The following is a 72,089-nucleotide window of genomic DNA, read 5'->3' on the forward strand; positions in this document are numbered from 1 at the left end:
CATTATTAATTTTCAAGGAAAGTGAGTCGAGCTCTTCTTGCTATATTAAACAAAGGGTAATGGGAGTCAGAATACAAGCTAAGGAAAATAAAACAGAACTCTAAAATAGGGAACATGGAAGAAATGGAGTCAAGTGTTTGGAGTGGGAGCAGAGTCAAAAATTGGGGAAGAAAGTGACGACCATAGGAGATCAGAAATACCTTCCTCATCAGTGTCTGGAAAAAAAACCCAACAGGCTCCAACAGGGAGCAGCTGGAGAACTTTAAAGACTGAAAACCTTTTCATGTCTCCTACCTCACTACACACTCACTCACAGGCCTACACCCCACCTGTGGCTTCCAAGCTTTTGCTGTTTTCCAACAGGTCCATACCATTCAAGAGTAACTCTTCAATTTAGTTCAGGACCTAACCTCACGATTAATCTCTACATATAAGTAGACTCATTCTAGAAGATAACATTATTTATTTTTGTACTTTCTATCTTTCTTCTTTTATCACTGCATAGCAAAAGTAAATCTAAACATTTTCAGGCCAACTTTGGCTAAAAATATTATTGTATTATCATTAAATAGAAAAGAAACAAGTTTGTTTTCAAAGCTTGTAGAGGGATACCAAAAGCTGATTGGAGGCTGTAATTAAGATTCCAGGGACGGTGAAATAGGGTTTGATTTGGATTTGGAGAAAAGAGAATGCACAAACATTAAAGAAATTAATAAGGTAGTTTAGACTATTTTGAATTCTTTTCCTGAGGTTTCTATTTCATAAAAAGATTTATTTCTAAGAGCCTTTTAAAATTTTTTTTGGTAGAACAATTAATCTTGTTTTTCTCAATATTCAATGGTGCGTATCTAAGTAACAGAAACTGAGGACTCAATTGTTCCCTGGCCAGAAGCTAGTCTGACTAATGTCAAGTCTCTGAAATCTGTTGAGTACAGCTTTAAGTTCTAACATATGGTCAACTTCCACAAATAACCGATATGTACTTATTCTCCTATTGATAGGTTCTGTGCTTATTATCTGTATATCACACCAGCCTTTAAATTTTGTGCTCCAGGTCATGCCTTTATGGATTTTAGGGTTACTCACTTGATCTGTGTTTACTTAGAGAAACATGTTAAAAATTTTTATAGGAACTATGGCTTCTTTCATTTATCTTTGTAATTAAAATTTTCATTATATATTTTGAATCTGATGTTATTAAATAATTACAAGCTCATAATTGCCACATTACTCTAGTGAATTCCAACCTTTATCTTCATTGATTGCCTTTTAGTCCTTAATATAGGGTTTTATTTTCTTAATTTTTTTTCTTAATATTGGTTTTTACTTTAAGTTGTATTTTTTTTTCCTGGCAATATTAATAGAGGTCTACTTGCTTTCTTTTGGGTACATAATATTCCCTGTATCTTTTTCAGTTCTTTGAATTTTAGCATTCATAGCAAATGGTAAGAATTAAAAAACAACAACAAAAAAACCCCTCCAGTCTGAAAAAAGTTTTTAACTTAAAAATTTAGGCCACTTATATTTATTGTGATTGATATTTGGATTGACTGCTCCTTGTATTACATGATTTTAACTAATCAATTTTTAAAATTTTTTTTTCTAGTTCTTCTTTCTCTGTGTTGCCCTCTCTCGCTTTCTTTTCATCCCGTCCTTTCCTTCTCTCCCACTTTTTTTTTTTCATTCTACTTTACCCCTTACATGTTTGGAAGTTAAATGCTGTATGTCATTAATTTAAAATGTGATTTAACATTTTTTTGCTTTTACATTTATACTCAAAATATAAAATTAAATAATATCTTTATCCTATTCTTGAAAACTGATAATCTTAGAATTCCTCAATACCCATTAGTGCCTCTCATGTTAAATACTCTTATTGATTATTTCAAGTAAATTTAACGTAAAACTTTGTTCTGATTTTTAGCCCCCAATATATATTAAATGTGATTCTTTTTTTTTTTTTTTTAATATTTTTATTTATTTCTAGAAGAGAGANTGATTCTTCTTATATTTTTTTAATCACAGTGTTCATTTAGATTTATCTCATATTAAGCAAAGTCTTTGATAATATTCTTTTCTGTCGGGCATCATCTTTATGGTCTACCGTATATATAGTTTTTAGTCTTTATTTTGTCCTTACTGAGCAAATATTTGTCTGTGTATAGAATTTTGTATTTACAAATATATTTTCTCATCACATGGAAGCTATTATTCAGTTGTCATCTGTTAAATTGCCATTCCATTGTAGTTGAGCTCTCATTTCTCTTTGGCTGGTTTGAAGGAATTTTGTTCTTTGGTAATATGTAATTGCATTTTCTTGTGAAGTTTTGGACAGCTTAGATCTAAGAATTGTTTTAACAATTCTTTAAAAAAACATAAAACACTCTTTCTCTTTGAATAGAGCCTGTTCCCTATTCTTTCTCCCCCACTCTGTGACCACCATTCTACTCTGCATTGTAGCATGAAAACAACCAAAGGTGATACATGAACAAATTGGCCTGACTGCATTCTAGTAAAATTTATTTACAAAACCAGAAAGCTGGCCCATAGGCTATCATTTTCTGATCCCCACTAAAATCTATCAAGTTTTTAAAATCATTTTCCAGCTTTAGCAGTACCATTTGCTTCTTTTTCAAATCTATTTTTATATGTTTAATAGTCTCCTATGCCTTGTACATATTTTTAATCATCATTTTTTAAACACATTTTTAAACATGTTAAATGTATTTCATATTCTATCATTTGATAATTCTAATATCTGAATTTTCTTTCAGTATTTTTTTTATATGCTTGTTGTTTCTACTGACTTACACTCATGGTTCCTTGCTCACTTGTGTGCTTTGTGATTTGTGTGCCACTCACTTTTTCCCCTTAAAATTTAATGAGGACTGGGATAAAGTTGTATCATTTCAGAGAAGATTTTGATTTTTTTCTAGGTTCTTAAGAGACTATCAATCAGGAAACATTTAAAAATTCTCCTTATAAGTTGATTTTACCACACACAGGTAATGTTAATTCAGAGTGAATACATATATTATTTGTGGTCACCAAATCACAAGAAATATTTTCTTTTACATATATGACAAACCCCCTCTGGTGGCCATGAAAATGTCCCACTCATACATTCTAATGCAGGGACCATAATTGTCTGAAGGACCCTCTTGCTAACTTTTGGAATCCATGACTGTGTTTGAACTGAGGACACACTTTCCACAAACTGCTCCCAGCTAGTGTCTGAGCACAGTGAGAATACTAATGCAGCCCTTCTTCTGCCAGATATGGGAACCATTTAACTGGGGATTTTACCTCTACGATTCTCCAGTGGCTCAGCCAAAACGGTCTTGGATGGCTCTATCATCTAAAACTCTTCCTAATCGTCATGCCTGTTCTCTCTTATAGTCATGTTAGATCTGCATCATTCTGAAGGTCCCCTTTACCTTCCCAGGCTTCACCACTGTATCCCTAAGAGGCACTTCTTTCCCTCATTCGCATCTGATCCTGCCTTGGAATCTACTTGTCAGTGGCCTCAAACTAACACACTCCCATATTTTTGTCTTGAAAATATAAGACCCCAGATTATTTTATGAATATATATTTGTTATATATACATATGCATATGTGTGTACATATTACTAGTTACAGTTACTTGCCTAGGGATAAGATATTGCTATATCATGCTATTTTCTAAAAAGGATGTTAATCTAACTTAACTCAATATAGGAAATACAGAATAACATAGACTATAGAATAATTGTATCTCAGATGCTTGTCAGGAAATTGAACTAATTGATCTTAATACCCATCGAATCTGGTGGATTGCCCAATGGATATAAAATCTAATTGTTCCTCTAGAAGCATTAAAATGTGGCTTGTATTAAACTACAACATTAGCCATCTGCTGCATATGTGGACCTCATTGTTTATTTCTCTCCATTCCTAAATACCGTCATATCCCATTCTGCTACTTTTAATTACTCTTTGTCTGAGTTGTACTTTGGCATATATTGAGGGATCTTCCAAAAGGCTTTCATTACATGAAATGTCCAAAGCAGTGAATGCTGTTGAACATGTTCTTAGAATGATAATGGAGTATGAAAGGTGACCCAAAGGAAACTTTTTCTCTTGCCCCAATTTTAGAACTAGTGTTTCCCTTAAGCTAATTTGTTATAGCTGATGCATACATTGAGAATGGAAGTGACCATATTTTTAGTTTTATACTGACTCCTTCATTTTATTTGTCATTTTAGTTTGCTTTTCCCATATATTTCATATGTATGTATATATTTATATAGTTGTATTTTATGTATTCCTGTGTAATATTATACTATACAGTATAGCATAATTTGTTATCCATTCACCAGCTAATGGACATTTTTTTTTTACCCTAACACTGTATGTATTTATTTATCTTACTGTCTTTCTTGGTACATTTTCCACTCTGAAATCTGTTATTTTTTTTTAATTTTTTTCTTTTATTCTGCCATAAATATTTATCTGTATGGTTCTGTAGTCTTCAGTTGTTACCTTATGGTTGGATTATATTCTTTCAAACGGGTACACTGTAATTTACTTTCACTGTTTACATTAATGTGGCAGAGTCAAAAGTATTAAACATAAATATCGAGAAACTTTCTCCCTTTCTACTTTCGTCAGATCGTTTTGATTGGTGACTTCTGGACCTTTCTATGGTGATCTCAGAATATGGTGGAGAGGTAACTGGGAGGGTAAAAAGAAGTCAAGTTAGAAAGGGAAGGAAAAAGAAAGTGAATCAGGAGAATCATTGAAGAGAAGAAATAGCTTTATCAAGGGAGAGAAACAGCTTAGGGTAGCTGCCTGTGATATGGGATTTGGAGAGGAAGAAAAGATAAAATATTTAGGATGTTGTTTGTTGTACAGGATAATCCCTTCGTCACCCCTTAGGAATGTATTCTGAAGAATTCTTGTGATTCAGCAAAGCCTTTGCTATTCAAGTTGAGTTTCTTTAGGAAATAATAAGAATTCTCATGGAAACAGGACTATATGTGGTTTACAGTTATTTTGTTGTTGTTATTTTACAGTTTTAAGTAACGCTTTAACAAAAGTAATTGATAGGTTTGTAATACTCCGTGCCTGTGCCTTAGGTGATAAAGTTGAGAAACTATCTTTAACTTGAATGTTGAAGAAGTTTGGCAGAGTTGTTTTATTACCTGAAACAGAGAAATTAAAAATGGCCTTGTCAACAGGATAGGGATGGATCCAATAGGGGTTATTCAGTATATTTGGAAGCAGTAACAACCTAAACAGTCATTGAACAAAGTGGAGAGATAGTATTTAGACAAATATACCGTGCAAAGTATCTGATAGGAAACTAAAAGACAAATAATAGTCTAAAAAATATAGTTTAAAAAATAAGTCACTATCAGAGAATGCTTTATTTATATGTAACATTTTTACATTGTGTGTGTTTGAAATTTGCAGCTTTTAAGAAATAATGAAGGAAAAATCAAGAAATAATGATCATTTGAAATATAACTTCCAGGGGCACCTGGGTAGCTCAGTCAGTTAAGCGTCTGATTTCGGTTCAGGTCATGATCTCACGGTTCATGAGTTCAAGCCCTTGTTGGGCTCTGTGCTGACAGCTCAGAGGCTGGAGCCTGCTTCAGATTCTGTGACTCCCCCTCTCTCTGCCCCTTCCCCACTCACACACTCTCTCTCTTAAAAATAAAACAAAAAAAAACACATATTAAAAAAATTAAGAAATATACCTTCCAGAGAGTCATCAAAGTTTAAAGAATTTTCTGTAAGTGTTTAACTTCTTTGAACAGATGAGGAACGTTTTCAGAGCTCTCTAATCAATACAAGGGCAGATGTAGACAAACATGCTTAAATATTAGCAAGAGAAATTGTGGTTAAGAAGCAGAATCTAGTTTTGGCCATAGGTGTGATCTGGATGGAAACCAGCCTGACCGAAAGATCATGGACTCTTAGACATGCCTGTGAATGTCTTAAATGTAAGGAGCCGTAGGTTCTTTGGATGGATGAAGACTAGCCTGCTTGCATACATAGGTCCATCTCAAATGATCTACTCTGGAGGTCCCTGCTAGCTTTAGAACCCTCCAACTCATTTCAGTGATGAAGTTAGAAATTAAATAATATTGATAGGGATTCTGATAAAGCCATCAGCCCACAGGTTCAGGAGAAACATTTTTTGATCTGTGGATATGGAACAAATCACTGTTTTTAACATCTCTACTTTCCTTGCGTTCTAAGAAACAGAATTAGTACAAATGTATCTTGACTCTCCCTTTACTATTGAATAAAATAATCTAGGAATTGAGATTTCATAACATCCTTATTTAAAATCCTAGACAGATTGATCAAGAGTTCATCTATCACCAGCTTCTTTTCAAGCCTTGATTATCCATAAGGGGGTTACTAAACTCTTAACAATGTCATAGTGTCTAACACACTGTGGATGGAGGAGATTGGGTTGATAACATTTTCCTTTGTTCTGCATATATTGCAGCGGTTGATGAAGCTTTTAAGAAGACTAATCATTTTTTAATAAAAATGAAATTAAACTGTAAAATGAAATAAAAACAAAGATAGACATTTAATATTAAGCATCGGCCAGTGTTTTCTATACTTACCTGACTAAAACATTATAATTCTTTGCTGGTTTCCTTATCTCTTACTATGTAAATAAAAACCATGTTTCTGGACATCTTTAGTATTCTTATTTACAGCAGAGAGGTGTTTATTAAATGTTTGATAAATGAAAAAAAAATTAGACAGGGACTTACCAAATTAGCATAAAACCAACAAACACCTCCAAAACTGATGCTTGCTTCAAGAGCTGACAGCTAGAAATCAGTCATATTCATTTCTCTTTTCATGGTTCCCGATCAATTTCCGATATTCTTCATCTCCTTTGTGTTCTTTTTTCCTGTGAACTTTGACACAAGTTAGACACAGTCTTTAATTGTTACTCTTCAATCTACAGGCCCCCTATGGATTTAGCAACTGAAATGGTTGGATTACTCAAGTCTGACAGCAGATTTCAGATGAATCCCAGAGTTTAAAAGCTAAACTAAGCATGGATCAGTGTTCCCCACAAAAAAAAGTGACACCCTTTTCCAATTCAGTTTTCCAACTGATAGGGAGTGACTATTGGAGATAATGTTTCTGCACTTAAACCCATAAGAATTATTGTGAAAGCAAGCGGAACTCATGAGAGACCAGGGGGTTAAAGTGAAGGAACCCTTGCAGTGAAAGGAATCAAGGATTGTCTTTAGAACCCATGCTACCTGAGCAACCAGGTCAAAAAAGCTTCCTCTAATGAAGATCCATCCATTACCATGACGTGCAAGCTCTAGCTGTAGATCACTTTCATGGCCTCCAAAGAAGCTGAGCAGTTATCAGTAACATTCAAAAATCCACTGGAAAGTCATTCATTTCACTTTATGGTCCTAATTAGCCATTTGTATAGTTCTATAATTAAATATGTTCCTTTCTCATCAAGTTTTTCACTTTAGTAATGATACCACTGTGTCACAAACAGGCCCCATGCTGCTGGGTTTGGGACTTATTCATAGCATTTAATTGGTCACCCAGTGGTTAGCCAATAACCCCTTCTATGGGAAGCAACACTCTGAGTGCTGTTAATGGGCTGGAGGCATAGTGATTGCCTCCTGGTACCCAGCAGTACTGGGAATAAAGCAATTTCCTCCACTGTGTTGTGTGCCCAATAGCTAATCCTCTCAACTCCTGAAATGCACACTATTTGGTTATAAGTATTTGTGCTGGCTTACTTACCGCTGGGTTGTTAATAGGCAGTGATTCTTCAATGCTCCTTCAGTGAAGTTACAGTCTGCTTGCTGACTGCTAATTAAAACAAGTTTGCTCTCTAAGACTGCAACTAAAAGGTAGCAAGGTCATCTTATTTAATGCGGTAACCTTTTATTTAACAATGTTGATACACTACTCATATGTGCACATTTTGTAAACTGGCAAGTCTATTATTGATTGCTTCAAAAGAACAAAAATCGAGCCACTGACTAGTCTCCTTTCCTTTGAAGTGAAATTGTTAAAACTCCCGAGTCCGGGCCTCTGTTATATAGTTGAAACACAAGGCTGGCTGCAGGATTCTATTTATGATATTTGGGCTTCTGAAAACAAGAAAAACACTGACTGTACTAACCATGAATGTTCAAGCCATTAAAGTAATACTTGGCTTCAGTTCCCTTGTGTTTTGTTTTAATTATAGTTTGATGTATGAAAAGACATTATAGGGACTCCAACTTAGAAAGAAAAACAATCGGTAGATGGCACTTCCCAACCACTTGCTTGGTGTAAATACACATAATGAAGTCTTAGAAACGGGGTTCTGGACAATAAAATAAAACAAAAATCAAGGTGACTTGTAACAAGACAGAGACAATCATATATATACATATATATGCGTATATATATGATAATGTATATATGATAATACATATATACGTATATATGTATATACGTATATATGATAATGTATATATGATGATACATATATACGTATATATGAAAATACATATATATGATAATNGAGAAAATTCTAATTTGCAAAATTTTTGATGTAGGCTTCTTCCTTAAGATTTCTGGGATTCATCTCTGATGATGACAAAGGAAACAATGCAAAATACTCTATAAGACAATATGGTACCCCTTCCTGCCTTGGGCACTCTTTAGAGAGCCAAGAGTGTCAAAGTGAATTATTCGGGGCTCTCAAAGTTATTCTGCCTCAAAGTTGAACATTATTGCTTTAGAAAACATAGTTCTAACTCTCAACCATAAAAAATTAGAAACAATTTTAAAATTCTCTGCTCAGAACCAGAAAGAGAAGAGGCATTTTAAAGACAAAATGTTGGAACTGTGGAAAAGGCAGTGTTGTCTCCGGGGGCAAGGTGACATCACAAGCAATTTGTGTCTAGTGTGTAAAGCAAAATATATTTTAGAAGGGTTTGTGCCATGAATTCAAATACCATTTGGGAATTAGAATGCCCTGTATTCTATACATTGGGAAATGTGTTCATATGTAGCTGCAATTATGCAGATGCAAGTACATATAGTCAACAAAGAAAAAAAGCACTTTAAAATTCTTTTAATGTATACAGTGTTAAGTCAATACTATCTTCTTATTGCTTCTGTAATAATAAGCAAACCACTTGGATATATATTTAAATCGTATCATAAATCATTAATCTGAGGCGCAAAAAATATATTGTAAGGCAACAGCCAGTAAATTATCTTTAAAAATCCTGTCTGATGATACTTGCTCAGACCATTCATCGAATTACAGTAGAAACAACCTATAATTAGTTCAACTTCAGTGAATGTAGTATGTATGCACACAGATAGTCATAAGTGTACATGCATACGTCTCTTCATTAGTAATGATGACGTATTGATAGTGAAAAGAACAACAGAATATTTCTAAGTTGGAAGTCTGTTTCTGCCATTAACAAGTCACCTGACCTTAGGCATATTACTTTCTCTCTTTGCTCTTTGTCTGCTCATAGGGAAAATAATAATAGATCTATCCTATAAATAGATAATTTTATTCGTTATATCCTAAAATGATTTTGGAAATATTATGCATCTATGTCCATATCTATATCTTTATGTTACATATAGCATGTATGATACATATACATACATATATACAAATTCTAATTTATATGTGATAAGGATAATTCTAAAGTACTTCTTATCTAGTATTTTGTGCATTAGAGTACTAAATGCAAAGGTTGGGAAACAGTCTAATGTAGAAAGTAAGAGCCAAAGATCCACCATCAGGCTTTTTGATTCTGTCACCCGCTATCTGTGTGACATTGGACAGTTGATTTAAGATGTCAGTGCCATGGTTTCCTTATCTTTTCAATAGAGTAAATCATAATACCTACCTCATGGAGTTACTGGGAGGACTCAATGAGATAATGTACAAATTGCTTATAATAGTGTCTGGAACATTACAAAGACTCGATAGACATCAGCTACCATCATCATTATAGGCAAAATCCCATTTCATTCCTGCCAAAACCCCTAATGTATTCATTCATTTATTCAATATATATATGCTGTATGTAAACGTTTATAATACTTATATACATTTTTAGTATCATGTATATATGATACTGTAAGATGTATATAATGTAATAAATGTTATTTGTGACCTCATGTGCTTTACGTTCCTTTGAGGCCATTAAATTTGAGTTTTAAGTGAGCAAGCAAACAAATTCTTACTACAGATGTGATCAGTGCTCTAAGAGAAAGGAAGCTCAGACTCCCAATAATAGCAGAGCTTGGAGTTGAACCCAGGCTTGGTGACAAAGGGTTTCCTGTGCTTACCTGCTCTGTGGTGCGCACCAGCAGTGATGGGCACTGGGCCGGAGCAGCATGGAACCTGGGTGTGGAGAGCGAGGGGAAGACGCCAGCTTCAGCAGGGTCCGAGCTGTTCTTGTTGGCACACAGGTAAAGAACTTACCAGGAGAGGGAGAGAAGTGTCATTCCGAACATGTAAGGGAAAGAGCGCTAGTAAGAACATTTCAGATGCACTGAGCCTGGAGTCAGTGAGAGGAGCCATTTGAAAGTCCAGGCATCTGTAGCAAATGGAAGCTAGAATAAGGAAGAGAAGAAGGAGAAAGATGAGGAGGGAAAGGAGGGAATGGAAGAACATGAGGAAGAGGAAAAGACAAGGAAAAGGAAAGGCTTTTCAGTGGCGTTGGTAAAAGAAGGGAATAAGAAAAGAAGTAGGGGAATAATTAAGAAAAATGTGTCTTTTCTTGAGGCGCCTGGGAGTGGCTCAGTCAGTTAAGCATCGGACTCTTGGTTTGTGCTCAGGTCATGATCTTATGGTTTGTGGGTTTAGGCCCGTGTCGGGCTCTGCGCTGACAGCATGTAACCTGCTTGGGATTTTCTCTCTTTCTCTTTCTCTCTGTACTTCCCCCTCTAGTGTGCATGCTCTCTTTCAAAATAAATAAACAAAAAAATAAAAAATATATTTATTCTTTTTAATACCTAGATATCTGATAAATACAAAAGAAGGGCAAAAATATATATAAGAACAGTAGAATTTGTAAGGAGAAGATTTGATGTTGTTCATAGGAATAAGCAGTTCAACAAGATATTATGCTGTAGGATTCCTGATTCAGGTAGGAAGATAGGTCAAAGGAATACACAGTATTTGAGCTTATTCAATAACAAGATACTAAGCTGAACTTCAGGGCAGCAGACAGACTGGCTTTGTTCGGTTATTGGATAAAGACAAAAATACTCCTACAAAACTACTTGAAGAACTTGTAGAGATAATTCAGGCTACATGACCTGTGAATTTTATCCTGATATGATTAGTTCCTAAAGATGTGAGGTTACAGTACTAGGAACAGACATACCAGGTTTTAAATGATATGAATTAGCATGAGATGTACCTGAGGCAACAGGGAATAAACTTGCTTTACTCCTACAATTTTCACGTTTATGGTCAGAAAAGATTATGATTGGGATCTGGGACAAAGACATTTCATTACAAGATTTAATAAATGCTGTGTGCATAATGCGTCACCAGGAACAGTGTTCTCTATGTGAAAAAATAAGATTAATAAATTTTATTACAGTACTTAGTGTCTGGTGATAGATGTTAACTAGACTTATTGTAGGGATCATTTAACAATAAATAAAAAAATATAAATCATTGTAGATGTAAAACTAAGATATTATGTGTCAATTACATTTAAGTTAAAAAAAGATCTCACTTTTTTTTAGGAATCTATTCCACAAAAAGAAAGAAACACTCATTGACGTATTGAGCCGTTTACAAATGTACAGGGATTCACTAAATATTTGTTTATTTTGTGTTTATTCATTTATTCACAATATGGAATTTATTGTTTTTAATGCTTCCTGGTGGGTTTAGTTGCCCAAGGCATGAATCCAGTTGAGTTTTTGCTGAGACACACAGTTTAACCATAGGCACAGCCAGGCTGTTGTGCAGAGGGCCACCAGGCTAGGAGTGAATATTTCTCTCTGCCTGCCTTAAATGCATGCTTCACAATGACTTAGCCATTGGTTATTATGCTTGTCGGTACAACAGTGCAATTTTTGAGATAAAATCCCGATTTTTGTATAAATTGGCTTCAAAAAAGAAAGTCAGTGGCTGGCGTGCTAAGATTATTCATAGACTTGTCTAGGAGGTCTTCTGACACAGACCACGGCAAAACTGAATTTATTTAAAAAATGCGGTGCAGTGTTTATGAGAAAAGCAATGGCTACTCTGAACGGTTCCAGTGTGGAGAAATGTTTCGTTAAACGTTTCCAGAGGAGTCAGAGAAAGCTCCATTAGACACATAACTCTGGCACGCTGAGTAGTTAAGAGAGCTGGACCTCCTCGTCAGAATGTGCAGACTGTTCTGGAGTGTCTGGTGGCCCTACACTAGCTTAGTGGCAGTGGCGACTGAAATGTATGGGCAAGCATGAGCTGTTTCAGAGATGGGAATGACAGTGTTTGAATATTGCATATGGGGCCACTGGAAATGAAAGAGTCTGAGAGAACACCCCCCTTTTTAAATGTGGAGCAATTGGTTCCCTTAGGGGTATAGGAAATAAAGGCAAGGGGAACAAAAGAAGAAAGGCAATCGGATGAAAATCTGTTCTTTTAAAATGGAGGTAATGAAGGGTGCCTGGGTGGCTCAGTTGTTTAAGCGCTGACTTCAGCTCAAATCGTGGTCTCACGGTTCCTGAGTTTGAGCCGCGCGTCAGGCTCTTTGCTGACAGCTCAGAGTCTGGAGCCTGCTTCAGATTCTGTGTCTACCTCTCTCTCTGCCCCTCCCCCACTCATGCTCTGTTTCCCTTTCTCTAAAATAAAATATTTAAAAAAATTAAAAAATAATAAAGTGGAGATAATGATAATACTTTTCTCATAAGTTTGTGATGAACATTAAATGAGTTAATAAATGCAATAAATAAATGAATTAATAAATGCAAAATGTCTATAATTGCGATCCCTTAATAAATGTTAGCAGTTATTAAGAAATATATTAAATAAATTAACATATAATAAGCAGACAATCATGGCAAATAAAATACTGCACACTGGAAAAAAATTCCAAAATAGCATAAATAAATAAAAGCGTACTAGTTAATTAAATGATCACTATGAATCATGTTATATGAAATATTGAATCAAAGTTGGTAAAGTGATGTGCAGAAGTGAAATCTGGGGGCGCCTGGGTGGCTCAGTCGGTTAAGCATACAACTTCGGCTTAGGTCATGATCTCACAGTTCATGGGTTCGAGCCCTGCATCGGGCTCTGTGCTGACAGCTAGCTCAGAACCTGGAGCCTCCTTCAGATTCTGTGTCTCCCTCTCTCTCTGACCTTCCCCTGCTCACACTCTCTCTCCCTCTCTGTCTGTCTTTATCTCTCTGAAATAAATAAAAAACATTTAAAAAAGAAGTGAAATCTGATGAATTAGCCTAATGGGAGTAAGACACACTTGTTTTCATATTAAAATGGTTCTCTGGAAGCATCGGAAATTGAATTTTTTTATAACGTTTGTGTTGAAAGTGGGCACTATATGCACATTCTTCATGGGTATGTTGTGTCAAAAAGGATGCTCACTTAAAGAAACAAAAAGGGGAACAACTGGGTTTACAATCTCAGTTCAAAGACATTCTATGAAATTCCCTGTGGCCATAAGCAGAATACATCAAGAAGAGTGTTTTTTAAAGATGATGATGATGACGATGATTTTAAATGTTTATCTATTTTGGGGAGAGAGAGAGAGAAAGAGGGAGCCTGCGAGCGGAGGAGGGGCATACAGAGAGGAGGACAGAGGATCCAAAGCAGGCTGCAGGCTCTGAGCTGTCAGTACAGAGCCAGACACAGGGCTCGAACTCACTGAGATCATGACCTGAGTCAAAGTTGGATGCTTAACCGACTGAGCCACCCAGGTGTCCAAGAAATGTTTTTATTTTTTGTTTTGTTTTTTTGTTTCTGTTTTTGTTTTTACAAAGAGACAGTGCTAGAGTTTGGGAGAAGAAATGAGAGGAAAACTTGGGAGAGAATGAGGACCCAACCAAGAAGCTGCATGGAAAAGGCACTGTTACAGGGAAGGAGACGAGACACACTTAAAGAAAACAAGAATTTGCCTAAGAAGGTAAAGGAGAAAGGGAACTTCCAACCTGGAGAAAATGGGACTGAAGTTTCTAAGCAGATAGGAAAAGGAGGGGAAAAGGTGGAAAATGAAATCAATGTCATACCTCACAGGAGAAGAAAAGGGAAAGTAATTTGTGAAAGCATTGATGAAGTAATTGAGATCACACAAGTTAAAATGAAAAGTTTTCAAGACTATAATAGGAAAAGAGGTTTTACTTTTGGTACATTCTGAAACATGAAGTGAGATATATTTTAGCATTAAAAAATCGATTGGTTCTAGATATTGTAGAAACATTTACTGCAAGTTTTAGAGCTGAAATTAGGGAGTTTTGCATCAGTTAACAGTGAGCAAGAACCATGCAAGGATGATATTTATATTAATGTACATAAGATTAATTTACGAAACATTCAGAGTATGTTGGAATGTATGAGATCATACATAAGGCTTTGGAAAGGTTTAAAAATGAAATGTGTAACAATCTCAAAAAATCTTAAAGAGGAATGTAAAAAATAAAACTATTTTAATTTATGGTGATACTTAACACGTAACATGAAAGATAATATTGGAAAGGGATTTCAGCATTCACAGAAACATGCAAGTAGATGAAAATTATAACTAAAAGTTATCTCTGAAACCAAATATTTAATTGGGGTATAGAAATGGAGGTGCAGAATCGCTCATTTAAATGCATATGCTAACAGTTTCGAGTATTTAACATAAAGGATAGAAATACCATAGCAAAACTGAAAAAAAGATGTAAGTAAAGATCGCTTTTAAGTTTTCTTCTGATGATTCTATGATGTTGAATGTAAAGGATTACCCCTGTAGTGGGCAATTTGGCAGCTGTGTATGGAGTGTGAGTGAATTCTTGTTAGAATAGAAATAAACGGAGTCTATACTAGAGATGAGCTTGCACCTTTCCAAGATGATGGAGAAGACTGAGGAGTCATTAATAATGATGTAAAGAAAACTCTTGAGAGGAGAAGTGAATTTGTAGGATTTAAAGACCAAATTAAACATTCCCAGGGGCAAAAGTGTTAACCAAGTGCTTAGGTAAAATAAAAGTAAATTATGTAAACAGGAAGAATAGATAGACAATTTAATCATTTTATTTAGAAAGTATAGGATGGTAATAGAGGGATAATGTCAGGAACGAGTCCAAACATTGCTAACCAAATTCAATTTTTCAGTTGAATAATCAGCAATAGATACAGACTTAGAAGCAAGGGATTTAAGAAGGTTCTGATAAAAAATAAGTTGTTTGCAGAGCTATCTTGAAAGAAAAAAAGAAAAAAAATATACATGTGTTTTCAAGAAATTTAAAAAAATGAGTGATTTAAGAGCAGACATCGAAGTTCAAAAAATGACCTATGATCTCCTTGGTCTGGTCGCTGCAGAAGGACAGTGCTTTGGGGCTAATAACTTTACTCCCGGATTTTTCAAGACTTCTAGGTCTGACCTGGCATTCATTCTCTGACTATTGTTTTCCAAAGCATGAGAGAGAAAGGTGAAGTGATCACCACCGTGAAACAGAGGCTAACAATGATGTGTTTTAAAAATGAAAAGAGAGGATATTAGAAACTAGAGGCCACTGATTTCACAAGAATGATTGCAAGATTTTTAAGGAGTTGTTTTGCCGGGGATGGTGAAAAATAGCACAGGGCATTGTATTTAAGATACAGCATAGGGCAACGAAAGGCTAGACAATACCTGGCATAGTTTTAGTAAACATATACTCACACACCATGCTGAAAGAAGAATGGAGACATTGTACATGGGAATAAAGGGGAAAATAAACTTTTATTCAGGCAAATCATGGTTTTATTTTTTAAAGATATTGCTTTCCAGAACAGGTCTAGAAACAAGTTAGAATGAAGTAAATGTGTTCTTATTTTGATCCAAAGGGCAGCAAGCAAAATAAACTTCACAGGGTCTAAACAGGCTCCCCAAATAGTCTGTTACCGGATGAATGGACTTCAGACCCTTTAAAAAGAAAACAGTTACCAAATTTGGTCGAAGTAAGATGAAAAAAAAACTGGGAATCCGTAATTTGAACCTAATCAAATTTTCTATCTGCAAATGATAGTTTACATAAAGAATTTGACAGATAAATGAACAATATCTACCAAGATGAAATAGAAAGCAGTTGTTAACAAAGGCTGTTGCAGGTAGAGATAATATAGCAGAGGAACTACTGCAATGTCTATAAGTTTTTGTGGGAAAGAATCTTGAAAATAAAATGAAAACAAATGAGAGTGAACATGTCTGGAGCTTTGGGATTTTAGAAACACATTATAAATCTTGTGAGGCAGTTTTTGGTAATAAATGTTCTACCTCTAAGTTATTTCAGATATACATCACCAAGGTGCACTGTTCTGAGGGTGGTACGCTCTCTGGCCTTAATGGATTTTATATTATTTTTTTATGTTTTTATTCTTCAACATAGAAAGCAGTTTATAGGTNTCAGTAAGGCAACATGTCAGGGTGAAGAGATCAAACTTAAAAGTACATATGCTGACAGAACACTTAGATAGGAGTTACTTATTCAAGCAGATGTTCATTGAATTCCTTATGCATTCTGGTTAACATACTAGAAAATGGAGATTTACACTGGTAAACAAAGTATGTGGGACACTTATTCTCACAGTAGGAATTCATGTTTGATTTGTTCAGCACTGCCCCCCACCAAAAGAAAGCCTGGTATATAGTATGTGCTTAATAAACATTCATTAAATAAGTGAATGTAGTTAAGGGATTCACGTGGGAAATAGGTAATTTAATTAGTCTGGCAATATGCAGTATGATATACAGTGTTGTGAAACACCTTGTAGGGGTACCTAATCTGTTAGGAAACTATTATAGATTTTCAAGATGAGACAGTATGAATTGAAGATAAATGTATATGTTATATGTGTATGTGGGGATTGTGGGGTCAAGCAGAGGAGTGGGGAGGAGGGTCTAAGCAGGAAGAAGCACACCCCAAGACCCTGAGCAGAACTTAAAACAACCTAAGAAGCTCCAGGGATATGAAAATTGAATATGAAGGGTACCTTAGCAAAAGGTTAGGCTAGGAAGTCAAAGTTCTTCATACATCGTACTAAGGAGGTTGAATTGTGTGGTAATAGCAATGTAAAGTCATTGAATTGTGTTGTAGAAAACAGCTTCTTGACATCTTTTGTCAAGGTGGTGGAATAAATTAACTAAAACTGATCTCTTCACAAATAACTAAACATTCTGAGTGAAAACGAACAAAAATTCTTTTTGAAGTGTGACAGCATTCTTTTTTGCAAGATAGGAAGAGAAAACTCAGTTGAAGGACGTAGGGACTAAGCACTAGAGGCATAAGTATGGGAATGGATACTACAGATAGGCTAAGAAGAACAGGGAACTATTTTATTTCTCCTGATTCCATATTTGAGCAGGGAAGGAGGCTGTGGTTCTGTGAGAGAGACAGAGACTTAGAAGTGGACATCAGCAAAAATCCAGGGCTTTTAAAAGGTCATGCTGTCACCTACAGGGTACCTAAGAACAATTCCACTTTCCTGGTATAGGGAGAAGATGGTGACACTTGACTGTCCTTGACTTGAAGTGAACAGATATGAAAGTGTTTCCTAAAAACTTTAAGCCCCAATTCTATTTCTGTGTAAGATCCAAATTCTATGCTACTTCTTTGTTCAGACAGTATCAGACTGAAAACAACAACAACACTTAGTATCAGGGTTGTGATTCATTTAGTTTCTGTCAAACAGAGGAAACACAAAACTAATTGAATTCCAGAAAAAAAAAAAAAAAAAGACACAATGGAGGGGGGAAGTATTGTCATTTTGAGATATTTTTGATATCACTTTAGAATTGAAAAATGCAATAATTGAAATGAACAGAACAGTAAAAGTGTCACCGTGGAAGTTTAGATGCAGATAAAGAGAAAATGGATAAATGAAAATACTGATGTGGAGAAACTACCCAAAACCCATCATCGAGATAAAGACATGAAAATTATGAAATAGAGGTTACAAGAAAATATTTTATTAAAGAAGTCCAATATACATCTAATAGAAGTGATGATAGGAAGTCTAGAGGAAATATGGTTGGAGATAATGACTGAAATTTTATCAAAACTTACGAGAGTTTCCAAACCTCAGGAAGTGAATTAGTTCAGAGAAGGAAAATCAGAGTGATTCCATACCCAGACACATGGCAGTGAAATTATATAACCTTTCGAAGACAAATTCTTAATAACTACTAGGAAGCAAATACAAATTTTAGCTGGAATGAAGGACTAATTAGTCTGATGTGTATTTCTCAAAGGCAAAAATAGGGATCATATGACCATAGTTTGTTTAGTGTCATAGTGTTGAGGAAAATATTAAACTAAAACTGTACACTTACGTAAAAATAAACCACCTGAAGAGAAGACAAATTAAATGATCTTCATACAAGTCAGAGATATCTTATGGAAAGATCTCGAGGGGAAAACCAAAAATTTGTATATTAGGAGAAGTGAATTAAATTCAGAAAGAAAGATTAGAATGCAAGATGAAATAGCAAATTTTTGGACAAATTAAAGTACTTATGATATAAAATTATGACAAAGTATTAGTAATAGGAGCAACTTTTTTGATGTAGAAATAAAAATAGCCCTAATGTTGTAAACAAGAGTAATGCATTCATTGAGAATGATCAGGCTTTGCTTGGGAGGAAGATGGAGAAATTGAGTATATAGATTTAACTGTGTATCATATTTTGTTAAGATTTTAAGGGCAGTAACTAAAAGTGCAGATATATTATGTACAACCTTCAAAATTATAAATAAGGAAAAGAGAAAAAGAGGCATAAATTGATGGAAGAGGGAAGACCCAAAAAACATGCATCACGAGGAGCAAGCCCAAAATATAAGGATACAAATAAAATCAAATGTATTTGAAATCACAAAATTTTACAGGATTAAGTTCACTAGTTACAGGAGAGACTATTTTAATGGTCAGAAAAATAACAGCAACCACACCTGGCTGCATGCTCTTACTAAAGATACATACAAAAGACAAGAAGAAAGGTTGCAAAATGGTAGAAAGAAGATAGAAGTTGAGATTTTAGAGGTTCACCCTCTTTGTGATTCCTTCACTTGTAGTCCCTGAATTTCCATACATTTCTAATATCCCTGAGAGTTGGTCTCTGACACCTCAAGCTGCAGGGCTTCTATTCTTCCTGCACCAAGCTGTGGGCAACTTGGAGAAGGCACTAAATCAAAAGCATAGCAAGCTTGCACATCCTACCAGGAGCAGTTCTGTCTTTTGAGGGCACTCTCCCAACTCCAGACCCCCTCCTCTCTGACCGGTCTCTCCGGGGCTCCCTGTAGGCTCTTTGTAGCTGCTCTGTTGTAAATTCTGACATCTGCTACTGAAATCCAGTAAGATTGCAGAACTAGGGAGAATGGAATGTTCCCTCAAGCAGGAAAACCAAAATCGTTTAGCTTTTAATCCAATAAGTAAGAATTTTTAAAGAGTGAGTCTCTTGTAGTTTTTGCCCGCTTTTACTGTTTTCCATTACCTCCAAATAGTTTTTTTTCGTATTTTTATTCAATTTAATAATTATTTTCTGCAGGAGGAATCACTTAAAATCTATATACCATCATTTCTAGACCTTCCACCCTACTTTGCTTATTTTTAGATTTTTTTTAAATGTGAAAATGGGGGCTCCTGGGTGACTTGGTCGGTTAAGCATCTGACTCTTGGTTTCAGCTCAAGTCATGACCTCGCAGTTTGTGAGATAGAACCCTATGTTGGGCTCTGCACAGACATTGTGGAGCCCGCTTGGGATTTTCTGTCTCTCTTATTTCCCCTACCCTGCTCGTGCACAAGCTCTTTCTCAAATTATGTAAATAAATTTTCATTTAAAAAATGTCAAAATGAGGGGTGCCTGGGTTGGCTCAGTCAGTTAAGCGTCTGACTTCAGCTCAGGTCATGATCTCAGTTTGTGAGTTCAAGCCCTGCATTGGGCTCCGTGCTGACAGCTCAGAGCCTGGAGCCTGCTTCAGACTCTGTGACTCATTCTTTCTTTGCCCCTCCCACTTGTGCTCTGTCTCTCTCTCAAAAATAAATGTAAAAAAAATTAATGTGAAAATGAATACTTATAAACTTTGTGTTAAGATGACGGTCATTCTTCAAGGCTTCAGATTGAGGCATTGGTTTTTGGTGTGAGGTGTTTTCACAGATTCATTCCAGAATATTCTCAAAGTCCAAGAGTCCTATCTAAGTGAATGGTGGCAGATGAATAAGGTAGATGGAAGAATTGTTTACAAATCTTTTTTTCTGGAGCTTTAGCTTAACTGCTTTCATGATGGTCTCATGATGTACTGAGAATTAGATACTGATAGATAAACCAGTAAATGATTGCAGTCTGTTTTTTCAGATTTTCAATAAATTTCCCCCAAACCTACTAATAGTATTGGAACCAACCCTTTTGAGTTTTTATCAAAACATACTTTCATCTAAAACCTTTTTAACTAAACATAGAATGAGTATATTGTCGTAGAGTCACATTTTTTTTTTCTAGGATTCAGATTACTAATAGTAGAAACTGAAGAAAAATAGTATAAAATTGATGCAAAAATTGTATGGTTAATGTTGTTACTTGTTTTTTTTTTTAAAATATGGGACCTAAAAATGTACATTAATTATAAGGATTTATTGAAGAAAACAGCTCTGTGCTTCACTAAATGACAAACCACATATCTACATTTATGAATTGCCTTGATCATTATGTTACAAAATGTGTGTTCATGAGTAAAGGTTGAGATGCCCATTGAACTCATGGATGGCACTAATTTCTATTATTATGTATGCTGACAATATTTAGTATCTCAAAAGAGCACAGTGTATTTAATACTATAGAGTAAAACATACAGAACTACAAAATGGGTGCAGTAAGTTTTGGCTACGAATTTTGACCTTTATATTTTATATGATTTCTCAATTTTAATAAAAGCATATTTATATAGAGAAGATTTTATATGTAAATTTCTAACCAGACACTTTCTGTTCAAATAATGTAGATACAGGCATAAAAATGTTTATGGGTGGGTAATAAAGATGCTACTATACTGTGTGGATGCACCTATTCTATTATTTTATATCTGCCTTATTCTTTAAGTTGAATTTTAACAGATAAAAATTTAAGTGTTCATTTTGCTTACCTTTCTGTTTCTATTGAAAGGAATCTGTATGTTATCTGTCTTTACTCAAAGTATATTTAAATGCTTGACACTTTCATCTTGCAGTATTTTACCTTTCAATACATATCAAAATAAATGTTTTTAAAGTTTTTGAAACCAGAATGTAGACATGATAGGTTTTACTCTGTCTGATGTTATTTGAATTGGGCCTTCCAAATTATAGAATATTTATAAATTGTACTGTGTTTAGTGAGGTAAAGGGCATCAGAAACCCATTTTTCCCTTAAAATTCATCTTGGATTCTTACCATAACCTATAAAATTTTTAAAATGATCTGATCAAATTTTAATGCAGAATTATTGCTCAGTAATGAATGATTAACTATATGGTACTGAAGCATACTGAAAGCTAGTGAGGAGGGGCAGAAACACCAAACTGGCAAGAGATGTTCTAGAAAGTTGGTGAAATTAGTAAGATAGTTCTTTTCTTCTTCACTTGTGGCTTCGCTCAATATTTCAGCATAAATAAATAAAATAAAATAAAATAAAATAAAATAACATCTCTGTAGAAAATATTTAAATGTGGAGTTCAAAATAACTTGAGTGTTGGACTCAGAGAATTCTGGTTTAGGCAGCTGACTTGTTTCCTCCCTAATTACAGGTTTTCTCAACTTTGCATTCATTTCCAAGTTCATAATCAAAATGCAAAAATTGTTGAAGCAAGACGGGTCACAGAATGCATATATCCTGCACTGCCATAAATTTCAGGACTACTTACTGATCTTAAAATTTCTTTCTTATCCCTCATCATTTTCACTTGGCTCCTTTACAAAAAGGGAAAGTTGAGGAATGCTCTAACAAAAGATACAGATTAGGGTAAAAGAGATCTATAGGAAAAATAACGGAAGAATATGGCTTTAGGAAACAGAAAAATCTAAAATAGATGGATGCCAACATTAAGAGAGAGCAGAGAGATGGCAATAACAATGGAGACATAAAGAAAAAGACAATGAAAAGTTAAAAAATAAAAGAAATAGGGAGTAGCAAAGGAAAGCAATAATATTGTAATTAAAGAAGATTTAGGAAAAAGGAACTATAAAGATGTGTTCATGTGTTTGACAGATATAAATATCTTATTGAAAGTTCTTGTCTTTTTAAACTATGAAATGAAACGTATTGTCTAGCATTTAAAAAAAGTTTTCCTGACCTTTTGTTAATAGAAATGTAATCATACACCACTAAGAAACAGTAAGTATCTTCTATTGATTTTATAGATTTCTGGTGTCTGGAAGTTTTATTTTTCTGGAACTGTATGTAAAAGACTATCTGTATTATTCTTGAGAAAATAAGTAGTACTACCTTGGACTTTAATGGTAAGTAATATATAAAAAGCCTTCTACAATTTTTAGAGTTACAATATAGGATAAGAGTGAAGTCTTGTATTATCAATGTATTATTCCAGAAAACTTTAACTTTCTGCAAAATTATATCTACATAACCCAAAAAAAACAAATGTATACTTTAATTCAGCACTTCTTTGTATTATGAGCAATTAGCATTTATTCTCCAAGGGATACTTTAAAAAGAGCTGCTTTTTTTTTTTTATTTGTATTCCTTTTTCAATGAGTACTGGTATTGTTAAGAACTATATATTTATTTTCAGTTTTATAGAGGAAGATATTTAAAGAATATAACATGATGATTTTATAAATATACACATAAATGAATGGATGCCCCTCAGTGAGATAATTAACATATTTGTCACCTCACATGCTTACCTTTTTTAAATTTATTTTGTTGAGAACATTGAAATTCTAATCTTTTAGTAAATTTCAATTCTACAATACACTGTTATCAACTGTAGTTACTATGTTAGACATTAGATCCTAAGACTGTATTCATCTTACAACTAAAAATGTAGACCTTTTTGCTAACCTCTTCTGTTTTTTTTGTTTTGTTTTGTTTTGTTTTGTTTTTTCAACCCCTAGTCCCTGGCAATCACTTTCCTACTCTTTCTCTATTTTTTTAATGCCACACGTGAGTGATACCATGCAGTATTTGCCTTTCTGTATGGTTTATTTCACTCAACATAAATAATTCATCCACGTTGTCATAAATGACAAGATGTCCTTTTCTCCTAAGGCTGAATAATATTTCATTTTTATATATTATATGTGCTCTATATACATATATTTATATAATTTTTTATCCGTTCATTAATCTACTGACATTTAAGTTGCTTCCATGCCTGAGCTATTATGAATAATGGTACAATGAACATGGGAATGCAGGTATCTCTTCGATATCCTGTTTTCATACCCAGAAGTGGGATTGCTGGGTTACATAACAGTTCTATTTTCAATATTTTGAGGAATTCCATACTTCTCTGCATAGTGCTTGTATCCATTTACGTTTTCCCCACCGGTGTCCAAGGGCTCCCTTACTCCATGTCTTTGCCAGCATTGTCTCTTAATATTTGGTAACAGACATCCTAACGGTGTGAGGTGATATTGTGATTTTGATTTGCATTTTCCTGATGATTTCTGATGTTGAGCATCTTTAGATGTATTTTTTGGCCATTTAGATGTCATCTTTGGAAAAATATTTATTCAAGTGCTTTTCCCATTTGTTAGTTGCCATATATTTGCCATATATATGTGTGTGTATATATATATATACATATATATGTGTATATATATATGTGTGTGTGTGTATACATATATATATATGCTGTTGTGTTATTTGTGCGTACTTTTGCATTTTGTATGCTGTGTTATTTGTGTGTACTTTTGCATTTTGCATATATGTATATATGTGTGTGTATATATATGTGTATATATATATGCTGTTGGGTTATTTGTGCGTACTTTTGCATTTTGGATATTAACCCCTTATCGATTTGGAAATATTTGTTCCTATTTCATAGGTTGCCTTTTCATTTTGTTGATGGTTTCTTTTGCTGTGTAGAAGCTTTTTATTTATTTATTTTTAACATTTATTCATTTTTGAGAGGCAGAGAGAGACGGAGTGCACATGAGGGAGGGGCAGAGAGAGAGAGAGGGAGACACAGCATCCAAAGCAGGCTACAGGCTATGAGCTCTCAGCACAGGGCCTGATGCTGGGCTTGAGCTCGGGAACCACCAGATCATGACCTGCGCTGAAGTCAGATGCTTAACCCACTGAGCCACCGAGGTACCCCACTGTGTATGTAGGAGCTTTTTAGTTTGATGTATCCCTCTTGTTTGTTTTTGGTTTTGTTTCCTTTGTTTTTGGGGTCAAATCTAAAAAAATTACTGTTAAGACTTGTGTCAAGAAACTGACTCCCTATGTTTTCTCCCAAGTTTTATGGTTTCAGGTCTTACATTCGAATCTTCCATCCATTGAGTTAGTTCTGCGTGTAGCATTAGAGGTCCAGTTTCATTCTTTTGTATGTAGCCATCCAGTCTTTCCAACACCATTTTTTGAAGAGACTGTCCTTTCCCTATTGTATATTCTTATCTTCTTTGTTGTAAATTAACTGTTTGTATATGCATAGGTTTATTTCTGGGCTCTCTGTTCTGTTTCATTGATCTGTGTGTTCAGACAAAGTTTAAGAGACAATTTTAAAAGTTACCAAGTTTTTTTTTTTTTTATTGTTTTATTTATTTCTGGCAGAGAGAGAGGCAGCGTGAGTAGAGGAGGGTCAGAGAGAGAGTGAGACAAAGAATCTGAAGCAGCCTCCAGGCTCTGAGCTAGCTGTCAACACAGAGCCCAACACGGGGCTCAAACCCACGAACTGTGAGATCATGACCTGAGCTGAAGTCGTATGCTTAACCGACTGAGCCACCCAGGCGCCCCAAAAAGTTACCAAGTTTAAATAAGTTAAGAAAAATAAAATACAATTTTATTAAGCTGGATAAGGTTTTTACACTACAAAGTTTTACCCAGGAAGATAGAGACCCAATTTGATAAGTAGTGAGGACATAGAATGGAGAAAGATGTGGTGTTTATAATATATGAATACTACTCAGCCATCAAAAAGAATGACATCTTGCTATTTGCTACAACATGGATATAGCTCGAGAGTATTATGCTAAGCAAAGTAAGTCAGTCAGAGAAAGACACATACCATATTCTTTCACTCATATGTGGAATTTAAGAAATAAAACAAATGATCATTGGGAAAAAAAAAAGAAAGAGGGAAACCAAAAAACAGACTCTTACCTATGGAGAATAAACTGATGGTTACTAGTGGGAAGTGGGTGGGAAATCGGTTAAGTAGGTGATGGGGATTAAGGAGTACACTTATAATGATGAGTGCTGAATGTTGTATGCAAATGTTGAATCACTAAATTGCATACCTGAAATTAATATTAAACTGTATGTTAACTAACTGGAATTTAAACAAAAAAAAAAAAAAGTAGTGGGGACATAGTAGATACTAATAAATTTGATGTAATTGAAATCAACCAGGAAATGTGATTTTACTTCTGTTACCCATTATATCAGCAATTGCATAAAGGAAACCAATGTTCCCAATTACAAAGTAATTTTAATGTCACATATGATAGTAATAAGTTCTTGAGTGAAGAGAATAATGGCCCCAGGATACTATAAGTTAAGCCTACCCGAACCTCTGCTTTGCACCTGGCATGACCATTGACTGGAATTAATCCACATCACTGTAAATCTCCAGCTAGTCATAGAGTTTCACTTGAACCCACTCAACTTACTACCTTTTCCTGAATGAAAGCACTTCTCTTAAAGTTCCATCAGGCACAGATGCTCATCCTCTCAGTTTCCCCCACCATCCTAGTCAGAGCATATTCATGGGACACTTCTAGCTTCTCTCTGCAATTGCAGACTTTGACTTCTGTCTTTTCCTGAATGACACAAGCTCGTGGAGCTGGAAAAGCCCAGTGGGAACAGAGCCACTGAGGTTGGTGGGAGGGCATTAAATATTTCATTATTGAGACCACATGTCTTTTTAAAAAGTTTTTTAAATGTTTTATATATTTTTGAGATAGAGGGAGAGAGAGAGACAGCGTGAGCAGGGGAGGGGCAGAGAGAGAGGGAGACACAGAAACTGAAGCAGGCTCCAGGCTCTGACCTGTCAGCACAGAGCCCGACTCGGGGCTCGAACCCACAAACCATGAGACTGAGCCAAAGTCTGGCTCTCAACCACCTGAGCCACCCAGTCACCCCGAGACCATATGTCTTTAAGACATTTTCATCAGACTCATGGCTTTCTATAATATAAACACATACCTTTAATTTTGTTTTTCATAGACTATTCTTTTTAGAAATAAAATAGTACTGATTCTGTTTAGAAAAAAGAAATCAGGAGAAGAAAATAAATATGGCTCAGAACTATTTTTGTTATTTTTCCTTCTTAGAGACCCCTCACTCATCTCTCTCAGTATGGCAGCTTAAATATTACATAATGCCAAGAAATTAGTTAATATAATACCCCTTGAAAAAATAAGAGCAATCAATACTCTTAGAAGAAACAGAGTTTCGTAAATCAGGCATGGGAAACCACAGACACAATTGAGTATCAGTGAATGAAGATACTGTAAGAAAATGAGTGCAGCTAGTACTCGTCACTCACTGTGTTGAACATGTCCCCTAGAGCATGGGGACCTTGGGATCTTAGCTACCTCAAAGCAGGATGGCAAGGTAGAAACTCTGTTTCCTGAGTTGCCAACTCATTATCCATGAATTTATTTTGGGTTCAAATGTTTAAGGCCTAGATTTGACTTCCTCAGACATGAGATATTAATTCTTCATAAAAGCAGATAAATTACTTAGTTCACATTTATTTGTAAGCAGCTTGGAAGAACATAACAGGAAAACACTCCCCTCCCACCTCATCCACGTAAGCAGCTGCAGCAAAAGTCTTACTTGCTCACTTGGGCTAATGTCCATTTACACAAAGCTTGTCATTGCCTACAGTAGGAGTGAGTGGTTAGCTTCTGAAAGCTTTATCTAAACCGTTTCAGAGTGAATTTTTACTGTGATCAACACACTGTTCTACAGGGAACATTTGTGAATCAGTCATGTTGGCACAGCGAAAGACAGAGACTAGACTGTGCTTTACACAGAAAACTGGAAGGGATTCTTGATGTAACTATTTCTCTGTGACTATATTCCTTATAAAACTATATCATCGGCTATCTCCCTGACTTGGAAGCTATTTCTTAAATAAAGGACAGTGATGATGGTGGTGAAACCAGTGTTTGATAATGAAAAAAATTATAAGCATGAATGAAATCTTCACCTTCAAAATACTGTGAATTTGGCTTTGGTCTCTGCTTCAGCCAAGTGCTTATTTTACCACTTGACTAATCAGCATTGGCAAAAATATATGTAATGTATTTTCCTTGGTCTAACCAAGATCTGGGAAGTCCATAATAGTATCTATGTGTTTATCTGTCTGTCTCTCATTCTTTCTATCTATCTATCTATCTATCTATCTATCTATCTATCTATCTATCTTTATTTATTTTACCTCCCGTGATGAATTCTAGAGGTTGCTAATCATGGGGTACAAAATTTATACCCTAAATCCTAAGCTCATTGCAATAATCCTTTGAGAAGTACCAATGCTGAAATATCCTAAGAGTCAGAATGCATGTGAGTATTAGCATTCACAAGGTTGAAGCTGCAAGAATAGATGAAATTTTATTTGCCTGTCAGTTCACAATGAACAATCAAACAAATAAAACAAAATACCAAACTGAGAGAAACTGAGTCATATATTTCCGGATACTTGAAGTATTGAGGACATTGTGCAGTTTTGAAGGTATAGTCTGATAGCTTCAGTGTAGACTGCCGCCATAAGTGGAAAATATTTGTTCATGGATCATGAAATGGTGGGAGCTTTACATATACTAGAAGTATGACCTTAGTGTTATTCTTCATGGGCCAAACACATGTGTCTTTTAGATTCTAGTGAATTCTGCTTTTGAAAGGAAATAAGAAAGAAAATATTATTGTCATATCAAAATATTGATGCCAGTGAGTACTGTTCAGACCCGTGCTTTTGGATTCTAACACCCTCTCATCACGGTGGCCCTGACACCACTGGTTAGAGTTGGGCACCCCAGTAGCCTACTAGTGTTATCACACTCTTCTTCATGTCCATGAAAAAAATGCCAGGTAGGAAAAAAGAACAGATGCCTGGCATACTCTCATTTAAGAAGCAGAGCTATAAGGAGAAGGAGGTCAAATGTTTGGTGGAAAGGAGTTTCTCTCTTGGTCCCTTATTTCGGAGAAAACCAGTGCTGGCATCTCCTGCTCCTGAATGCAGTGCATTTGAACACAAATGGGAAATCAAATGACATTATAAAGCACCTTAAAAGGAAATTGTTTTGCCTAAAGAAGTTTACAAATAGGGGAAGCATTCATTAGTAAGAAGGCAGGGCAATGCAGCAGAGGGCCTCAAGAGAGACCTTCTCACCCCATGAGCCACAGAATGCCTCACCTCGCTGCATTTATTCCAGGAAAAGATGGCTCAGTTTTCATTGCTGAAGGGTAGTCATGCTACCGGGTCTATGGTTGAGCTGCTATGCATGAAATACCTTTGAACTGAATTCTTAAAATATAGAAAATTAGGTTGCAGAATACATACACAAGCACACATGCACACACATGCACATTGACGCTGTATGTGTATGGATGCACAAAGTCAGTCTTGTAGAGAACTAGCATATTTGGGGTTAACATTTTTTAACAACATATTTTATTTTATTCTTGCTCATAAGGTCATTGAAATTTGCCTCCTTTGTTTTGATCTATATTTTATACTGCAGCCATGTAGGCAGGCCCATATTACCTGCAGAGTAAAACACAGTTTCTTAATGTGACAATACTCATGGCAGTTCCACGCCTACCTTTTCTTGCAAACTTCATCTAGACATACCTTAAGGCCTTTATTCTTATCTCTCACTTAGACTTAACTATCCACTTCATCTTTCCCACTGGTAGACTGTGATTTTTTTTAATTTCACGATGAAAGTTTCTCCCTTCAAGAAACATTCTTCTAAATAACTTCAGTCATAAATTAGTAGTCTTTCTTTCCCTGGGTCAATAATATGTTTTTTGTTTTTTGTTTTTTGTCCTGCCCTGTGGCAAGACAGGGCAAGATTTTGTGTTGAGACAAAAATCTGTGTTTCAAGGCCCAAAGGACACTGTCACAATAATCCCAGGTGTTTAAAAAAAATTTTTTACGCTTATTTATTTTTGAGAGACAGAGACAGAGTGTGAAGGGGGAGGGGCAGAGAGAGAGGGAAACACTGAATCTGAAGCAGGCTCCAGGCTCTGAGCTGTCAGCACAGAGCTTGATGTGGGGCTCGAACCCACAGACCACGAGATCATGACCTGAGCTAAAGTCAGAAGCTTAACCGACTGAATCACCCACGCGCCCCCACAATGATCCCAGTTAGGGCTACCATCATCTATTTCTGAGATTAACATGATGATTATTACTAACTAGCTCTCTTGGCTGAAATCTTGCTCCTTCTGACAATCCATTTTCTACCCCAGTGGTTCTCAACTGTTACACTGCAGAGTGTAATTCAAACTGTCCAGAGGCTATGTCACCAGATTCTAATGATACATTTTAACTGGATCATTATCAATAAAGTTTGAGAGAATGCTGAGCAGTGTGGATCACGTTGAAACTGTGGGGTTCAGTTTGCTCCAAGTCCTAACATAATGTAGACTTAATACGAGAGAAAAAATCCAGTGTGTACTAAAACATGTAAACACTTTGCCCTCGGTGAAGTGGGAGAACAGTTTTATTCAGCAGTGACACAGAAATGAAAGGCAGTAATGAGTCCAATTCAACCTGTGGATATTCTTCTAGATACTGAAGCACCACGGTTATAATACTCTAGTATCTGCATCATAACTGTTATTCAGTTCCTTAGTTTGGCTTTCAAACTTAAACTGCCTTCATGTCTGTCTCTGACATTTTTGATATATGCCCACCATCCCTCACCCTCAGTTCTGAAGTTGAAATGTACTCACAACCAAACCTTTCATTTTTATTCATTTAGTGACAAACCTGAACTGATGGTCTGATGGAAAGTGAAAATGTATACATTTAGGTGGAGGTATCTTCATGTATTGGATTGTGGGATTTCTTTTTTCCAGATCCCTGTAGAGGTGTTCTGTAATATCCAGTATGGTTACCATTCTACTTTACTAGAAGTCCAGCATATTCTAATTTCGAAATCATACCTAGTCCCACAAGGTTCCCAAGAAATTGTGGCCTTGTATTTATAATAGGTCCCTCAAAACAAAGGTTCAGAATGACTAATATTCAGTGAAGTTTTCCAAAAGGTAAATCTGACCCTGCCTTTCTGCTCCTTAAAACTCTTAGCGTCTCTTTCATGACCTCTAAATCCAAGCTCCTCAATCCAGCACCCATGGTCCTTTGTGACTTTGCTTCTGTGAAGATCTCCATCCTCTGCTCTTGCTCCAGTCATACTGACCTTCTCAGAAGTTGCCCAAATTTTCTTGCAGTCTACTGGGTTTCCATTTACTTCTCAGCCTGATATATTTTTTCTTATAACCAATTCACTAGCTCCTACTAGGTTTTATATTATCAGTTTCATTTACTTACCTTGTAATACTTGGCTTGTTTTTGGCAGTCTCATGGGCTCCCATTGTATTTTGAATTTTCTTCAATTGTAGCATTATGCTATGCTATAGAGAATCCTTTTCTATTAACCCTACATTACATACTCATGTTCTTTTATATCTTTGTATCTCTTGTTGGCCTATTGTGTTCTCAGTTTTTAGTAGAATAGACACACAATAAACATTTGTTTAATAAATGCAATCAGCAATGAATAGAATATAGTCTTTCTGAGCACCTAAGTGGCTCGGTTGGGCATCTGACTTCTGCTCAGGTCATGATCTCACAGCTCATGGGTTCAAGCCCCATGCTGGGCTCTCTGCTGACGGGCTCAGAGCCTGGAGCCTGCTTTGGATTCTGTATCTCCTTCTCTCTCTGCCCCTTCCCCGCTCATGCTCTGTCTCTCCGAAATGAATAAATGTTAAAAAAAATTTAAAATAAAGTAAAATATAGTCTTTAGTTGAATTTAGCTCAGAGAGGGAGATTATATTTGTTGATTTTTGATGATTTGGGTTGAGATGCATGTAGAGCTTTTATAATCCAGCATAACCAGTGTGTAGGATGGTTTAGCTATTTCTCTCAAACTCTAAGTGCTCCAGTCTAGTTTTTAATGGATTACGTTCTAAATATTCCTGTATTAAAATCACTGATGGGTACCTGAAATGAAAGCACCAGGTTTTGTTAATAAAAACAAAGCTCATGTACTTAATAGATCAGTAATGTGAATGATGAGTGACCTTTGATTAGGAAAAGTGACAATTTTTTCATAGTCATACTTTGATCATTTAATATTTTAATCACCAGAAATTTTTAAATTAGTTCATTATTTATTAGTTATTTTTAGCTTATGATTTTATCTCCAAGGTTTTAGGGGAATCGGAACAGGAAGACCAAACTGATTAGAACCCCTTAATGGTGTGACTTGAGGGATATGGTGTGAGAAAAGAGACGCATTTAGAGATTCAAATAATTTTTTTTGTATCTTTTAATTTTAATAGAATTTCAAATTTACAGACAATTTGTAAGAATAGAAAGTAGTGAAAAGAAGTCCACTATGCCCTTTACCCAGATTCACCAATTGTTACACATACACACTCACACATTTTCTTTTTCTGAACCATTTGAAAGTAAGTTGGAGACACCATGCCCCTTTAACCCTAACTAATACTAAGCAAAGTCCCAAAGAAAAAGATATGCTCTCATATAACTACAGATAAGTTAACAAAATCAGGAAATTCAGTATGGATACAGTATAGCTATCTAATCCATAGTCCATATTTAAATGTTAAAAATTATCCTAATGATGCTTTATAGCTATGTGTTTTAAGTTTAGGATCAAGTTGAAGATTATATGCCATATTTAGTTGTCCTATCAATTCGGTCTCCTTTAATCTGGATCAGTTCCTCCACTTTTCTTTCTTTTCCGACCTTGATATTTTGAAGAGGGAAAGACAATTTGTTTTGTAGAATGTTCCTCAATTTGGATTGCCTGTTGTCTCCTCATGATTGTATTTATGTAATACATTTTGGACAGGACTACCACAAAAGCGATATGTCCTTTGCAGTGCTGAATACCCAGAGATCCATGATGTGGGTTCGTTACAATAGTGATAAGGCTCTCTTAGTTAGTTACAGTACTTTCTTTCTCCAGCAAATATTTGTGTGTATCTCTCAAGTTCCAGGAACTATGCCAACTTCTGTTTAAAATATATTCGATATTTAGTCTAATCAAATTTCAGCAATGATTACAAATAATTAGGAATAAAAGAAGACATGGACCCTTAAGGAGTTTTATATACCAATAAAAAGTGGACATAGATATAAAGGAACATAATTTAATACAGTTTAATAACTATTGCTAGCCTATATTCTTAAAGCGTTTCTAATTACTCTTTTGAAAGAGTTATCTTCCTCTTCTGCCCATCTGTAACAGCATAATGTCAAAGGGACATTGGATTTAATGTCTAAAGTTCTGGGTTTTAGTCTGTGTACTCTAACTCGTAAACTATGAGAACTTAAGCAAAAGGCATCCACTCTCAACATGTCTGTTAAGTGAGGATAATAGTAAGGTTCTTACTAAGTAAGTTCTAACTCGTAAGTAGATTAAATAAAAATATATTTGTGAAAACAATTGGTAATCTGTAAATTTCACACAAAGGTCAGATGCACTATTTCATTTTGGTAAATGTAATTTAAACAAAAAGTAAAATATTTGTAGTCTATCATCAAATACAGATAATGGTACTAAATTCTTCATGGGACAAGGGTAAGGATCACATCTGATAATTGTTGGTGAAATTATGTTTCCAGTTATATATTCATACACACAAAATTAAGGGAAATATATTCCCTTAAATTAAAAAAAAATTTTTTTCAAGTGTTCTCCTTTTTCTCAATTTTTGTCTCTGCCTTAAATGAATTCGAGAAAAAGAACATCTTGAACATATGTTTGAAATACAGTAGTATTAACTTAGAAACTTATAAATTAGAAAAAATGATGGCAAGTAAACTAGCACATGACTGTTTTAGTCATTTTACAAATTCACAAGTAATAATAAAAATGAAAAAGTTAAACTGTGTAGCCTGTTTACAGTACTCATCTTTTCATCTTTTCCCACTTAATCCTTTTTTGGTCTCCCAAATAACAGTTACCCATGTGTCACTGGGAAGATCTGAAATGTGCATAAATGATAGTAAATGGTCTCTTCCAACTGTGACCACATCCAATTTAGCCTTGAGTAAAGAGCATTTTAACCTTGGCACACACTGAACACCATTTCCTGTCAGCTTCAAAGAGCACACTTAAACCCAATTCCTTCAGACAGTTTCCTCAGCTTTCTTGGCTTCTGAAGAGAGTACAATTTATTGATGACTCTGCCCATGACTAGACATCCAGTGTCTGTGTTCTCAAAGACAACATTTTAGCTGCCTGAGTTTTTGGTAATAACACATAATAATCTTGTTTGAGTAATTTCTCAATAGCATTAAAGCACAGTGTATCTGATCTGTAGCCCCTTATTATGACTGATTTCTCTCCTCAGTGCCCTCGAGGCCAGCAGCACATGATAAGTGTTATTAAACCACCATTAATATGGACATAAGATGATTTAACAAAGTGGTCAACGGGATAAAAAGCCGAATCATCTCATGCTCAGAGTACACTTAAGAGTGAGGTATATAGTAAGAGAGCAGTTTATTCTGAGGACTATCTTATCCAGGGCTAAATGAATGGCTTGAGATGAATTTGCCTAATTGAGTAGAGATCTATGCTAAACACTAAAGAACATGTTAACAAATTAAACACACACACACAAACATACAAAAACAATAACCCCAAACCAAAAATTTCTGACTAACCCATCATAAATATTAACCTAGAAAAACTAAGGCATGTGGAAGAATATAGAAACAAATCTCTCTAGAGTCTATGATATACTTACAAGACATAATTATGTAGAGGAAAACATGTTGACTTTTCAGAAAGAAAAAAATATCCATTGCATGAACTATAGCTCTGCCACTTACTATATGGGTCAGATTCTTTATATTTATATAACTTCTTTGAACCTCAATGTGAAATGGACAAATAATACTGATTCTGAAGAGTTATTGTGAGAACAAATTAAAAGACATATGAAAGTCCCAAGTGCAGTGCCTAGGACTTGAGTCTTTATTAAATATCAGCTGTAGTCCATTTGTTCAAGCCCTTTCATGGAAAGAATCAGTGCATGGTACATGTGCTTACTGATTGAATTGTTATTTCAGTAAAATGAAGGTCTTTTTCTCTTATGTCCCCGATCCTTTTTGTTTTTGTTTTTAAATTTCATGAGTTATTGGCAGGGTCATTGTAAGATGGGCAAAGAAATCAAACAAGATCCACATAATCCACTTTGTATTATATTAGTAACTTGTCAAAAATTTTGATGTCCAACAGTTTAAAAGTATAAAAATAAGATATAAATATTATATTCTTTTTTACTCTTTTGAAAGATAGAGATACTACTCAGCTAATAATAAACTTTTTGTTTTTATTTCTTTTCCATACATAATGCTAACAGGTAGAAGACGTTTCTAGGTAGTTAGTAGTAAGGATCAATAAGTTAAGAAAATACAGAAAACAACAACAACAAACAAACAAAAATACTGACTCCTTGAAATTTGTATAGAAGATAAAATACATATGTAAGCCAATATCAAAATAAAATAAGTAAATTAATAAAGAAATAGCATTTTAAGAAGACAACTATAACTTAAAGAGTTTTCTATCGGATGCTAGCATATCCTTAATTACAATTTAACTGCCCTTTCATTTGTGAGTGTGGCAGAGATTTTATAAGTAGAAGATGCTAGCACTTAAGTGACATTTTTCAATGCCTGTAGATCTAATCTGAAAATCTAGATGGACAGTCATAATAGGTAAGGTTGTCTTCCATGTTAGCCAGATACCATACTGCCTTTCCTATGTGAGACAGTCGACTGTTTCCCTCACCGTCTGGGCAGAATGGGTGTGAAAATCAAAAGCTAAATCCCTTGAAAGCAGAGACAATGTTTTCCTTTTCTGTACCTGTCAAAAATGGCCACCAACACATTCAATTTACTAAATAAAAGTCACATTTTTGATTGATGATACTTTGGAAAATTTTTAGGAAAACCCCCAAATGGTTCATGGCATTGACAGCATAGTACCTTGTAATAATTTACCCTTCTTTTGGGAATGATGAGTACCCATAGATTAATACTTCTGTTTCTGTGTAAAGTGGACAAAACTGGCTGTGCCTTGTGTCTGAAGAATAGTCTCTTGATGTGTACTGTGGAAAAAAGGAGTAGTGATTACTAGTCCTCCATGTGAAGCCACATTTCATTTGATTATTTGCTGACTGGCTATTTGATACGACTATCTCTGGGAAAAGATCACACAAAAATGTCTCCCTTTGTACATTCCAGTAAAATGAAAGGAAATCCATTAGGATTTCTCTGCATTCTCACATTTGTTACTCTGGGAAAGCAATAGAAAATGAATATACTAACCACATGGTTAAATTTAATTGGACATTTAACACTAGGCTCTTAAAAAGGTGTGTGGGTGTTGGAGAAGAAGACACCTATTTATTAAAAGCAATGTATGGACAAAGAAGCCTTGGCCTATACTCTGATCTCCTCCTGGGCGGGCTGTGGCTAAGCTGTATGACACCCTGCCTACAGCTACTGACCCTCTGGAAAGCTATGGAAGATGTTTGGGTCTCAACATGTTAACTGAATAAGCAAGATCCACACTGCCCTGCTCTGTATGAGACCTCAGTGTTGTAGCAATGGTCTCTCCTTGTCCACCACTCTCATAGGAAGAACCCAAGAGTATTTATTGGTAGTCAGATTTCCAGAGAAACAATAGGGTATACAGATACATACAGATATAAGTATAGGTATGGATATAGGTTTATAGATATAGATATAATAGGTATATAGATACATATACATGTGTTGATAATAGGTTTATAGATATAATGGATACATAGGTACATATACACATATATGCATATGTATGCACACATAAATATACATATATATGAGGAGAGAGAGAGATGCAGCGAGAGAGAGAGAGATCTACTCTAAGGAATTGGCTCATTCAATTATGGAGGCTGAGAAGCCTCACAATCTGTCATCTGCAAGCACACCCAGGAAAGCTCGTGACATAATTCCAATCCAAGTCTGAATATCTGAGAACTCAGGAAGCCAGTGGTGTAAATCCCAGTCCAAAGTCAGGGGAAGACCCATGTCCCAGGTGAAGTAGGCAGGCAGGAAGAAAAGGAGTAAATTCCACCTTCTTCCACTTTTTCTTCTCTTCAGGCCCAGAAGGAAAATTGATGGTGTTCACACCAACATCTGGGAAGCTCACCGGTTTAAATGCTGATCTCATCCTGAAGCACCTTCACGGATACACTCAGAAGTAATGTTTAGCCTGGGCGGCCCATGGCCGTCAAGGTGACACACAGTTAACCATCACTCTGAGGTTGTTCCTCAAGGCTGTCTAGACCACACTTGTCAGAGTAGCAGCTGGATGCCCTTGGTGCATTTTCTCTTAAGACCAATGAGTTAGAAGCACTATACCGATTGCTATTGGTGCAATCACTTTTGTTTGCTTAGGGGAAAATGCTAGGAATTAAAAAATAAAACAGCTTATGATGAGGTAATCAGTGACTACTAGAAACTTCTTGCTTTTACTTGTCCCAAATAAATATAGTTCATACAAAGGCTGATATTTAGTAACTTTTCCTCATCTCCTAAAATCATATAGTCAGAAAGAACTTTAAATATCACCTCTGCTTCCAGAGAAATTCACCAATTTCAGCCAACCCAACAAATATATATGGGGTACTTCTTTCTAAAATAGATTTTTTAAAAAAAATTAATGTTTATTCATTTTTGAGAGAGACAGAGAGAGAGAGGGAGAGGGAGAGAGAGAAAGAGAGAGAGGGGGAGACACAGAATCCGAAGCAGGCTCCAGGCTCTTAGCTGTCAGCAGAGAGCCTGATGTGGGGCTCGAATTCACAGACCGCGAGATCATGACCCGAGCTGAAGTCGGACCCTTAACCGACTGAGCTACCCAGGCGCCCCCTAAAATAGTTTTAAAAAATTATCAGTGTAATCAACACCACCATTAATTACCAGGCACTATTGTTAATTGCTTTGTATTTAATATATTTAATACATCACTGTAATATCATAGAACACATACAATATTAGTCTTATTTAATTGAATGAAAAGACAATCCACTGTGCTCTCTGTTATGCCCTGAGGTCCTCTTCCTGAACTCAAGAAACCTATAATCTCAGAGAGAAAATTCAATAATATATGATATAGTAGTGATATAATACAGTAATAATATAATGTAATATAATACAGTATAATATAATATACTGTAATATATAATATAATATAATATAATATAATAATGACAGAGCTCAAAGTCAAAATTGAGATTACTTTTCATAAATGTGGAGAGGTGATGGCTGCATGGAAAGGTAAGAATGACTTCATGGACTGGATGGCATCTGAGATAAGTCTAGAAGGATAATGTTATTGACTCCATTCATTTAGCAATTAACATGCACTAGGCTCTACATATAACTTGTCTCTAATCATTATTGTTGTACTTATAAGAAAAATGTTATTGTTTCTATTTTATAGACAAAGAAACTTATCAGATAGTTCAAGTTAATGGTTTTCAAACTTGAATGTGAATCAGAATCATGTGGAATGCTGGTGAAAGCAGAGATTTCTAGGATCAACTCTCAAAGATTTTTGGTAGATCTGAGGTGCAGTTGGAAATTTTGCATTTCTATCACTTTTCCTAGTGATGTTAATGCTACTACTGTGGGACCACACATTAAGAAGCATAGTTTAAATGATTTGACCCATAATAATCTCATATAGTTAGTATACAGCAGGGTTAAGATGTGAACGACGGGTCTGTCTGCCTGTATCAACAGGCTGCATTTATTCTTGCCATGGAACCTATACATTTTCTAAGTTTAGGGAATGAATGCATTTAGGGAGTCAGTTCACTTTGTCTACTGCTCTTCTTCCCTGGCTCCTTTGCCTGATTAGTGCAGTCTGTTTTCTTTTGTAGCTTAGGGAAATAATTTGTTCACAGTTATATGTGCTCTAGAGCAGGTCAATGGAGACCCCCAGAGAAACACACCATACTGAAGAGTGACATCAAAGAAATGACCTCTAATGAGAATTAAGCAATGTCCTTTAAACTACAAATTAATCTTTGGAAACATCTATATTTGGTATCAGTAAAAATCACCCGTTTTCTCTCTACTGTACATCCCACATTTGTACAATGCTTTTGAAGTTTTGAAAACTCCTGTCTGGTTGCACTGATTTCTTTGATGCTCACAGCAGCTCTGTGTCTATTGGCAGGGCGGATTTTACATCACTGAAACAGAGGAAGCACAAGATCAGAGGGTGGAGTGATTCCTCGAGGCTCCTTGGCTGGTAAGCCTTATGCATTTCCACGTAGTACATATTCTCACCAGTAGAGAAGGACTCAGGTGCATCTTTAAGGATTTAAAGGATAAGGCTTTTTTGATAACAGATTGTTTTTTTAATTTCAAATAGGGTTATCCTTAATTGCTGAAATGATGGTCTTCCAATCGAGGATTAATAATGGGAGTTTTCGGTCATGGAAGCAGAAGTAAATTTGCTACCGTTAATACAGAGGGTTAAATATGCTTACACACTACATAAAAATAGAGAAAGGCAAGGTAATTCAGTGTTCATTCTGCTTTCTCAACATACATATATCTCTAATAATTCCACTTATATCATGAGAGATTCACTTGGGCTGCTGCCCAGAGTAATGAAGATTACCCTTTTATAAAAAAGAATCCAGAACACTGGTGGTTTTGAAAGATGATTCTTTTCACTTCCATTGGGCAGGAAAATCATTGTACTTCATGCAGAGCTTCAACACCAAGGGGAGATGAGTTAGGAAAATGATATTGCTTCCTTTTTTTTGTAATAATTGAAGAAATTTATGATACTGGGCCTTCCCAGACTTAACTAGATTACCTTAGGCACTTAGGGAAAGAAGTCCCTAATGGAGCAGAGATCCTAAAAGTAGAACAAAAATTTCACAGTCTTTTACATCAAGAGGGACCTCTGTTTTGTGCCCGAGGTCCATTCAAATTGAAACCCATGTAGTCCCTCTTTTACACTTATAAAAGCCAAGCTTTTTGAACATACTTTGCTCCTATTTGCCTCTGAGGAACTATCACAAAATGAACCAAATGTTTAACATGGCAAATTATGTTACTTATATAATAGGAATCCTGGAAACCTGCAGCACCAGGTTTTCCAGTACCCGGATCTTGAAAGGAGCCTCAGAGAAGGGGAAACGTGGCAGCAGAGTGTGTTGCCTAAGGTTTTCTAGCCAGAGCTTTGGGGAAGCGGCAGTGGTGACATATCCTAGCCCTTTCTGCTTTGCAGCAAAGATAAGCTAACTCAGTGTAGGAAAAGAGGTCAAGCTTTTTCTGTGGCAAACAAAGTTAAAAGCAACAAAAGCCTTGCAAGTGGTGGTCCCAAGCGCTAACCAAAGAACAAGCCTCCTGTGTACTCCGTGGAGAGGTCTGGGGTCGTACGTTGGCTCTTTTAGGAACCTCCTGCATGGAGGAAAGAGCATGCTCACAGAGTTCGTCTTCAAATACAGGGCTGATGACACACATCAACAGGGTCCTGCTTCTCACACTTGAACAGATGACAGGATTTACAATTTTTTCTGATCACCAGTTGTTGATCTCCTACGAGTAGCTCAGTCAGAGGCTTCCTTTTGTTCTCTATTGGGAAAAAAATGCATGACTGTTTATGAGCTCTGAGCATCCTACACATAAAAGTGCATCCCAAAGCTAAATTTCAACTTTCTTTGTATCCGGAATCAAGGTGTTTAAATAACACAGACACCCTCAGACAAAGACTCATTCTATTGATGTTCAGTGAAACTCTAATGATAAGAGCTTCACATCTTAATAATCGCAGCTGCACAACACAGAAGCTTACTAGTTTGTTTTCCCTCAATTAGTCTTCCCAAAAGATGCTGAATATTCAGCATAATTATTTTATGGTAAAAAAAAAAAAATTGTGGTAAAAAAAAAATTGCCTTCGGTGTTCACAGTAATCACACCCTATGGCTAATCACTTGTGGCGGTAAGTCCTAAAAGAGTTTGATGTATGGGTTTTGTATTTTTTATTTACTCTGCACTTAGAAAAGTAGAGTGAATGAAGCAACCTGCATATGAGATAGTAAAGGGAAAGTGTCAGAATTTCAGATTATAAGTTTGCATCATTTTTATTTAGAACTATAATTATTATTCATCAGGAAATCATGGCTGACTTTTGCTTTATTATTTCTTTAAACATGTGTTGCATATTGCCTGTAATAGGCACTGTCTGGTGATAAAACTGATCTCTCCCAGGAAGGAGATTACTTAACATTTAGTTAGAAATACTAGCAATAAGCTTCCTGATACAGAGACTCTGCCCGGGTAATGCCGGACACAGTATAAGAGCTCAGAAAAACCAGTGTAGAATGAATGAATGAATGAATGAATGAATGAGTGAGTGAACGTTTAAAAACAACAACAACAACAACAACAGAACTTACGTATGTGAAGAATATATACAACTGTTGCCAAATAGTTGCATCAACAAATATTACAGACATCCTGCCACCAGCATTCGAGAAAGGAGACAGCAACATGAATTCTGATGGTTAGGAAAGATCCCTTGAGCATCAGAATCCTTATCTGTAAAATGCCTATTTATATCTGTTCAGTGAAAAGGTATTAATTGAGATTGTCTGTGAAAATACTTTGTTAAACCCCACAGATCTCTACTCAGTAAAAGGACATTGTATTGCATAAGGAAAAGTGGAATTTGGTCTCAGATTATGGTCATGATCTTGTTGGCCAGGGATTGCAGTAAATGTGCATGTCTTTGACTATAGGAAAGAGGGAGTCATGCCCAGGAGACGGCAAAAGACCATATGGCCGCCCAGATTCATATATGGAGCATAGGGTTGCTACTGGAAGCATAAACTGGTGTTAGAGGGGTAGAGTTTGGGGACTCTTGTCTTACAGAAAATGGAGACTAAGTGAAAAGTTTCAAACAGGCAGATAGTGTGATGAAGAATGTAGGGTTTTAATAATGTTATTTGAAAGACTGAGAAGAGCAGAATTGCAAATCAGGAGAGTTTAAAGTCTGGGGAGCCACTGGCAAGGTATTAGTTTAGTCAGGGTTACTCACCTAAACCATGGGAGACAGGACAGGAAGCCGTGGGTAGATAAGCCCTAAGGGTGATCATTGAATCTACTATCTTAACATATAATATCCAAAAGATATATAAAAAAAAAACGCTTATCCTTGTCTTTGTTAATATTTCAACAATTATGAGGGACTTTTATATATCATTCTCAAGACTTCATTCCGCTCACTACAGATAGGCAGTCTTCGTGCATGATTTACTCATTTTCCATTAAAACCAATTGAAATGTCCGTAACTCGGCTGCTAAAACAAAACAAAACACAAACTTGATTGTTATAAAGTACTTAAAGGAGAAAATTGGTTCTCTCCCCCTCCCCTGTTCATGTTCTCTCTGTCTGTCTGTCTCTCTCAAAAACTAAATAAACTTAAAAAAATTAAAATTGGTTGCAACATGTCAGCTCAACTAGTGATAAGATATAATTGAAAAACAAAGAGGTGAACAAAGAGATGGGTTGTCTCTGATGATATTCTGAGGAAGTTTTCAGTAAAATGTAAGCTATGGAAAAATAAAATGAACCCTCCCTGTTTCTTAGTATGCAAATTTCACTAGGTGACAGATGAAATATCTGTAGTTAACAATAGGAAACATTTTTTTCCTAACATTTAAAATTTTTTTCTTCTATTTTTTATTCAGGAAGATTAATCACATGCAAATTCAGTTATCAACATTTTGTGTGTGAATGAAATATCCTTGAAAATGTGACCTCCATCAGACCTTTGTCATATTTTTATTTCTGAGAATCTACAGGAACAATATAGAATGATATATATGAAAATTTTATCAAGGTGTCTGAATTTGATTAAGAAGAGGACTTGGTTTTAAATATGTTTTTGGCATCTTTGAGCATTATATGCAATAGGTTTTGCAGAAGGTAAGAAAAAGTACAATTTCTTAGAAGAAAGTAGCTAAAGTGAATTCAAAAAAACAGAAAATGGAAATATAGTTGGGAACAAGTGCGTTAGATAATAGCATGGAGAAATTGCTGGATAGTATTTTAAATGTATAGTACAGATCATCTCTAATATGAATATGGACGACTTTTCTCTAATACTTATTATAGAAACACCTGGGTGGCTCAGTCAGTTAGGTGTCTGACTCTTGATTTTGGTTCAGGTCATGATCTCACCGTTAGTTGATCCACTGGGTGTGGAGCCTGCTTAAGATTTTTTATCACTCCCTCTGCCTCTCCCCAACTTGTGCTCTCGCTCTTGCTCGCTCTCTCTCTTTCTCTCTCTCTTTCTCTCTCCCTCCCTGACCTCTCAAAAACAAACCTACTAAACAAAAACTGACTGTAAAGTGAGGAAGTGCATAAATAAGAGTTATGAGAAACAAGAGAGTATGCATTAAACTTAGACATGTCCTGGAAATCTTACTTTTTTAAGTTCTCTTACTTAAAAGAGAATAGGCATTATTTAGCAATTGACTTCTGACATTTTTCTCTTTCAAAAGTTTAGGAAGCACATGAGATCCTGTACTTAATTATTTCCAAAGAAGAGAATTCATTGATGATTAAAATGGTTAGAAATATTAAAAGAAATTGGCTATCTTTTTAGTTTAATCAGACAAGAAGACAAGCATTGTCTAAGCATATTTAGCTTCAAACTACCAGAAAGTGCTATTTGCTAGACACTGAATTCTTTCCATGGCTGGTGGACATTTTCTGACAGATGGTATCTTGTCTGGAAAATGGAGACCATAATAGCATTACTGTACCTGTCCTGTTAGATCTGAGCCTCTATACTTGGGAGTACCTTCCTTGAAATTTTTGGGATCTCCTTTGGTGCCTGGGACCAGCCAATACTCTAGAAGGGTGCCCTGGGCCTGGACTTAATTCCCTGTGGGTCATGGTCACTGGTAGTGCCACTTTCTTTTTTTTTTTTTTTAAATGTTTTATTTATTTCTAGGAGAGAGAGAGACAGCGTGAGCAGGGGAGGGTCAGAGAGAGAGGGAGTCACAGACTGAAACAGGCTCCAGGCTCCGAGCTGGCAGTCAGCACAGAGCCCGACGCGGGGCTCGAACCCACAACCGCGAGATCATGACCTAAGCGAAAGTCGGACGCTTAACTGACTAAGCCACCCAGGCGCCCTGGTAGTGCCACTTTCGAAACTGTCCAAGTCATCCTTTGATACCGAGGATTAGCCAGAGATGGCAGTTCTGTCACGACAGGGTGTCCTGGACCCGCTCTCACCCTGCTCCCTTCCTTCCCTCTCACCCCGCCACCTGTGACAGTCCATTCTGGCAGCCATAATAACATACCACTGATCAGTTAGTGTGCAGACCTCAGAAATGTGTCGCTTACAGTTCTGGAGGCTGAAGTCCAAGGTCAAGATTTCAGCATGGTCGGGTGAGGGCTCCCTTCTGGGTTGCAGACTTCTCCTGTCTCCTCGCATGGCAGAAGAGACGAGGGATCTTTCTGGGGCCTCTTATATAAAAGCATTAAAGAGGGCTTCACCTTCAGGATCTAATTGCCCTCAAAGTCTTCATCTACTAATACCAATATACTTTGAGGGTTTGGACTTCAACATGCACGTTTTAGGAGGACACAAACATTCAAACCATTGCACCACCACAGGCGCTACCATCATACTGTACATGTCCCAAGAATTTCCAGGACTCGTGTCTATGGGCTCAGTCTTGGGCCCTATACTTGAGCCCTGGTTTCTAGAAGGCAGCCTTGCAAACAGATAACTTTTTTCTGGTGTCACTTGAACTTGGGCTATTGAAATGATACATGCACACTCATCTGGGTCATTCAAATTACTTATATAGCCATGGGCCCTGCACAAAATATTTACACAAAAACCTCTGCAAAACCTGTTAGCTACATTATTATTCAGATAAAATCATCCAGAATAGTTGGTTAAGATCTGTTGTTACAATAGACATTCGTGAAATGTGAAACTAGTGACTGACATCAGGCAATCAACTGTAGCTTCCTGGGAAAAGACATTTGAAAAGTGACATTTTAGCACAATAAAGATAGAAAGGATGATTGATCAGAAAAAAAATCACCTTTCTTGAAATATATTCTGCTTTGTAAAAAACTCAATATTTTGTCCCCTTTTACCTACAATTCACCACGAAATAGCAACATCCTGTCATGGCCTAACATACCTGCTTTTGGTAAACTCTAATCTAAAAAAGTATCCAGAGCCCCAGAGAAAATGCATTCTCAGAGAGGAGGGAAACACAGAGCTGGTGTCTGTATATAGAACCACCCCCCACACCCAGCAGCCCCTGCACTTGACAAGGCATTTACACCTTTTCCTCTTTGTACCAGCCAACCATCCATTGCCTTCTTCCCTCCTTCTGCCCCCTTTCCCTTTACTGCCTTCTTCCAATGATAAACACAACCCATGCTCAACTTTCAGAGGTCATGGCAGCAGAACACAGTCCTATATAATTGTGAGAGCTGAGGGCTCCAGGCGTATATCTGTCAGGGTTCTAAAATATTGCAGGCAGGAGTCAAAGAACGAGTACTGATTTTTATAGAGGAAATAATTTCCTCTACTGAATATTGTACTGAAAATGGGTCATATTTGAAAAGAAAAGAATGACTAGGAATGAAGATACTAGCTTATTATTATAATGAAATTAGTAATAAAACAGCAAAGAGACTTTGTCCATAGAATATCCTGAAAGACACACATGAATCAAAACTAGGTTATATTATTACTCCATCTCGGATCTCTCAGTTTTCTATCTTAATAATCTGATGGTGGTCAGTGGGTTATTTAAAAACATGTTTCATTTATCTGTTTTTCATTAGAGTTCCGGTTTTCCAAAGTATTTGAAGTATGTTGAAAGGAAAAACCACTTAGTAAAAGAAAAATGAAAAAGACAGATTGAAGTTAGCAGATGTTGATCAGTTTATCCAACGCAATCAATGTAGGGGAAATTGCATGTGCGATTAACAGAACTATGAATATATTTATATTCATTGGAAAGTTGAGAGGGAAAGAATGGAGAGGTCTCTGTATTTAAAAAAGCACCAGTCTGAAACTCTAGAGACTACAAAAAAATGACCAGAAATGTGATATTGGATAACACACAAGTCCATCTGTGCACCGTTCTCATCGTTTATAGAATGAAGTGATTAAATTATCTCTTGGATCCTTCCCAGTTGAAACATGTTATGCTTTAAAGTCTTACTTTATATCATTCTATCAGGTAAGATTTGATAGTTCAGGAAAGAAACAATACATTTGGGGAGATAAATTGTATCATATTAATATAACAACACCTGTTCTCTGTATTTAAATTAAACTCATAATAAGTACATTCTTAAAGAAGGAATATATAAAACAGTTTTGAGACATAAGGTTTTGTTTTCCTTGTGTTTTCTTTAATTTCTCATAGTTAAAAAGCCTACTCTATCTACAAGTAAGCCTGTATACATATATATGGATGTATATACACATACACACATATATTGATGAACAATCCTATTCAGTTTGTAAGAATTTGGAATAAGGCGTCTCCTGTTGCCTTAACATTGCAAAAAAAAATGTGAATTGAGAGGGATAACTCATTAGTTCAAAAGATATACATTGTTTTTAAAAGAATTGCAGAATTGCTTAAGCCATGGAAAGAACATTGGTATGGTGGATTAGATTTCAAAATTGAGGGAAACATCAATGGAATGGAATATTTGACTCCACAGATACTGTATCAAAAGGAGCTAAATTAGAGGTAATGTAATTTAAAATTCTACAGAGTTTATTGGATGCTTTCCAAATTGCACAGGTGTGATCCTTTGGACTCAGAGAGCTACTTTGTTGGCAATGCAGAGAAACAGGTGGAAAATATAACCCCTCTTAGGATAATGTGTGAAGACTAGAAAATATTGATGGCACATTGATATGATTAATAGGATGTAGGATTATTAGAAGGAAAACAAAATTGGCAGCATTAGTACTCAAAATAGGAACAACTAGAAGAACTATAAAGGAGCAGTTGGTGAGAAGGGAGAAGACATACCAACCTAAAACCTGGGTTGGAAAAGATCCGTTGAAAAATTTGGAAATTTACTATTTTGGTGGCTTCTAAGAAAAAAATAAAATTTATATTGCCTTAGCCAACAAGCTATATTTTTCCAAAGCACAATCATTAATTTTATTTTATTTAGCCAGTGTTAATGTCGCCGTTCTTTAGTGAGGAAGTAAGTAAGTAAAATCACTCAGTGGCTTTCTGAGTTGCCATAGGTTATGGTAAAACTGAGATGAGAAAGCAGTTACGTGGGAGGACTCTTGGTACCATTGTATTTAATAGCTTGACATTGGAAATCTTTGCGAACATAAAGTACAAAAAACAACAAAAGAGAAAGTTGTTATTTATTATTTAATAGCTTTAGTTATAACATTGGTGTATATATGGGCAAGCATATTTAAGAACACTAAGAAAGGAAATCAACAGGAAGATTAGAAACGGGGAGAAAATTGGAGCGCCTGGGCGGCTCAGTTGGTTGAGAGTCTGACTTCTGATTTTGGCTCAGGTTAGGTTCCCAGGATCACAGGATCGAGCCCTAAGTTGTTGGGCTTTGTGCTGAGCTTGGAGCCTGCATAAGGTTCTCTCTCTGTCTGTGTGTCTCTCTGTCTCTCTCTCTTTCTCTACCTCTGTCCTCGCTCCCACTTGTACTCTCTTTCTCTCTCTCTCTCGCTCTAAGATAAATAAAATGAAAAAAAAAAAAGAAAGGAGGAGAAAATTAATTTAAAAAATAAGAATAGAGAAGCCCATATGTGCAGAATTGGACTGCATATAAAAAAATGATTAGAAAATATCCAAAAAGTTTTTTAAAAGCTAGAGAAAATCAGTATTAAGGGCAGCCCGTTTGTTGAAAGTGTTTTAGTAGTCCTGTGCCTGGCATCTGGGCCCTTTGTGACCTGTCTTCACTGTATTCTCTTCACTGTATTCTAGAGCATTCTCCTACTTTTCATCACGTCAGACCCCCACCTTCTAGATCCATAATATTTTGTGACTTTGGATAATTTCCCCCAGAGTTTCATTACAAACACTTCTCATTCACTTATTCTGTACGTGTTGTGTACAGTCTTCTAGCAGTAGATTCTTCATTCTCAGATCTTCTGTAATGTGTGTGAATCTTCTTTGACAACTACCCTTTTAATCTTACTGAAATTTAGTTCATGAGTAATTCTTTGTTGCCTTTGTAAGAAGGAACCGATGGCAGACATTTTTCTTTAATTTTGCATTTTTCATACCTATATCTAGCAGTCTGTTAGATTAGTTGTGGATATGTATCATGGAATAAATAAGTAAGTAGATGATTGCTTGATCCTTGAATGAACCATACCACTCCTTGTGCTACAACATAATTCATGGTGAATCATTTATTTTACAAAAATATCGAAACAACAGTTGAAGTAAAATAAAGTTCTTAGTTTAAATTATTATTTACAAAAAGAACAAGATGTTTAGGAACGAGATATCAAGGGGCACCTGGTTAGATCACTTGGTTACATGTCCAACTTTGGCTCCGGTCATGATCTCATGGTTCGTGAGGTTGAGCCCTGCACTGGGCTCTATGCTGACAGCTCAGAGCTTGGAGCCTGCTTCAGATTCTCTATCTTCTCTCTCTGCCCCTCCTCCTCTCATGCTCTATTTCTCTCTGTCTCTTAAAAATAAATAAATGTTAAAAAATCTTTAAAAAGAACAAAATATTAAGAGTAAGAATGGCCATGTGTACACCCATTTACCCTCTCTTTCCCACAAATTATTTTCATGGTCCAAGCAACAGCAGAACTGTTGGTACAACTTAGAAGTATCCCTAAGAGTTCTCCCTAGATGCCTGGAGAGAAAGAATATGATGGACCTCATTCCCTGGATACTACACAAGAGGTGATATAGAATCTCTCAGTGAATAGGCATAATGGTTTTTCTATATTAACATAAAAACAAAAACATGTGATTTGAACTATGACGTCTGACAATAAGGTAGGGAATTCAAGTGAACAAAAAGAATTTAATGAGTTCAGAAAAAGGAATGAGATAAAGGGGAGATAAATACAAATATATGTAGGATTAAATATGGGAAAGGAGAAATAAAAACCCCAGTGGGACCTCAGAATAATTGCCAGTGGACTGAATTCCCCTGCCGGAAGGCAGCAGTATAGTGGTAGGAGAGTCAAAAACAAAAATCCAGCTATGATGTATTTACAAGGACATCTAAAATGAATTGGCAAAGGGAAGTTTAAAATAAAGGGCAGGGAAAGCTATATCTGGTATATCTAAAATAAGACCACAGAAATGGCAATATTAATATTAAAGTGTAACTCAATAGTAAAAGATTTTAAAAGAATAAAAAGGGATTTATTTTTAATAAAAAATTTAAAACATGATATAAGTGATATATCTATGCACTAAATGTATCTGGAGAGCATATTTATGAAACAAAAAGTCATAATTACAAGGACAAATTGATAATTAAAAAATTACATTAGGTAATTTTACTACCTGTGTTTCAGAGTTTGCTAGGCCAAAAAAACAAAGCCTAAGGGTGATTAAGAACTTCATAATACAATCAAGGGTAAGAATATTCGTATTAATATCTTCAGAAATATTTCTTGAGCACCAACAGTCTATAGGTTATTTTCTTGTCATTGGGAAAATAGTAATGTACAGACAACAGCAATAACAGCAAAACTCATGTAGAAGTTTGTGTCTTTCATCAATTTTTTTAACGTTTACTTAATTTTGAGAGAGACAGAGCATGAGCAGGGGAGGGGCAGAGAGAGAGGGAGACACAGAATCTGAAGCAGGCTCCAGGCTCTGAGCTGTTAGCACAGAACCTGACGCGGGGCTCAAACTCACAAGCCGTGAGATCGTGACCTGAGTCGAAGTCACATGCTTACCCAACTGAGCCACCCAGGCTCCCCGAAATTTGTATCTTTCAAAGAGAAACTGTACATTCTTCTCATGGCCAAGGAAGTTTTTTGTTTTTTGTTTTTTAAGAGCATTTAATGGGTTCCATAGAAAACTGTAGTAGCATTTCATAATGATTTCTCTGAATTTCCATTATTGAATAGTACTGTTACATAAATAAACAAGTAAGTCAATGATTTCTTGGTTCTTAATGCTAAAAACTGTTAACACTTGTATCTTGGAAAAAAATATAAATAACCTCAGGATCTGAGACAAAGGGAAAAAAAACAATTAAAATTATTTTGAAATAATGAAGAGAAATTAGGGACCACAATTAAAGCTGTATTTACAGGACCAAAAGGGTCTTACATATTCTTATTATTAACCAAGAAATGATATTATTTAAGACTGCAATGAACTTTAGAGGATAGAGTAAAAACAGAATGAAAGAAATAAGGCAGAAGGAAGGAGTGCATAAGATAAAGTACAAACTATAAAACTGAAAACAATAGGCAAGAAAGACAAATGAAATTAAAAAATGATTCTCTGGATAGATTCCTAAAATGGAAAAAAAAAATCGGTGAGTCGGACTAATGAAAGAAGAAATACAGTTAAAAGTATCATATAATATTTAAGGACAACAGAAGAGATGTAACGGTAAGCATAGAAATGGTTAAAAATGTATGTGGAACTTTCCATTCTTAATTTAAATATCTAGAATGAAGGGAAAGTTTTTCAGAAATATATAACTAATACAGTTGACTCAAGTTGCTGAATAACCATAGAGGAAGAGGAAAAATAACTTAAGGCCTACAATTTTTTTTTTATTTTTAAAAGTTTTTTATTAAATTTTTTAATGTTTATTTTTGAGAGAGACTGAGTGTGAGTTGGGGAGGGGCAGAGAGAGAGACAGAGACAGAGAGAGAGAGACACACACACACACACACACAAAGAATCTGAAGCAGGTTCCAGACTCTGAGCTGTCAGCACAGAGCCGGACCTCGGGCTTGAACCCACGAATGGGGAGATCATGATCTGAGCCAAAGTTGGACACTTAACCAACTAAGCCACCCAGGTGCCACAAGACCTACAATTTTTAAAAACTGCTATGTTCACAGAGTTTTATCACAAAATTATATCAAACATTTTAAAAGCAGAGAAGTCCTTTATTAAAGCTATCCAAGATAATATAAAATTTTAGAATTATCAATGTTTTATGAAATTACACAACTTAGAAAAATAATTTAAAAATAGAATCATGATTAAATAATAGTATGAATATAAATGCTAGAATTTTAATTAGATAATAGTAAGCTAAATAGAGTCATGCATTAAACTTAACTGTTATCTAATACCAACACTGATTAGAATTTTTTTGAAAAATGGAAAGACGTTTAAGACCATCAAAGCCATCAATATAATTTATAAAACCAATGATAAAGACTTAAATAACATTTAACACTCTTTAGCGAAAGTTCCAGCTAAACAGGCATAGATTGAAACCAATGTGTTAAAGACGGTTACAACGAGGAAATTGCATCGAAGAGTAAAATAGTAGGGCTATTTTCACTAAATTTGGTGTGCATTATTACTACCATCATTGAGCCCCATTTTGAAAACAGTAATTAGAAATAAGATAAGAAAATGAAATAATAAATAGAAATATTTAAAGCCCCTGGAAGCTTCATTCAGGGTACTGAACAGAACAGAAAATTACCACAGCAGACAAGACTAGCTCCATCAGAGGTAACAGCAAGAAGAATGATATAGTGCAGAAAGTTAGAAAAGCACCAGGACCAGGAAGCAGAAAATGTTTTATAATTGTAAAGAAGTCTCAGCATTTGTAGGTTCTTAGAAATTCATGTTTTTCTTGATGTTTTAATATATACATATGTATAGGTTTTTTATCTAAAATATGTCGAATATTTAAAAGGAATACTTAAAATATGTTCTAAGTCATTAAAAACCAATAACAACAATGTAGTAGTATTACCTGAAATCGTGTAATTCTGCACTGAAATTCCAGTCATTAATTTGATCTGCAAAATGACAAGGCAGCAGGCATGAAAGGCAGAGTGTAGCACAGTAGCGTGGCCAAACTATGCCAGATTTGGTGTGTCAAGCTCAACAGAAGATAGATTTTTCTCATTCAGGGATATGCTGTTGAGGATTGAAGCAGGGGATTTAGTAGTGGGAACGAGAATAAGCCTAACTGAATAGTTTTATGTTGGAAGAGATGATGTGACTAGGAAAGCAAACAGATCAGAACTTGACCTTGGATTTTGGTTTAGGAAAAAGAGAACTTGATATTTCCTCTCATAAAATAATATTTGAGCAGCTGTAGAAGATTTCTTGGAAGAAGACCAGGATTTCTGTGCTTGTTCTACTGAATTTGTTGTGTATTTAGAACCTACAAATTGAAATACTTAAGTGAGTGAGAGATTCCAAAAAAATAATTAAAGGGAAAAAAATACAACACGAAGCAAGATCTGAAGTCTTTCTGCTCTTAGTGTTAAGAGAAATTACAAAGACAAAAGTAGCTGCCAGTCTTTTGTTAAGAGAAGTGCATAAGGATTATATATCTAACTTTTTGGTGGGGTCTTAATCTTAGCCTGCATACATAAGGGAAAGACCCAGAGGTATTTGTCTGAAATGGGAGATCTTTGCTGCTAAATGTCAATCCACCCAAAGTAGGACCTTGTAGGCCCTGAAGGGTTGACAGTCCTCCCAAAGCATCTTACAGCCAGAGAGCCTGGTACAGGGGGAATACAGCTCAATTTCTAATACGATTTAGTCTAAAGATAATTAGAAAGCTTAGTTCAGTCCCTAAAACCCTTCCAGAATTCACATGAGTTTGCTGGAACACTAATGGACTTTGCCTCATCATAAATTTCCGCTTGAACTTGCTTATTCTGAGTTATTCCAGTATTCACCAAAGAGAAGTTAGTGTACAGTTTTACTGCTTGGGTATCTTCCATCTCATGGAGTGACTGATGATCTAGTTAGCGAGTTCACCCCCAGGTAACCCCACGGGTTAGTCTCCACAGATGGCCCCAAAGAGCAGCAAACACTAATGAAAATAAGATTTGAAAATGGGACAAGAGAGAAAATAAAAAGAAACCCACTCAAATATTGATAGTTTAATTACTCTTTAATAGAGAGCTGAGGGACAGATAACTGAGTCAAAAACTCATCCTTCTCTTCATTTTGTAAATGTTGGCATTAGAGAAACTTTAGTTTATCCAGACTCCCCTCTCTTCTTTTGTAAGGGAGTCCAGTGCCAACAGCAGACAGAACCCAAGGTATAAACTGGATTTTTTGACCTCTTCTCTTCTCCTCCCTTTTGTCAGATCACTTTGTTGAACAGCATCCACTGGTAGAACAATATTCAATTCCATTCAGCCCTCTCCTTTTGGCTAGATGCATAGATGCACTGTGCTTGAGGAAGCCACTTGTCCTCACAGGGCCTGTTTTCTCATGACCAAAATAGTCATAAGAACACTACCTGCTTTCTTGTGGACCAAGATTATTATCAACCATATACATATGATTTATATAGTCCTCATTATATAGTCCTCATATAAATCATTTATATGTGATTATATAGTCCTCAAGTTTTTACTAAATAATCTCTAAGATTTAGGGGATAGATAAAAAAACAAACTATGATTTAAATTCCTTTCTCCAGAATTCACCTCACCATTGTGTTGTGTCTGCATTGAAGTGAAGGGGAGAACAGCTAAACTGTGTCCTTTATGTTGGAAATGTGAGCTAGTCTGGGAACGACCATGACTTTGGGTGGAGATTCTCAAAGTGTGGATCCATCCCCAAGACCCTCGGAAGAGTCCATGAGATCAAAATAATTTTCATAATAATGGGAAGCTATTATTTGTTCTTTTCATTTTTTTCTCTCATGAACATATAGTGTATTTTCCAGAGACAACATCATATGTGATATCATAACGGGTTGAATGCAGATTTGAAAATCCTGCTGTCTTCTATTAAGCCAGACATTAAGCAGCTGTTTTTAAATGTAAAGCAGTACTATTCTTCTCAGATTGTTTTGCGATATTAGAAAATAGCTATTCTTCATGAAACCATGTTGTTTACACTAACATGCAAGGGGCGTATTGCTATTTTATACTAACTAAATTAATACATTTATATTTTTTGCTTTAATTTAAAATATAGTAAATTCTGGGGTGCCTGGGTGGCTCAGTCAGTTAAGTGTCCAACTTCGGCTCAGGTCATGATCTCACAGTTCGTGGGTTCAAGCCCGTGTCGGGCTCTGTGTGGACAGCTTGCTCAGAGCCTGGAGCCTGTCTTCTATTCTGTGTCTCCCTTTTTCTCTGACCCTCCCATGCTCACGCTGTCTCTCTCTCTCAAAAATAAATAAAACCTTAAAAAAGTTTTTTAACAATAAATAAAATATAGTAAATTCTGAAATGTGCACTCAACATAAACAAAAACTCTTAGGGGTTCTCACTAATCCTCAGAGTATAAAAATCCTGAGGCCACAAATATTTGAGAACCACTGACTTAGAGGCTAGCAGAGCATGGCCACTGGATTGTTAAGATGTGGTGATAATAAGTAATCATATTCAGTATTTTATTCAAAATAAAATGCTTGTAACATTTTAGAATTTATAAAATGCTTTTCATCTCTTTCAATGATTTGAATCCATGGTATTTTTCATTATTAGATAATATTCCTTTTCATCATTTCCATGTCTTCAGTTCTCAGCTGTGTATTATGATGAAGGTATTGGCAAGGAGCCAATTCCCCAGCCACGTTCTTAACACCAGAAGGGTGGAATAGTGAAGTCCACTTCTAAAAATGAGAGTCAAGAGGAATGCAGTGAAGACATCTTCACATAAGGTTCAGTTTCCTTTTGTGAACCGTAGTGGGCTCCTTCAGGTGAAATTTGCTAGATTCCATGGCTCCAGTCGCTTCTGCACGTGCTCTCCTGTGGGTACTGTGGACTTTTCTCACGTTCTCATACCATTCATGGGGCTAGCCTGGCAGAATCTCCAAGACCCACATTGCTCTGAAGGGTCCACTTATTTTAATTTTTTCACATGATCTCTAGACCTTTTAAGCCTCCTTGTTGTAAGCTGTACCCCTACTTCCTGTCTGTCCTGTTCTTCTAAGTTGACAAAATTTCTGTTCCATCTCCTGTCTTGAGTTATTTATTTAATTTAATTTAATTTAATTTAATTTAATTTAATTTTGTTTTGTTTTATTATTTTATTTTATTTATTTTATATTTTGTTGGTTAGATGTGTAGAACTTTACATTTATGTGAAGAAAGAAGGGTAGAAGGGGGAGAAGAACATTTTCTTTTTTTTTAAATTTTTTAAATGTTTTATTTATTTCTGAGAGAGAGAGACAGGGTGAGCGGGGGAGGGTCAGAGAGAGAAGGAGACACAGAATCCAGAACAGGCTCCAGGCTCTGAGCTAGCTGTCAGCACAGAGCCTGACGCAGGGCTCGAACCCAGGAACCGTGAGATCATGACCTCAGCCTAAGTTGGACACTTAACCGACTGAGCCACCCAGGCGCCCTGAGAAGAACATTTTCATGCTCTGCTTTAAGTATGTATCTTTGTATGTGTATACTCAGATTACATAGGAAAGGAATGAGTCTGTGCTATGCCAAAAAGGAAGGAATATAATTCTACTCAGGGGAAGAAAATTAGTTCAGATGGGAAGACTTGGTAAAATATAGATATGCTTCCTCTCTTTATTATCTAACCACAATAAAACTCTAAACTCTGGTGAAAAGTTATTATATTTTAGAAGACATCTCTTAGAAAGCGCAAACATGTATGAACACTAAGAAATTTGGGCTGATTCTTCCACATGAGGGCTTACTGCTTATATAGTTCTTAACTGTAGGATATTCTGAATGATGGTAGATAGAAAATACTGAAGGCTGAAAAGATGAAGAAAGAAAAGGAAAATGATCAAAAAAATAAAAGCACACACGCATTTATGAGGTCATTGTTGGTCCATAACACATAGGGAAAGGGGGAAAAGTACTTATGCATAGGGCAGAGGCTAGTGAGCAATATGGAAGAAAAAAATTTTTCTAGTAGGCTGGCGAGATAATGGTTTACTTTCTCCTTTCAGCATTTTCATTGATTTTTAGTTGTTATATTATTTCTTAAATGACATTTTGCAACCTGGTCCTTGGGATCTGATGATTAAATAAATGATTAATTTACTAGGCTCTAAAACATGATTTTAGAAGTGCTATCAACCTTGAGGGGGAAGAAAAATAACTAGCGGTTACATAAGCAATTAGGTTGCAAATTGAAGTGTCAACACAGGCACTAATTAGTCTGCTGAGGTCACTTTTCATGGATTTTTGAAATAGATGTCATTTAGTGTGTTCATTTACATTTTAGAGGGGGAAAAAAAAAGGTGTCATTTCTTGTTCTTCAGTTCAAGAATGTTTTCCCTGAGAATTGGCCAGTCCAGCCAAAATGAAACAATTACTTCTACACTTGTGATTAAACACAACAAAATGAGTATAGATTCAACAAGTTATCTAAAGAGATTATTTAAAAAGTCCTCAGTCCCATCAGAGACAGATGGTTTCTAGTTTTCTTTTGTGTTCACAGAAAATTTAGTTCTATTGAGTTGTTACTTTGAGCACTTCACGATGAAAGAAGAGTACAATGGGCTTTGATAAGAAAATATGTAGTTTTTAATTTGTGGAAGCAGGTGGTATAATATTGTCGTAAGCCCTGAATCTCTCTGGAAAAGTCCAGAGCAGAGATGATAACCCTGTAATGAGTCACCTAGAGGAGAGGCCTACAAGAAATAACACAAAATAAATGAACCCTTTAATTTTAGCCCATCCCTTGCCTTATTCTAACATTGGATAACAACTTTATGGTTTTGGAGATTTGGAAGATTTTGGTATTTAGACTTTGGATAGCAATGTGGTGAAGTGGAAAAGTTTTCCTTCAGTCTCATTGTCCTCTCTTTGTGTTTCCTCTATGATACTGACTTAATCTGTATGTTTATCGTTTATCGTCATGCCTTGTTTTCATCAACACATAGTGAATTATTTGGAGTCAGGGTTCAAGATCTGTTCATCCATATACCCTACGGGGATTATAACAACATACAGTAAAGCCTTGGATTGCGAGTAACTTGTTCTGTGAGTGTTCTGCAAGACAAGCAGACATTTCCAATAAATTTTAACTTGACAAATGAGCGATGTCTTGCAATACAAGTAGTACGTGACGCCAAATGTTACATGATCACAATAGAGTCGATGGTTCTTGAAATTCGCTGTGATATACGAGTGCTTTGGATTAAAAGCATGTTTCTGGAATGAATTATGCTCAGAAACCAAGGTTTTACTGTATATTTTTTAAAGCAGGTGGTTTTCTCAGTGAATAAATTAAAGGTACTAGCATGTCACAAGTTCTCACTTCTATTGGTGTTTTCATTCGAGTTGGACAAGATGATATTATACATGTCCTTCACTGAACACTATTTATGGAATATCTATTATATGCCCAAGTATGACAAAGTAAATATTGTCCTAAGCCCTGGGGATAGAAATATGAACACGAGATAGCAGAAATTTTCTCTTAAAAATAATTCAATATTTTTGTTGTCATGCTCCTTGTGGAAGCACCAAATTCCATATAATTCCTTGGTGATTATATAGATGTGTGAGTTTGTGAAACACAAAGCGTTTTCAAGTGATAGACACATTTTCGGTTTAATAAGTCGGTGTGTAATGGTATCTTTTATTAAAGAGAGGATGAGCATTAATATTCATTTAAAGCAAAAACTTTATAGCCTAATATTTATCATTTTATCTATAGTGCCTAGCCTAGTAACTGTCACATAGTAGAGACTCAATAAATATTTGTTTACTTGCTCACTGAGTAAAGGATGAATAAAAATGTTAGGAGAGAACAGAAGAAAATTTAGTTGTCAAGTATCTTGAATGTACTAAGAAAGAAATTGAAGCCCAGAGATTTGAAGGTTCCTGCAATTCAAATTAAATTAATTTGTGACAGATTGGATCTAGAACCCTTTTACCTTGACTGATAGTCCAGTGTTGAGTTCCTAGTTGATGCTGCAGTGCCACATCTTAAATCATTTTCTAAGTAAATTGAAAGTGAGAGTGGATAAAAGTATATTTTAAATTTTAAGGCAAGCTTCAATACTTCTCTTAAAAAAATAAGCTATGGATTAGCTAAAACTTATTAACTCTTTTTATAGACCTGTATATTCTGTGAAGTGATTATTAACTTCATAAATTAATTGTTTAGTTTAATCACAGTCAACCAGTATCCTATTGCTTACTTACCTGCTTTGAAGCTAGATACTCTTATGAAGGGTTTTTAAATATAATCTGAGGTCATCATGTTTTCCTTAAAGTGAACATATGCTAAGCACTCACAACTCTATTTATGATCCAATTTCTACTTTACTAATTTATTAATATAAAACATTTTGTTCCTGTTTTGAAGTGAATACGTATTTTTTCTGTTATAAAATCTTAATATAATTAGTAGGATCTACTAAGTATTTTGGGGTCTTTAAAAGACATTGTGTTAGACATAATTTAGTAGTCTGACATTATTGCTTTATTTTAAATACCTCTCTTCTTAACTAGTGTCCATTAATAATTTGTACTTGATTGAGTTACAAATTTCTTATGAAAATATATGAAGTAATTTTCATTATTAAAGGGGGATAATGTTGATTGATAAAGTTCCAGAAAAACGAACAAAAAAGATATTCTTACTTTGACATAATCTAGGTTATCCTGGATAACATAATCATCTTCAATTATGTTTCTCTCAGATTCAAATGTCATTGGAACCCCTTTTAAAAACTCTTGGAAAGATACAGTGGTTATAAGAGTCTCATGTCCTGTTGAAATTTCACCTTCCTAATGAGATAAGGTTGCAAGTGCAAAGATTTCTACTGTATCCTTAATTGCAGTAAAGAAAACTTGGAAATAACTTAAATTTCCCAATAATAGAATAGGAAAATGCAGTAATTGAAAAATTTTAAAAAAATTCTGGGAGAAAGAGAGGCATTAATAATTCCAAAGAAGTTTATTATCCAAGAAGATGTAGCAATCCTAAATGTCTATACACCGAACAAAGCATTAAAATATGTGAAGTAGGGGCGCCTGGTGGCTCAGTCGGTTAAGTGTCTGACTTCGGTTCAGGTCATGATCTCACAATCCGTGGGTTCAAGCCCGGCATCAGGCTGTGCTGACAGCTCAGAGCCTGGAGCCTGCTTCAGATTGTCTCCCTCTCTCTCTGCCCCTCCCCGCTTCACGCTCTGCCTCTCTCTGTCTCAAAAATAAAGAAATATTAAAAAATAAAATAAAATATGTAAAGTAAAACTTAATAGAACCTGAAGGAGAGATAAACAAATCCACTATTATAGTGGATTATATACCCTTCTGCCAGTTACTGATATGTCAAACAGGCAGAAAATCAGCATGGATATAGATCTAACAGACATTTGATCGAACTGACATTTAAGGAATACTACATCCAACAACAGCAGAATACCCAGTCTTCTCAAACTCACATAGAACTTCACCAAAATAAACCACATTTGGAAACATAAAACACAGCATAACACATTTAAAATAATAGAAATCATAAAACATTTGCTCTCAGATTCCATTGGAATGAAACTAGAAATAATGCTGGAAAATCTCAAAATATTTTGAAATTAAATAAAATATTTCCAATATCACACTGGTTAAGGAACTCTCAAGAGCCTGGAGCCTGCTTTGGATTCTGTGTCTCCCTCTCTCTCTCTGCCCTTCCCCTGCTTGTACCCTGTCTCTGTCTCTCAAAAATAAACGTTGAAAAAATTTAAAAAAAAGAGAGAGAGAGAGAAAGAAGAGGATGGGAAGGAAGGAAGAGGAAAAAAAGGGAGAAAGAGAGAAAGAAAGGAAGGAAGTTTGACAAAGAAAAGAAAAAAGGAAAAAGAAAGTGGGACAAATAGAAATAATAAAAGTTAGAAAATAAATTGGTAAAATTGAAAACAGGAAACAATAGAGAAAATCAATAAAATCAAAAGCTGGTTCCTTGATATGATCAAAATAAGTGATAGACATTTAATCAGTTTTAAAAAAAGGGAGAAGCAGAAGATATGCATACCAGCAATAAAAGAGGAATAATTACTAGTGATTCGCTGAAAACTAAAAGGACAATGAAGGAATATTAGGAACAACTTTATACCCACAAATTTGATAACTGAGAAGAAATGGACCACTTTCTTGAAGAACACAAATTCCCCAAACTCACAGAAGTGGCCTAAATAATCCTATAACTAGTAAGAATATTAAATATTTAAGAACTTTTTAAATAAAGAAACAGGTTCAGATGTATTTATTGGTGAACTTTACCAAACATATAAGAAAAAAAAATAATCCCAATTCTTCTCACACTAGTAGAAAGTGAAAGTAGAAGAAACATTTCCTAATTAATTGTTTAACTCAATATTATCCTAACACTAAAACCAGATTAAAAGATTACAAAAAAGGAAAACTACAGACCGATAGCACTAATGATTATAGTACAAGATTCTTCAACAAAATGCAAGCAAATCAAAACTAACAAGGTGTAAAAAGAAAAATGCTCCCTAACCTAGTGAGATTTATTTCAGGTATGGAAACAGGTTCAATATCAGTCAATGTAAACCACCACTTCAAGAGCATAGAGGAGAAAATTATAATTTGAGAAGGAAAAAACAAAACAAAACAAAAAGGGATAGATACTTAATAGAAATGAATATATATTAGTGCTTGCCTTTTTCTTGGTGGCAGAAATACAATTTTTTGATGCTTTTTATAAAAAATTAATTTTACTGTAATGAATATTTTGAAAAATACACAGGTTAAATCACACTTGTTATTGAAGTTATTTTTAATATGTTTTCTTTAGTAATAGTAGTTTTCCTATGATCAGGTAAATTCATATTACTTATTGACTGAGTGTGTCTGAACAGGTATGTGAAACCAGGGTTATTTGAAGCATCAGTGCACAGAACATTATACTTTGAAATCAGTCTACATATTTTCCCACAATTAAGTCAAAACAAGACCATATCCAGAGATCCTTTTAATTATAAAGAAATAATTTCTTTAATTATTTTTAATACCTGGGCATAAATAATGTTCTGGATTTATCAGTGTTATTTTCACAATATTTAGTATATTCTAAATTATTTATTTAGCCAAATACATATTAGAAAATTTTGCGAAGAAGCTATTCTATGGACTCAAGGTTTCTAGTTTAACTAATTAATAAGGTCTTTCCCAGATATACTTCTTGCTCTGGGTGTGTGTGTGTGTGTGTGTGTGCGCGCGCGCGTGTGTGTGTAAATCAATGAAAAGCTATAAGTATTATGTTTCTGCTTTGATTTCATGTACGAGCCCCTATTTTACATTATCGTTAATGCAGTAAACTATTTCACATCATTTTGGATTTAATAGAAATCTTAAATAAACAGATTTATGAGGAAATAAGTGCTCAAAATTGGACAGTCTCATTTATTTATGATAATGGTTCTTATGTTTATTAACTAAAATGAGAAATATAATTATCTATTTCCTGAAAATCTGTCAGAAAGTATCTCCTAAGTAAATCTGTGTGTGGAAGTGTCAGAGTATCAGCAGGATATAATTAATTTGTATGAACACTCAGGGTTTATATACATAGTTTAAATTCTTAGAAAGATGCCTAAAACTGTAATTTTGGAAGCAACAAATATACAGAGAAATATGATGAAAATTATGAAAAGACAAATATTTTGTTAATCTGTAGAGAAAAAATTAATTTGGATAAACATGCATAGGGATTTCAGTGTTTAAGAATGCCATGAAACTAATGCATGATTAAACATCATCATCATCTCATCATCATCACAATTACTTTGAAATAACCTCATGTCAGCGGTGCCTGGGTGGCTCAGTTGGTTGAGCATCTGACTTCAGCTCAGGTCATGATCTTGCAGTTTGTGGGTTTGAGCCCCGTATCAGGCTTTGTTCTGACAGCTCAGAGCCTGGATCCTGTTTCAGATTCTCTGTCTTTCTCTCTCTGTCTCTCTCCTGCTCATTCTCTCTCTCTCTCTCTCTCGCTCGCTCTCTCAAAACTAAATAAACATAATTTTTTTTTTTTTACAAATAGTTTATTGTCAAATTAGTTTCCACATAACACTCAGTGCTCATCCCCACAAGTGTCCTCCTCCATGCCCATCCCCCCTCCCCCCCACATCCATCAGTCCTCAGTTTTTGTCAGCATTCAAGAGTCTCTCATGGTTTGCTTCTCTCCCTTTCCCCCACCATTTCCGCCCTTCTTCTCCCCCTTGTTCCTCCGTCAAGTTCCTCCTAATCCTCCTATACGTGCAAACATATGATATTTGTCCTTCTCTGCCTGACTTATTTCGCTCAGCATAACACCCTCAAGGTCCATCCATGTTGCTACACATGGCCAGATTTCATTGTTTCTCATTGCCATGTAGTATTCCATGGTATAGATAAACCACATCTTCTTGATCCATTCATCTGTTGATGGACACTTAGGCTCTTTCCATAAACATAATTTTTAAAATAACCTCATGTTACAATGTTCATTTTGGAATTTAAGAATAAAAAATGAATAGCTTTACTTGATAATACTTCTTATTTCTAAAGTCTTCAGTCTTCTGCTTGTATCACATTTTTAATTTTCTTTTTCTTTATTCCTTTGGTTATTATTTGCCTAGTATATATATTTGAAGCTTTTAGTTTTTAGTTATTTTGTGTAGGTTTGTTTTTATTTTGTATCACTGATAGTTTAGTGAAATTTTATTTTTTTTTGTTTTAGTCCAGATTGAAAGTCAACAATTTTTTAACCAATTCATTTAGCCCATTTATATTTATTGTAATTTATAATATTTTTGTTCTTATTCTGCCACTTTATTTTGGATTTTAATTTCTTATGATCTTTATCTTTCTTCTATCTTTTGGATTAATGGAGTTTCACTAGATATTTTTGTTTGTATTTTTTATTTTAATTTTGTTTCATTTTTGTTTTATAAAATTAGAATTTATACTTTTTTATTCTTTCAATCCTTATGTTTTAAATATAATTTTATCGGCAGTTGTTATGAAGTTCAGATTTAGTTAAACAATTTTCCTGAATGAATCTTTTCGGTTTTTTTCTTTTTGAGTTTTTTTTTTTTTTCTTCAGTACATACAATGTCACAACAAAATAATACAATGCATCTACCTTACACTGATTATCCACTTCAGGAACTGTGTTTCTTAATTACAAATATTCAGGCTTGCATCAGTTCTGATTTTCTGTTTTCTCTTAAGTTTTGACATCTGTGTTTTTTTAAATATGCTCAGTAAAACATGTAAAGAGAATTTTATTGTATTTTTACTGTCATTTCTAGGTGTTTACATGTATTGGAAGGTTATTTTAAGCCATTAAATGGAATAAAGTGGGAGACTGTAAATTTTTTTCCTCATTTTCTTTGTATGTGAATAAATCTACTTTGCACTCATTCAGTCATCACAGGAAGGCACAGACCTTCCATATGACATGGTGAGCTGCTTTATGTCACTGGGCTTGTTATGAGGAGATATATTTGTTCTACATAATAGGTAATCTATGGGAGATCTCAGAATTCGCTAAATGTGCCTTCAATTGTCTGGCTTTTTCAGCCCCACACCATGCCAGATGGCCCAATTTCATTTGTTAATTCCCTTCCTTTGTTGTCTTTCTTATTCTGCTCACCAAGTTTTTCCTGACTTCAAAATGGGCATCTCTCCTGGCTAGGTTTTTCTGAACCATGTTATAACATGAACGAACTTCAAAACATTAAGTGAATGAAGCTAAATGCAATAATCAGATATTGTATCATTTCATGTCTTTGAAATGTTTGGAAAAGGCCAATCTATAGATACAGAAAGTATCAGGTTAGTGGTTGGAGTGGTAATGAGGATTGATTAGAAATGAACATTCTTTCTGGAATTTAGAAATTATTCTAAAATGATTGTGGTGATAGCTGCACAATATTCCTGGTAAATTCACCAGAAATACCTAATTGTACAATTACAATGGGTGGAATTTATGGTATGCGATTTATACTTCCTAAAAGGTATTTAAGAAAGAGCTAAAACTTCCTGAACTTTCTCTTTTCTCTAATCTGAAGCACTGATGTGGATTGTGGTAATAGGGCACATTTATTGCAACCTTGAAAAGAAAAGCTATCTGCTAAGTGTGGTTAGAGAGGAGTGGAATCTGTTGCTAGTATAGTGAGCTCAGCTTGGCCAGTTTTTATCTGGATTTATTTGTGGGGATCCAAATATATATTTTCATTTCATATTTTTAAAAAGTTATTGTTTATTTTTGAGAGAGAGAAAAGACAGGGCACAAGCGTGGGAAGGGCAGAGACAGAGGGAAACACAGAATCTGAAGCAGGATGGGGCGCCTGGGTGGCTAGTCGGTTGAGCGTCCGACTTTCGCTTAGGTCACGATCTCGTGGTTCGTGGGTTCNTTTTTTTCTGTTATGAATAAAGACATTAGAAGCATTTGCATACAGATTTGGTGTAAATATCAATTTTACTTTTTTCTTGCAGCGAGATCCCTGGTATGTTTAAATTTGTGTATATTTAACTTAGCAAGAAACTGACCTTTTCCATTTTCCTTTTCCCCAGCAATGTATGAGAGTGCCAGTTGTTCTGCATCCTTTTCACAACTTGCCATCATCTTTTTGAAAAAGAAATTTTAAGTCATTTTATGAGATGTACTGATATTTCAATGGAATTTCACTTTCCATTTTTTAGTATAAATTATGTCAAATGTCATTTCCAGTCTTTAGCTACTGTACATGATACTGCACTATTGGGGTGATATTCAAAATACTTAACAACTACCAGTATGGCGTGCGTACCAACCAATAACTGCAGACGCAGGGCAGATGCCTCAGAGCAGATGTTAGCTGTAAATAACAGTCTGGGCATAACTGGGCATATTAGTTAACATCACCCCAGCATGTACCGTTTCATCTGGATATGAACATAATTATAGGATAATTTCTAGATGTAGAACTGAGCGGGAAAATAACTGCATTTAAAATGTGGGCACTTATTTTGCTAAACTTCCTTTCATAGCTGATATGCCTGTTAACACCGCTGTCACAGAGGAGACTGGTTGCTTTCTCACGTGTTTGGTGCAGCAATGAAATCAAACTTTTAGCCCTTTGGCAAAATGCCCAATGAAAACTGGTCAGAGAAATATAATTTGAGTTTTTCATATTATGATTGAGACTGCCTTTTCAGATATTTCGAGTCATGTATATGGTCTTTTCAGTGAATTGTCAGTTTATATTTTGTGTCATCTTTTTCCTCCTAATGCATTCACAGTGTTTTTCTTATAGGATTTTAACAAGTTTTCATATGTATAAACATTATTGGATCGTGACAGGATTTATAAGTAATTTTTTCTAGTTTCAGTTTGTATTTGGCTTTGTATACAGTGAGTTTTTCCATGAAAACTTTACAGAATGTAAAGGTTAAACTAGTTTTTCTTGTATGAATTCTTGCTTTATGCCTTATTTACAAAAGTCTCCCACATTCTAAAATTAATTTTTAAATTCTATATTTTCTTTTAATTCTATTATGCTATTTATTTTTCTTTTTGACATTTAAATATCTGATTCTTGTAGAATTTATGCTGATGTGAATTATTTTGCAGTTATTTATTTTTTCAAGTATATAAATTGAAAATAACCCCTCACTGAGCTGAAATATCACTTTCATCATAATTATAACCATAATTATCACTTGTATTTAAGCAAATTGAAATTATTATTTTGTTCTATTGATCTATTGTCTATACATATGGTGATAATATACATTTTAAGTATTGTAGTTTTAAAATATATTTTGACTATTAGGAATATCTCTCGTATCTCTCTTTCTCTCAAAATCTTGCATGCCTTTTTAATCATCATGGATTTTTATTAGAATTACAATAAATGCTTAATTAAATTATGGAGAATTGACAGCTTGTTGAAGTTTTCTATCAAGAAACATGGTACAGCCTTCAGTTAGTTCAGTATTTTTTTTATCTCTTAGATGCTTTGTCTATTGCTATCATTCTACTTATGTAGGTTTTTAAAGTTTATTTTTAGACTTTTATTTATGATTGTTATGATTATTTTATTGTAAATTGGGTCAGTACTTGTTATTTTTATAAAGCTGGTAATTTTGTATATACAAAGTTTATTTTTTTCTGTGTACTGATTTTTGTCTCCAGCTACTTCATTGAATTACCTTTTTGCTTAGGATGCTTTTGAAGTTGGCTTCCTTGGGTTTCCTAGGTAGCTGGAAATATTATCTGTAATTAATTAATTTTACTTCTTTTTCTTTTTCTTTCTCTAGTTGCATCGGTTTGGTCATTTAGAACAATTTTAATTGTTTTTTAATGTTTATTTATTTATTTTTTTTTTAGAGAAAAAGATACAGAGTATGAGCCAGGGAGGGTCAGAGAGAGAGGGAGACACAGAATCCAAAGCAGGCTCTAGGCTCTGAGCTGTCAGCACAGAGCCTGATTCGGGGCTCAAACTCACAAATTTTGAGATCATGACCTTAGCCGAAGTTGAACCTTTAACCGACTGAGCCACCCAGGTGCCCCAGAACAATTTTAAACAGTAGTAATTTCAGGTTGAATTCCTGTTTTTTCTTGACTATAAATAGGTATATGTTTAGTGTTTTTTCATTTACGAATGCTGCCATCCTTGGAATTGTAAAAGATGTTAAAGAAATACCCATCTGTTTCTGTTTTGTTAAGAATTTACTGTTTAATAAAAGAAGGATGTGGAAATGTGTGTTTTTAGTCAGATGATTATATAACATAGATAGTTCTTTTTTTTTTCCTTAGATCTATTTGTTCTTTTTTCCTTAGATCTATTCATATTGTAATTTATATTAAAAAATTGTAATATTTCCATTATTTTATGTGGTTTTTATATTTGTTGATATTCATAGGTGACATTAGTAGTTCCATATTTTTAGAATTTTTGCTGGCCTTGGGAACAATACTAAATTTTATTTATAAGTATATTTTAGAAGAAATTCTTTTCTTATGCTCTTAAGTGGTTTTAAAAAAGAGATTACCCTTTATTTGGGGATTTAGTAGAATTTTTACAATGAATTTATTTTGACTTTATGTTTTCTATGATTAGTTCTTTGGAAACTATTTGCTTTCCCCTACATCTACTCCCATCCCCAATGTTAATTGCTTTGTTTAGATCTTCTATTATCCTAGGGTCTGTTACGATACATTTTGAATTATTTAAGTGAAGTTTTCAGATCTCTTGCATTGAGTTAATAAAATTTTTTATGGATCCTTTAATTCTCTCAATTTCTGTAGTTACTTTGTGTTTAGTGTTTCTTATTTGCTCATTCACCTCCCCTTCATTTTCTAATTATTTGCTTAATAAGTTTAAATAGTAGGGTTTTTTTTTTTCATTTTTAAAAGAACCAGCTTGTATATTTGTGTTTAACTTTTTTTCTGTTTCTTTTTATAATTCAGTATTTTTTGTTTTTATTATTAGTTTTGTGTCTGCACCTCCCCCTCCATTTTTGAGTTAATTATTTTGATAACTTATTATGTTATATATACATTTTATGTTTTTATGTTATTAAGATATAAACATTTGGCACTGTGAATTTTCCTCTGAGCATTGCTTCATATATATGCATGAGTTTTAATCACAACTACTTTTTTTTCATAATAGCTTTTAAAATACATGCTTCAAAATGTTTCCAGGTGATGGGGTCAAATATTTCTAGTGGTTTTAGTTTTCTACATTTTTGGATTGTCATCACATAATTTCCTTAGGGCACCTTTATGTTTGTTTAATGGGCAAACACAAATCAGTTTTTATGAATGTTCCATGAGCAACAGTATTTAGGGTAGAGAGTTACCAATAACGTTCATATATATAGCATACATATCTATATCTATATCTCAATTAAATGAACTTCATGGATTATACTGTAGTTTTTGATGCAGTTTACAAATATTTATAGTTTTTCCTACTTCTGGACACAGTATAGAATTGTATCTCTCTGCCCCCACCTTGTGGTTGGGTGGGGCAATGAAAAGAATAGCAAGCAAAAGTGACATATGCCAGATAATTAATTGCTGGAGAGATGCCCCAAGGTGTTCTTTTCCTATCTAACACAGAAACTGGCCATGTTAGAGGCGATGGATAATCTGCCCTCTGGTGTCCCTGAGTGAGTACTCTGAGCAGAGGCCCCATCTAATCCTGGAAGACATGTGATAAAAGCCAAAAATAAACATTTGTTGTTGTAAGCCATCAGGATTGAGGTCCTGATTGTTATTGCAGCTAAACCAAGCCAATATTGATTGAATCTTAATAATCTTACTTAATTTAGTTTGCTTGACTTGTCATTGTTGGGAGAATTACAGTCTTTGTCTACTGATGTGTTTCTGCCAATTTCTGCTTGAATCTCCTATAGTTTTTGTTTTATGAAGATTGATTCCAAATTAAATCACATCTAAGTTTTAATAAATGGTATATTATCATATTAATTGCACTGTTGATCATTATGCAATCACCTCTTTGTTTTCACTTAATGCCTCTTTGCATTATTTTTTTTTAATGTTTTATTTTATTTTTGAGAGAGAGAGAAAGATGGAGAGAGAGAGGTAGAGACAGAGAGAGAGCACAATTGGAGGGGGGGGCAAAGAGAGAGGGAGACATAGAATCCAAAGGAGCTTCCAGGCTCTAGTCAGGCACAGAGCCTGACCTGGGGTTCCAAATCATGAAATGAGAGATCATGACCTGAGCTGAAGTCGGACACTCAACCGACTGAGCCACCCACCTGCCCCAAGACTTCCTGTTTTTAAAATAGGTTTTAAAATTTTGTTCAATGTGTGGTTATTTTATGAGGTTGTTGTTGTTTTTGGCTTGTTTTTTTGCTTTTTGCCTGATAGAAAAGTCTTTAGTTTCTCTGGTGGTTAACTTTATATTATATTCTTAAGAACACACACACCCACACACACACAATGTACAGATATATAGTTTTTCTTAAGTTTTCCACTACACACATTTGTGATACAATTTATATATTTCTTCCTTCTTACCTTCTTCTTTCTCTCCTCCACCATCTATTTCTTGTTTATTATACTTTTTTCACAGTATTTTAGTGCTTAAGCTCATATAAAAGTATATAAATTTTTAGTTTGTAGGATAATGAATTGTATTTTGAATTTTAGCAGCATGCTCTCACTACTGTGCTTTTTGTCTTCCTTGAGCTCCCAATTTTTCTTAATTTTAATATTCCTTAACATAATTTCTCTTTTCATTAGGACTAAACTTAAACCGATGTTTACTAGCATTGACTTGGAAATGTTTTGCATATTTTCTTGGTTGGTTCTATTATATCCCTTAAAGAGAGTTAATGGGAACCATGTTCCCTTGGTTCTTGCGTGGTATACACTCATGTTCCTTGATGGTTGTTTTTGTATTAGAATGAGAATATTGCCAAGTAAAAAACAAGAAATTATTTTTTTTCATCTTTAAAATTGTAGGTATTGCTTCACTGACTTTTAGCTTTTAATGTGGCTGTGAAAAAAACAGCTCATGCTAATTTTTCTCTTAAAGTGCTTTATTGCTCTTCTAGTTACTTCTGGAAATTACTTTTTGAAATAGAAAAGATCCTTTTTATGAAAACTTTATTCAGCTTGGCGCAAAATTCTTAAGTTGGATCTGTTTGGATACATTTTCCTAATGTCATGGTGACCTTAATATGTAATTCATTCTTTGAAAGACCATTTTCTTGAATTCCATCTTTAAGTAATTGTTCATTTCTGTTATTCCCATTTTTTCCAATGGGTTCTAATAGTGCATTTGGAGAATATCTTTTCACACCTTCCATATCATTTCTTTTAATTAGTAAACTTGATTTTTAGACCAGTTTAGGTTTATAACAAAATGGACCAGAAAGTAGGAGTTCCCATATTTTCTATGTCCTCATATGTGCATAGCCTTCTCCATTATCAATATCCCTCACCAGATTGATACATTTGTTACTATTGATGAACCTACATTGACACGTTATTATCACCCAAAGGCCATAGTTTTCATTAGGATTCACTCTTGGTGTTGTTTATTCTATGCATTTTGGCAAATGAAAATAACATATATCTATCAGTGTAGTATCATTCTGAATAGTTTTAGCACCCTAAAAATTTTCTGTACTCTGTCTCTTCATCTCTCCTTCAAACACCTGGCAATAAGTGATCTTTTCATGATCTTTAGAGTTTTGTCTTTTCCAGAATGTCATAGAGTTAGAATCAGACAATTTGTAGTCATTCCAGATTGGTTTCTTTGACTTAGTATGCACTTAAGTGTCTCCCATGTCTTTTCATGACTTGATTGCTCATTTGTTTTGAGTGCTGAATAATCTCCCATTGTGCTGATAGTCCACAGTTTATTCATCCAGTCACCTCCTGACAGACATCTTGGTTGCTTCTCTCTTTTGGCAGCTATTAATAAAGCTTCTATGTAGAAACATGTGCAGGTTTTTGTGTGCTTTAATTTTGTGTGTTTTAGTTTCTCAATTCCTTTGAGTAAAGACCAAGAAGTACAAGTGCTTGATTGTATGGTAAGGGTATGTTTTGTCTCCTAAGGAACTGCCACACTGTCTTCCAAAGAGACTGAAAAACACAAGTTTAATGAAGATGAATAAAACCTATTAAATTTATTTGTAAACAATAGAAAAAATAATTACTCACAGAATAAGTATATTTATTCATGTTGAGTCCAATTTTCTCCAAACAGTCAGAAAGCTAAATTTTTGATCCTATGTGCACTATCTGAAGGAAGAATTGCTTTGAAAATTGAAAAAAAAACATAGAGACACAAACACTTAACTCAGTTTTGAGAGTAAATTTGTTTGCAGAGGTTTAGCTTTTTATAACATTAGTATTAATCTTTTTATTTGACAAGTACTTCATCATTTTTTACAACTTACTTCTCATATAAAACATATGGACCACCCAACAAATAACTGAAAACAACACAAAACAACTCTCCTTATTTTAGACTCTCTCTATGCCAGTTCTGCAAATCATTTTGTAAAGCTAACAAGGCTCCTCTAATCCTATTAGGTGTATAAAATTTGTATTAAACCTCTCAACATTTAATAATGTCAAAATTCCATTGAAATGCTTAACTCCTATTTATTTTCATGGCACCAGGCCAAAGGGAAATTGAGAGAGAAGTGGAAACTAATGTTTATAAACACCTTTTGTATGCCAGGCATTCTTTTGCTTACAAATAGTATATGTCCTTCTTCCAACAATTCTGCAAGATAGGGATTGTAATCCTATTTGTAAGTGAGAAAATAGATTCTCAGAGTATTTGGTAAAACAGCTTTAAAACTGACTCCAGTGGGTAATCTTGCCTACTTCAATATTCTGTATCCCAACAACAGTAAAATACACTCCAAATTCTTTCACCAACTTGGAATATCAAACAAAAGGACTCTGGAATGTGTGTCCACAACATTCTGTGTTTAGTGATGGGCAATAGCATGATGTAATAGGTGAAACATGGCCTTTTGACCAACATGAATGTTGATTAAGAGACTGGACCTGCTTCTCAGTAGATGTGTTATTACCTTAGGCCAATTATATAATATCTCTGTGTCTTGGTGTTCTCTTTTGCAAAATGCAAAAGTAATTAAACTACCTTGAAGTGTTTTTTTTTTTTAATATTTTTATTAACAAGGTTTTTTTTGGAGTTTATTTTATTTATTTTGAGAGAGAGAGAGAGAGAGAGAGCGAGAGAGAGCACAAAGTGGGAAGAGGTAGAGACAGAGACAGAGAGAGAGAGAGAATCCTAGGCAGGAGAGAATCCTAGGCCCCAATGTAGAGCTCAAACTCAGGAATCATGGGATCATGACCTGAGCTGAAACCAAGAGTCAGATACTTAACCGACTGAGACACCCAGGCTCCCTGAAGTGTCTTATGAGAATTTTCAACCACCTATTTTAATCATGTAACACTTTTTCTGAAACACCATGATTTCAGTAAGTGCTGCATTTTAATATATTAGAAAACATACCTGTTTCAATTTTACAAATTGTTTTTTTTAACCTAATCTGATTTCCCTGACTGATAAAATGCAAAGGATTTGTAAAAAAATATGCACATGGTTAGATTTCATTATTTCTATATTTATCTAGAAAGTAATGCAAAGGGTCTTTTTCCCAAGAGTAACTCCTTTCTTCTCTTCCTTTTTTCTTCCTCCCTCTTTCCATTTCTTTCCTTACCCCCTTTTTTCCTTCCTTCTTTTCTTTCTTTATTTCTGGCCTATTTGT

Source organism: Crocuta crocuta, unplaced genomic scaffold (assembly GCF_008692635.1).
Source record: "Crocuta crocuta isolate KB4526 unplaced genomic scaffold, BGI_CrCroc_1.0 scaffold41, whole genome shotgun sequence".
NCBI classification, from domain to species: domain Eukaryota; kingdom Metazoa; phylum Chordata; class Mammalia; order Carnivora; family Hyaenidae; genus Crocuta; species Crocuta crocuta.